Source organism: Anser cygnoides, chromosome 30 (assembly GCF_040182565.1).
Source record: "Anser cygnoides isolate HZ-2024a breed goose chromosome 30, Taihu_goose_T2T_genome, whole genome shotgun sequence".
In the NCBI taxonomy this organism is placed as follows: Eukaryota; Metazoa; Chordata; class Aves; order Anseriformes; family Anatidae; genus Anser; species Anser cygnoides.
In genome coordinates this window covers 1,901,588-1,971,709 of record NC_089902.1, presented here as the reverse complement: position 1 = coordinate 1,971,709, position 70,122 = coordinate 1,901,588, and the positions used below count along the sequence as shown (strand labels likewise).

The 70,122-nt window shown below is 51.2% G+C and overlaps 5 protein-coding genes across 5 annotated transcripts in view; 2 read left to right on the top strand and 3 right to left on the bottom strand.

The window, feature by feature from the left end:
- LOC136787641 (olfactory receptor 14C36-like) overlaps positions 1-722 on the top strand; it is a 963-nt gene extending 241 nt beyond the window's left edge. Inside the window, exon 1 of the mRNA XM_066984953.1 lies at positions 1-722. This exon is cut by the window's left edge and continues 241 nt beyond it. Within this exon, the coding sequence (XP_066841054.1) occupies positions 1-722 (722 nt within the window).
- Positions 723-42,151: 41,429 nt separating this feature from the next.
- LOC136787773 (olfactory receptor 14C36-like) lies at positions 42,152-43,210 on the bottom strand. The gene has a single exon (XM_066985092.1). It carries the CDS (start codon positions 43,184-43,186, stop codon positions 42,257-42,259), a length of 930 nt encoding a protein of 309 aa, XP_066841193.1. The 5' UTR covers positions 43,187-43,210; the 3' UTR covers positions 42,152-42,256.
- A 6,911-nt stretch (positions 43,211-50,121) lies between these two features.
- On the top strand, positions 50,122-51,155 carry LOC136787640 (olfactory receptor 14C36-like). The gene has a single exon (XM_066984952.1). It carries the CDS (start codon positions 50,226-50,228, stop codon positions 51,153-51,155), a length of 930 nt encoding a protein of 309 aa, XP_066841053.1. The 5' UTR covers positions 50,122-50,225.
- A 5,861-nt stretch (positions 51,156-57,016) lies between these two features.
- Positions 57,017-57,568, bottom strand: LOC136787639 (olfactory receptor 14J1-like; the record flags this gene model as incomplete). Its single annotated transcript, XM_066984951.1, has 1 exon — positions 57,017-57,568. A coding segment is annotated over one exon (552 nt), but the record flags the coding sequence as incomplete, so codon positions are not given.
- A 10,840-nt stretch (positions 57,569-68,408) lies between these two features.
- On the bottom strand, positions 68,409-69,415 carry LOC136787638 (olfactory receptor 14C36-like). The gene has a single exon (XM_066984950.1). It carries the CDS (start codon positions 69,339-69,341, stop codon positions 68,409-68,411), a length of 933 nt encoding a protein of 310 aa, XP_066841051.1. The 5' UTR covers positions 69,342-69,415.
- Positions 69,416-70,122: the final 707 nt, after the last annotated feature.

The following is a 70,122-nucleotide window of genomic DNA, read 5'->3' as shown; positions in this document are numbered from 1 at the left end:
CCAATGCCCTCTGGGACACCAGGGCCATCTCCTATCAAGGATGTGCTGCACAGGTCTTTCTGTTTGTCTTCTTGATTACAGCAGAATATTATACTCTTACTGTAATGGCCTATGACCGCTATGTTGCCATCTGCAAGCCCCTGCACTACGGGAGCCTCGTGGGCAGCAGAGCTTGTGCCCAGATGGCAGCAGCTGCCTGGGGCAGTGGCTTTCTCAATGCTGTCCTGCACACGGCCACTACATTTTCCCTGCCCCTCTGCCATGGCAATGCTGTGAACCAGTTCTTCTGTGAAATCCCCCAGATCCTCAAGCTCTCCTGCTCAGATGCCTACCTCAGGGAAGTTGGGGCACTTGTGTTTAGTGTTTCTTTGCTATTTGGTTGTTTTGTTTTCATTGTGCTGTCCTATGTGCAGATTTTCAGGGCAGTGCTGAGGATGCCCTCTGAGCAGGGCCAGCACAAAGCCTTTTCCACGTGCCTCCCTCACCTGGCCGTGGTCTTCCTGTTTGTCAGCACTGCTGTGGTTGTCTACCTGAAGCCCCCCTCCATCTCCTCTCCATCCCTGGACCTGGTGGTGGCAGTTCTGTACTCGGTGGTGCCTCCAGCAGTGAACCCCCTCATCTACAGCATGAGGAACAAGGAGCTTAAGCAAGCCCTGTGGAAATTAATGAGTAGATATGTTTCGGAAGCAACAAATTTCCATTCTACCTCTGCAGATGACTAGTAATATCAATGACTAGAAGAACAACGAATATTATATATATAATTATTTTTGTGTGTGTTTGTGTATTTATGAGTGTTTTCATTACAGGACCTTCTTTGTTTTAATACGTCTAAAGTTGCCCATTAAAATGGTATGATTCATCTCATGTCTTCTACAGTATGTACCTGTCGGGTATAGCTCAGAGATTCTGTATATCAGGAGCCAGGCCCTCTGTGAATTTAAATAAAAGAAAGGAGCCTGCACTGCCTTCCTTGTGTGACGTCCTTCCTGTGAGAGCTGCTCTGGCTCTGCAGGGGCAGTGCCACGTGCAGGGCTGCAGAGGAAAAGAGTCCCATCCCAGCAGCACGGGCAGGGAGCACCAGCGCTTGGGGCATGCCGAGCTGCTCTCTTGCCACTGCCCCCCTCTGGTGCTGAGCCCTGCTGGTGGGGTCAGGCCCGGCTGCTCCTGTAGCTTGGTGCCAGTGCTGCTGTGGGGCTGTGCTGGGACTGCAGGCAGGGACAGGCAGTGGGCACGGCAGTGGCACAGCCGGCCTGCGCTGCAGCACTTCCCTCCTAAGGGGGGATCTCCTCCAAGGTGGACTGACCACAGCTCAAGGGCTCAATCTGCTGTGAGCAGGCAGAGGAGAGCTCTGCAGCCCCAGGGCACGCAGCAGCCCCAGCCAAGGAGTCTGGCGAGTGATTTCACTGCAAGGTCCCTCCTGCCCTAGCACCTCCCAGAACTGGCACGGCACTGGCTCCTGTGTGTCAGAGAGGCTGGGAGCCCAGGAGCTGTGCCATGGGCTGGAAGGATCACAACCAGATCTCTTCTACCTGGGCAGATTCTGGGCCAAAGAGGGGGTGTTTTGTAGGTGTGGTATTATGAGCTCAGTGGTGCCTCAGAAGCTCCAAGTCCAGTAGGAAGCTAATGGCTGTTAAGTGGCCTGTGAGGTGACTTTTTTCTGAAGCAGCTGACAGGTCATCCCTTGACTCCTGGCTGGGATCTGTGCCTTTAGGCTCACATCTGCTGGTCTCCATGATAGGACACCAGATGCATCTGCTCTGCACACGGTTTGTGAGATCCTCTCTTCCTAAGTAGATGGTAGCCCCCATAGTGGAAGAGGTCGTGAATAGGGGTTGTCATGTCAGAGGTTTCAGCATTTGCCTGAACTCATCTTTCAGGGCTGCTTTTGTGGTGGTGCAGAGCTGCTGGACACATTGTGCAGGGTGCTCCTACAGCCTTTGTGTCCTTCTCCGTGCTGGCTTGGGAGCTGATTCTTTCTCAGGAGCAGAGTAGCCAACCGAGGTGAGACAGATACTCTGAGTTCATGAAAGCCATCAGAAAGCTGCCCCTGAGAAGATGACCGATATGGGGAAGTCAGGAGAAGCCTGGCCAAGAGAGATGTGAGATTTGGGGGAGGGAAGAAGATCTTGGCCAGAAGAAGATAATGATTTTGGAGAGGTAAAAATGCTCAGATAATGTCGATCCCACAATAACGCAGACTTAAAGCAGTCATGTGAGGCCCTGTTTTAACCTGTAACATTAATACCTAAATCTAAATGCCACTCCACACCCTGACAGGAATCCTCTGCTCTAATTTTTGACCACAATATCCCTTGAAGCCAAAATTAGTCATAACACCATTTCCATTACCTTTACTCTCTTGCTCACCCTGATCTCTGCCCTTAACATTAGCATTTAAATGCTCTAATAAAATCTAGTATCCTTGCAGACCTAAACAAAATGCTAAACCAAAGAGCTTGCACATACCCTAACCACAGACCTGACATACCAAGCACAACACCAAACCCTCCCACTCAATATTTGCTTAAGCTCTCACCCAGAAATGTTCACCGCAGTCCCTAAAGCCATACATGAACAACTAACATCCAAACCCTGTCCTCTTGTGCATTAACCTCCTCACCTTCAGACCCTCTCCTAACCCTTAATGTTAGGTTCTTGTTCCCTTGGAGCAGGGCAGGAACCGTGAGGTTGCCGTGCAGTCACATGGCATTCAGAGATGGATGTGAGGGGCCATGGATCTGATCAGCTTGTGGGCCACAAGGAGGACATGCGTGGGAATGCTCTGCTGAGCTCAGCTCTGCCTCAGGATCTCCTGCCCCAGCAGGAGGAATGGGACTGGGGCAGTGACTGGGAGGTCACTTCTGTCTCTGCAGCTGATAGGGCAGCAGCAGGAACGTGTCACGCAAAGGGACTGTGAGGTCCCTTGTGTCTGCAGGTGGCAGGTCACCCTTGGCTTCTCCCTGGGATGTGCACTTTGGGGCTGACATCTGCCAGTGGCCCTGCTAGGCCAGCAGAAGGCCCCTGCTTGGCATGCTGCCTGTGGGATCCCCTCTGCCTCCATCCCCAGGAGGACCCAGACAGAAAGAAGGCCCGCAGAGGGGTTCTCCTGTCCCTTCTGCTTGAGTCCAGGACTGGACAGCAGGAGGCACAAGGCTTGGCTGTGTCTAGCCAAGAAGCTGCAAGGCCAGCAGCAGGCCCAGGCCTTGGAAGATGCTGGTGAGTATCTATCATCAGACTCTAGCTTTGTGTTTCAAGGAACAGCTGGTGAGGGCTGATGAGAGACTGGTGAAATGATGTAAATGTTGGGATGAGAGCAAGGTGGTGAACAGAGATGGGTGTCTGCAGACTTCAAGGAAATAGGCCAAAGTGTGGGACAGCAGAGGAAAGCCTGCAGAGGAGAAGGCAGAGGGTGCTGGGAAGAAGGGAAGGCCCCAACAGCCCTGACGTTTTTGTCCCTTTGCCTAGAGCTTGTGAGGAGACGAGATAGAGTCATTGCAATGGGGCCTCACTGCTTCCTTGATACCTTGTGCAGGGGTGGGGAGGTGTCATGATGAAGTTCTTGTCGTGGCATCACACTGCACGCCACATCATACAGACCCCAAGAAGAGCCCTGAGCCAGACGTGGGGGTGCAGGATCTCCCCTCCCAGTGGCTGGGGTCAGGCCTTGGCCCTTCTGCTTCACCAAAACCAAGCAAGACTTTTCTCAGCTCAGCGCTTTGCCTGTCTGGAATCATGGCCTCCAGTTATCTGCCCTAACAAGTCCCTGGGGAGGCTTTGTTAGGAACAGCCCTCAGTGGGGCCCATTAATACTCCAAGTCACTTCAACTTTTCCTCCTGACTTTACTTTCTCAAGCAGTTGCATCATTCTCCTCTCAGTACCTGAGCTTCATAGACTGAGCACCAAAATACACCATGGAACTCATTAAAATGCAGAATGTCTTAAGCAGCCATATCTCTCCCATGATTTTCTTCAAGTCTTCAAGACTTGTGTAGCTAATTGGAGAGCTTTCATGATGTAGTTAAGGAGGAAGATTTCAAAGAGCATCTAATAGAAATCTTTCCTCATTTGAAAGGCTGAATTTTGTTGCATTTCAGTTTAGAGCATCATTCTCCTATAGATATTGGTCTAGGGTTACTCCTTTGAAGCCCTGCTGAGGTAGGAATAGCAGGGTTTTTCCAATTTAAAAACAAACAACAGGAAACCATTCTGCATTAAAAAAAAAGAAAAAGCAGCAACTGGGTTGGTGAGAGCGGTCTGAATGATCCAAGAGTAAGGGGAGGGAAAAGCAGGAGAACCATGGGAAGTGCATAGGTCCAGACAGGCAGCTGGAAAGGGGACATTCAGCAGGGTCTGTGTAATCAAGTCAGGTTTTCTTCCTGAAAGATGAGGGAGGATCTTCTCCTGCGATGAATATGGAAAACAGAAAGTCACATTTCTTCATGATAGAAATTACACTTCATGTGAGACATTTAACGGAAGGGATTGAGTCATTTGAGCTGATGAGTAGTTGCTTTTTTAGTTAAGTACTAAAAAAATTACTGGGCATTGAGGCAGAGCTTTGCTGTGTGACCATAAGCATAACCAGGGAAAACCTCCTGATGCCCCGTTGTGTTTGTGGCACTTCCCTGGACCAGCATATGTCAGAAAAGACCTGCAGGAGACCGGAGCCCTTTGGGAAAATCAGGTGGAGCCAGGTGGAGTTCCCAGGGCACCTCCACTGCCAGCAGTGGTCTTTGTCCCTGTAACTGCAGCCCAGCCCAGCACAGGAAACCCCTTCAAAGACAACACCCTAGTTCAGTGGGTTCCTGGGACTGACCTAGATTTGAAATGGCCCTTGGAAACCCATGATACTTTCCCTGATTCCTACAAGACACTTGAACATGCATTTACCTTCCTGGGTCATCTTTAGCAAACTCAGGATGAGAAACTCAAGTATAACATGCTTCAAATGGCTGAGAAGGAACCCATCAGCTTGCCCCACTTTGGAAATAGTCCCCATCCAACTTAGGTTTTCAAAGTGAAAAATGTGAAATGACCCGTCAGGTCAATGCACAGAGTAAGGGAAAGTCACACATATTGTGCTGCAGTAGCAGAAGGCAAAAAGCATTGCATTGTGCCTCAGAATAATCAAGGAGACCTAATCCAGTTCATCCGTGAGATAAAGCAGAGTGAAGGACGTTGAGTTGTGTCCTAACATGAAGAAGGATATACATCACTGGTGAAGGAACTGTCTTTTTGTGCCATCACCAATGCAAATACACAAAACTATATCAAGTAAAGGTAACAAACCCCACTCTGGCTCTGTCACCCCACAGGGCACGGGAGAGGGAGCTGACAGCCAGGGGATGCAATTCGGTGCAGGAGGTGGGGCCCAGCAGAGACAAGGAGCCAAGGCAGTAGCTGGGGGAGGCCAAGAGAAGCAGCCCAAGGGGTGGTGCTGCTTGTGAGAACACGTTTGTGCCAGAAGCCTGAGTGGGCAGCAGCTGTGCGCAGGTGAGGGGAGGCCAGGAAGCGCATGCCAAGAGCGCTCCTGCCAGCAGAGACAAGGCCGGGACCGAGGGCAAGGACAGAGGCAGGCCCAGGGCAGGGGGCTGCAAGGGCCATGCTGAGCTCCCTGCCCCTGCAGCAGCCGCACTGGCCCTCAGCAGATGTGCTGGCCGGCACGCACGGGGAGGTGCTGGCGTGCATCAGAGAGCGGCAAGGAGGGCGCTGGAGAGGGCCGGGGTGAGGCGTGTGGCAGAGCCCCATGCAGGGGCTGGCTGGGGGTCCCCCCTGCTGCAGCCACCGCACGCGGCGTGGCAGGAGGAGGGCTCCCTGTGCACCACGGGGCAGAGCCTGGCCCTGGGCTCTTCCTGACGTCCCTGCAGCTCCTGGCAGGCAGCGGTGAGGTGCCCCTCAGCCTTCCCTCCTGTGCTGCCAGGGCACACGGCTGCCTCCTGCCCAGCTCACTGCCCACCAAGAACGTCCGACAGGGCTGCTTCCCAAGCTGGGCCTTGCCCAGGCTCAGTCCCCTGCAGGGGCAGAAACTGGCCCTTGTCCTGGTAGCTTTTCATGGCCTTCCTCTCAATACATGCTCTTCTCATGCTTGATCTCTTTTACTGAATTCAGAGGCCTAGGAGAACTTTTTGGTACAGACTAATACAGAAAATACTTGGAGTCCCTCAGCCACATCTCTGCTTTTCCTCCACATTGCAGCTGGACTCTTCAATCCCACAACCTCTGCTGTACCTGAAGAGAAGTCACGAGAAAGAAGAGTCACAGAAAATGACTACCTGCTGGTTCCTTTATTTCGTTAATTACCAAGAGCATATCAGCACCTGTACACGAGATCTCTGGGTTAAAAATAAATAAATAAATAAATAAATAAAAGGTAGAAGTGAGGTAGAAGTGAGATGAAAAAATACTTTAATTGTAATAATATTTCAAAGATTGAAAGGCAGTTTTGAAATACATGAACGAAGGTGTTTCTGCCTTGCCCGGGTATATGTGAGGAAGATGTGCAGGTACCTCATTGATGGGGAAATGCTGTATATTAGAATAACATCCTCAGTGCCTCCTTTAGCTCCTTGTTCCTCATGCTGTAGATAAGGGTTTCACTGCTGGAGGCAACACTGAGTACAGAACTGAAACCGCCAGGTCCAGGGATGGGGAGGTGATGGAGGGAGGCTTCAGGGAGGCAACCATGGCAGTGATGCTACGCAGGGAGACCACGGCCCGGTGAGGGAGGCACGTGGAAAAGGCTTTGTGCCATCCCTACTCAGAGGGCATCCTCAGCACAGCCCTGAAGACCTGCACGTAGGACAGCACAATGAAAACAAAGCAACCAAATGCTAAACAGACACTGAACACCCCAAGTACCCCAACTTCTCTGAGGTAGGCATCTGAACAGGAGAGCTTGAGTTGAGCTTTGAGGAGAGCCTGAGGAGACCTTTGACTCGAAGCACAGCACTTTGACCTGAAACACAGCACATCTTTACACCTGCTGAGGGTGCACTCTGTTCCATCATCCAGGTCATTGACAAATAAGTTGAGCAGGACTGGACTCAGTGTAGATCCCTGGGGGACACTGCTGGCTACAGGCCTCCAACTAGACTCTGCTCCACTAAGCACAACCCTCTGAACTCTGCCATCCAGCCAGCTCACAATCCACCTCGCTGACCACTCATCCATCCCACACTTCCTGAGCTGGCCTGTGAGGATGTTATGGGAGACAGTGCTGAAAGCCTTGCTGAAGTCAAGGTACACAACATCCACTGCTCTCCCTCACCCACTCAGCTAGTCAGTCCATCATAGAAGGCTATCAAGTTGGTGAAGCACGGTTTCCCTTGGTGAACCCATGCTGACTGCTCCTGATCACCTTCTTCTCCTCCACATGCTGGAGATGACCTCCAGGATGAGCTGTTCCATCGCCTTTCCAGGGATGGAGGTGAGGCAGACCGGCCTGTAGTTGCCTGGGGCCTCCTTCTTGCCCTTTTTGAAGACCAGCATGACATGAGCTTTCTTCCAGTCTTCAGGCACCTCTCCTGTTCTCCATGACCTTTTGAAGATGATGGAGAGTGGGCCAGCAGTAACATCCGCCAGCTCCCTCAGCACTCATGGATGTATCCCATCGGGGTCCAAGGACTTGTGGGTGTCAAGTTTGCCTAAGAGATCTCTGAGCTGATCCTCTTCAACCAAGGGAAAGTCCTCGTTTCTCCAGAGTTCCTCCCTTGTCCCTAAGGTCAGAGATTCCAGAGGGCTGGTCTTAGCAGTGAAGGCTGAAGCAAAGGAGGCATTCAGTAATTCTGCCTTCCCTTTGTCCTTTGTCACCAGGGCACCCACCTCATTAAGCAGTGGGCCCACATTTTCCTTCCTCTTCCTTCTGTGACTGATGTGTTTGAAACAGCCCTTTTTGTTGTCCTTGACACCCCTTGCAAGTTTTAACTCCAAATGGGCCTTGGACTTCCCTGTCGCTTCCCTGCATCCTCGGAGAAGGTCCCTGTATTCTTCCCAAGTGGCTTGTCCCCTTTTCCACAGTATGTATGCTTCCTTCTTTCATTTCAGTCACTCCAGGATCTCCTTGATCTTCCAAGCAGGTCTCCTGCCCCCTTTGCCTGACTTTTTGCTCACAGGATCACACAGCTCTTGAGCTTGGAGGACTTGGAGGTCAGTGCGCTATTGCTGCCGGTGCACCGTTGTGGCAGCCATCGGCACCTGCTCTGCTTCGGCTCTCAGCAACCCCACAACAGAAGGGTCCTGTGCGAGACCAGGCAAGGTAGACAACTATTTGACGTTCTCTCTATTCAAGGCAGTTATGCCAACAGCCCTCTGGTACCCTTTTGCTTAGTTGTTTACCCTTGGAAAAAGCCAGAAACACAGTCTGGAGGCATGTCGTTAGGGTTACCCAATGATGTTCATGTTACTCACGAGCTATCATGACTGGCCCCAAAGAAAGAAGAGGAAGGTGCCCTGCCTTGTTCCCTCCACCAAGTGGATTCATGAGTGTCGTACCAGTAGCACCTCAAATAGTATTTATTGGTGCAGAATTAGGGAAAGCATCACAAGCCCATATTTGCTTTCCCAGTGGTAACTTAGAAGTTTCTTGCAACACGTAGTTGCTTTACAGGTAGGGATTTGTAGCAATTTGTAATAAAGACGTTCATGAATACAGAGCAACGAGGTGTCCGTGTCCTTGTGTACTATGGAATCCTACCAACCTCCTGCTGCGATCCATGGGTGGGCTGACCCTCCTAGGTCCTGAGCATCGTTACTGTGATGCCCTTGAGTGGTCCTCAGAGCTGCAGGAGCAACCACAGACCTGGGGCTTGGTGACAGCCCTTTGCTGCAGAGAACAGACCCAGCCACAGGGGCTGGACCCTTCAGGTGCCCCAATGCCATGAAACTGGCTTTTTTTCTGCTCAGGTCTGCACACAGCCTCACACACAGCCAGGCTTGTGGCTCATCTCCCTGTGGAGGAGGAGGAGGCAAAGAGCTGCTGGTGCGCGAGTAAGGGAGAAATACTCCACCTGTGGGAGGGCAGGGCTGGCGGGGAGGTGGCACAGGACAGGCACTGGCCTCTTTCTCCTATTCCCCACCCAGGGAGCCTTGAGACCGCAGGTCAGTGTCCATACTGCCCACTGGTGCCTGCAGTCCTGTATCATCAGGATCCACCTTCTCTCCTTCTGTACGTAACATTTTTACTTTGTTTCTCACACTTTGGGGCCAGGATTGGTGGACCTGGTACCTGGCACTGCAAGGCTGTGTCTCACACCATGTTTTTTTCGTGAGTTTTTCCCATTGCAGCAGCAGAGCAGCAGCTAATTCCTTCTGGAAGACAACTGAAACAGTTTTTTCAGTGCATGCTTGAGCTCCTGGTTCCTCATACTGTAGATGAGCGGGTTCACTGCTGGAGGCACCACCGAGTACAGAAATGACAACACCAGGTCCCTGGATGGGGAGGAGATGGAGGGGGGCTTCAGGTAGGCAAACATGGCAGTGCTTACAAACAGGGAGACCACGGCCATGTGGGGGAGGCACGTGGAAAAGGCTTTGTGCAGGCCCTGCTCAGAGGGGATCTTCCGCACGGCCCTGAAAATCTGCACATAGGACAGCACAATGAAAACAGAGCAACCAATACCTACACAGAAGCCGATTGCAGTAAGCCCAACTTCCCTGAGGTAGGCGTCTGAGCAGGAGAGCTTGAGGATCGGGGGGATTTCACAGAAGAACTGCTCCACAGCATTGCCTTGGCAGAGGGGCAGGGAAAATGTAGTGGCCGTGTGCAGGACAGCATTGAGAAAGCCACTTCCCCAGGCAGCTGCTGCCATCTGGGCACAAGCTCTGCTGCCCACGAGGCTCCCGTAGTGCAGGGGCTTGCAGATGGCAACGTAGCGGTCGTAGGACATGACTGTGAGAAGGGAATATTCTGCAGATATACAGAAGAGAAAGAAAAAGACCTGTGCAGCACACCCTTGATAGGAGATGGCCTTGGTGTCCCAGAGGGCATTGGCCATGGCTTTGGGCAGAGTGGTGGAGATGGAGCCCAGGTCGAGGAGGGCGAGGTTGAGGAGGAAGAAGTACATGGGGGTGTGGAGGCGGTGGTCGCAAGCTACGGCGGTGAGGATGAGGCCGTTGCCCAGGAGGGCAGCCAGGTAGATGCCCAGGAAGAGCCTGAAGTGTAGGAGCTGCAGCTCCCGCGTGTCTGCGAATGCCAGCAGGAGGAACTCAGTGATGCAGCTGCTGTTGGACATCTGCTAATTCTGGTCATGAGGTCCTGTACAAGGAGGAGAAAGGCAGTGATAACGTACCACAGGCATATCAGAGGAAAACTCTTTCCATTTTCTCATTTAAAATCACCAAAAATTGCCCATTTCTAGGCAGATATTTTGAAGGTCTCTTTCATTGATTCTTCCTGAGAGTGTCTCTGGGAGCAGGAGACTTTTCTGTGGGCAGTGGAAGAGATCCTGCACTACAGCCAGAGGTAGTAGCATGGTAGTAACATGGTAGTAACATGGTAGGAATATGGGGTAGTCTCAGATTCACTTTACTGCTGATATCAAAGAGATTTCTCCAGTTTTGTTCCCAGTTCACCTAACTGCAGAGCAGAGGTGTGAAGATTTAGTTATATAATTATTTGTTTTCTATTTTTGTTTTTTACCTGCCCCACCACACCTGAGGAGTGATTCTAAGGCACAAATCCTTGGCGTTCTGCTGCACTCCAAGCAAAACCTTTTGGATCCTCAGAGGCAAAGAGACTGTCCCTTTAGTGCAGAGCGTCCCACAGAGAAGACAGCCAGTCTGTCCATCAGTGCTGGTCTCAGCCGCGCTGGCATCTCTTCGACTGCAGGACAATTGCACTAAGGAGGTTGTCCTGAGAAGAGCTTGAACACTGCTGAGAGCAGAGGAATCCAGGCTCCAAGTGCCCATCTCCAGACCCCTCACCCTGTCCCCGTACTCCCCTTCCCCCAAGCACCCCGAGGGCTCACTCCATGGGCAGGTGAAACCCCCAAACCCAGGCAGCCTGGGAACAAGAGCAGCAGCAGCACGGCCAGGTGGAGAAGCCAGGAGGAATGGCAGCGTGCTGCTGCCAGGGGAGGCAAGGCCAGGGAGGGACAGACGGACACTCAGCACACCCTCCTGTGCTGCAGCTCTGCCTGCAGAGGAGGCAGCTCCTGCTCATTGCAAACGATCTGTGCTCACCTCAAGCCCGCAGACACCTCCCAAAGGCAGGGCACTGGGCATCGGAGGGTTCGCAGCTCCCTAAGATCAGCTAGGATAAAGCCTGAGAGGACCACAATGATGATGTTGGTGCAGTCTGTGGGCTGAGGTGCGGGAAGGGACTTTATGAAGTTCGTTGATGGCATATTGGTCCCTCTCTGCAATGCTCTAGGAGTCTCAATCTCCTGTACAATCCTGACAAACCATTACCATGAAACCTGCCTCCCCTCCACTGCAGGATTCTTCAGGCACCGAGTGCAGAAAAAGTCTTGCCTTTCTGGTAGTCCCTGCCTTGGTCTTTCTCTTGAAAATTGCAACCATAAATGCCATTCTCTACAGCTGGGCATCGGTCAGCGGGTGGTGAGCAGTTGCATTGTGCATCACTTGTTTTCTTACACATTATTATTGTTAATACTATTATCATTATCACTATTATTATTATTATTGTTATTATTATATTCCTTATATTCCTTATATTATTATATTCCTGTCTTAATAAACTGTCTTTATCTCAACTCACCGGCTTCACTTTCCCGTTTCTCTCCCCCATCCCAGAGAGGGAGGGGGGAGGGTGAGCGAACGGCTGTGTGGTGTTTAGCTGCCAGCCGGGTTAAACCACAACAGTCCTTTTGGCGTCCAACGTGGGGCTCGAAGAGTTGAGATATCGACCAATTTGTCCAGAGTGTGTTAAACTAAAATTGGTATAAGTGTTGGACCTGCTTAATAGTTGCTAGTCACGATGTTGATTGCCTTAATCTCCAGTCTGCTGTGCCTGTTTTCCAAATTGAGTTTTATGGCGCGTTACTTTCTGTATGTGCTCCCTGTTGCACTGTTTATCCTTTCCGGGCCCTGGTTTAAGATTGTTATGGTACTGTGCGGTGTAACAATGGCTTATGAAATGATGAAATATCTGGTCACGACTTTAACCTGGTATTTGTACTCAGCACTGACGTCGACTCTATACTTTGGAACCCATATCTCGGAAACTATTAGCAATTACACCTATTGCCTGTTTTCGTTAGGGAGCCAATCTGTGAAGGGGACAGGGGAAGACGTGTTTCCCTACCTGTTCACTCTCCCTTTCTCCTTCACCACCACCCTCTTATCCCCCGAGCTAGTTACGGTGGTTCTCCGAGATGTTGAATATCCTTGGGATACTCAGACCAGCCTGCTCTTGTTGTTATGTCTCCTGAATGCGCTTCAGGTTTTGTTGAGGGTTGAACAACTACTTAGGAATCTCATCCGGAGATCTGTCTTGAGGCGGGATAGTTGCGAGTGGCAGGGAGTGTGGGAGGATATAGGCAGGTTTCTAGAGCAGTGGTCACCTCCAGTGTTTTGGACATTCACCCCTGAAAAACTGCAAAATCCTAAAAAGCTGGCAGAATGCTTGAAAAGAAGGTGTCATGACTCTGGCAGTTCCAAAGTGACACAAATCACTGTAGCGTGCTGGGGTCTGGCTTGTGCCTATCGAGCTGCAATTGATGCTACTAGCAACCTAGCTCCAGCTCCTGCAGCCGCTCCTGCTCCTGCAGCCATTCCAGCTCCAGCTCCTGCAGCCACTCCAGCTCCTGCAGCAGCTCCAGCTCCAGCTCCTGCAGCCGCTCCAGCTCCAGCTCCTGCAGCCGCTCCAGCTCCTGCAGCTGCTCCAGCTCCAGCTCCCGCAGCCACTCCAGCCCCTGCAGCAGCTCCAGCTCCTGCAGCTGCTCCCACTCCTGTGTCTGGGTCAGAGAAACGAGCTGTAGCAGTGCAAGTTGACCCCGCAGAGGGTATTCCAACCCCTGTGGCAGACCCTGTGTCTGGGTCAGAGAAACAAGCTGTAGCAGTGCAAGTTGACCCCGCAGAGGGTATTCCAACCCCTGTGGCAGACCCTGTGTCTGGGTCAGAGAAACAAGCTGTAGCAGTGCAAGTTGACCCCGCAGAGGGTATTCCAACCCCTGTGGCAGACCCTGTGTCTGGGTCAGAGAAACGAGCTGTAGCAGTGCAAGTTGCCCCTGTAGACAAGGTGAAAAAATGGGATAGAGGCTCAGGTCGTTTAAAACGCAGACAGTCTTCTGCTAAGTCTGGGCGTAGTGAAGACGAGGCTGGGCCATCAAAGGTGCAGGAGACTGAAGATGAGGATGAGGATGGCGAAAAATCAACAGTAACTACCCGGACTCCATACCAGCCATCAAAGGTGCAGGAGACTGAAGATGAGGATGAGGATGTCGGAAAATCAACAGTAACTACCCGGACTCTACACCGGCCATCAAAGGTGCAGAAGACTGAAGATGAGGATGAGGATGTCGAAAAATCAACAGTAATTACCCGGACTCTATACCAGCGTGAGCTACGAGATGTGCGAAAAGATTTTGGTCGCTGTATAGGCGAGCAGCTTGTCACCTGGCTGCTCCGGTGCTGGGACACGGGAGCCAATTATGTGGAATTGGAGGGCAAGGAAGCCAGGCGGCTGGGATCCCTTGCTAGGGACGCAGGCATTGACAAAGCAATTGGAGATGGAGCACAATCTCGCAGCCTCTGGAGGCGTCTCCTGTCAGCTGTGAAGGAAAGGTATCCCTTCAAGGAAGAACTTGTATGTTTACCAAGCAAATGGACCACCATGGAGAAGGGAATTCAGTACCTGAGGGAATTGGCCGTACGGGAAGTAATTTATAAGGACCTAGACGACGCACAAACATCCGCAGATCCAGATGCAGTCCGGTGTACACTACCCATGTGGCGGAAGTTTGTACAGAGTGCCCCATCATCATATGCCAACTCATTGGCAATACTAGCCTGGAAAACGGAGGAGAATCCCACAGTGAATGAAGTGACTAAAATACTCCGGCAGTACGAAGGAAATCTCTCCTCTTCCCTAAAGGCCTGTGTCTCAGCTGTGGAGAAACTCTCTGAAGAGGTCCACCAACTTAAAGAGAATTTATCTTCCCCTCCACCTGAACGAACCAGTGTCCACCAGCTAAAAGAGAATGCTTTAGAGAAACTTTCTGAAAAGATCCACCAACTTGAAGAAAGATTATCTTCCCCTTCACCTGAACGAACCAGTGTCCACCAGCTAAAAGAGAATGCTTTGGAGAAACTTTCTGAAAAGATCCACCAACTTGAAGAAAGATTATCTTCCCCTTCACCTGAACGAACCAGTGTCCACCAGCTAAAAGAGAATACCTTGGAGAAACTTTCTGAAAAGATCCACCAACTTGAAGAGAGATTATTTTCCTCCCCACCTGTACCAACCAGTGTCTCAGCTATTAGGGGTAAACGTTCATCTATGCAAGGAAGACAATATGGTGGGCACACACACCGCGCCACCCTGTGGTTTTACCTACGTGACCATGGAGAGGCCATGAGAAAATGGGATGGAAAATCTACTGCGACCCTAGAGGCACGGGTACATGAATTGCAAAGGAAAACAATTGGGAAAAAGGAGTTCTCTGAAAGGTTTGCTGCTCCAACTTCCAGCAGGCAGTCCTTTAAACACAGAAATGAAGATTCTGACCAGGACTAGAGGGGCCCTGCCTCCAGCCAGGGGGAGGAAAGGGACAATCGAGTTTATTGGACTGTGTGGATTCGATGGCCTGGCACGTCAGACGCACAGAAGTATAAGGCTTTGGTAGACACCGGTGCACAATGTACTCTAATGCCATCAAGCTATAAAGGGCCAGAGCCCATCTGTATTTATGGTGTGACGGGGGGATCCCAGCAGTTAACTGTATTGGAGGCTGAAGTGAGTCTAACCGGTAATGAGTGGCAAAAGCACCGTATTGTGACTGGCCCGGATGCTCCGTGCATCCTTGGCATAGACTATCTTAGAAGAGGATATTTCAAGGACCCAAAAGGGTTCCGCTGGGCTTTTGGCATAGCTGCTTTGGAGACAGAGGACATTAAACAGTTGTCTACCTTGCCTGGTCTCTCAGAGGACCCTTCTGTTGTGGGGTTGCTGAGGGTTGAAGAACAGCAAGTGCCGATCGCTACCACAACTGTGCACCGGCGGCAATATCGCACCAACCGAGACTCCCTGAGTCCCATCCATAAGCTAATTCGTCAACTGGAGAGCCAAGGAGTGATCAGCAAGACTCATTCACCTTTTAATAGTCCCATATGGCCAGTGCGAAAGTCTAATGGTGAGTGGAGACTAACAGTGGACTATCGTGGCCTGAACGAAGTCACGCCACCACTGAGTGCTGCAGTGCCGGACATGCTAGAACTCCAGTATGAACTGGAATCAAAGGCAGCCAAGTGGTATGCCACAATTGATATCGCTAATGCATTTTTCTCCATCCCTCTAGCAGCACAGTGCAGGCCACAGTTTGCTTTCACTTGGAGGGGAGTCCAATATACTTGGAATCGGCTGCCCCAGGGGTGGAAACACAGCCCTACCATTTGCCATGGACTGATCCAGTCTGCGCTGGAGCAGGGGGAAGCTCCTGAACACCTGCAGTACATCGATGACATCATTGTGTGGGGTGACACTGCAGAAGAAGTTTTCGAGAAAGGGAAGAAAATAGTCCAAATCCTTCTGAAGGCCGGTTTTGCCATAAAACAGAATAAAGTTAAAGGACCTGCACGAGAGATCCAGTTTTTAGGAATTAAATGGCAAGATGGACGTCGTCAAATCCCAATGGATGTGATCAACAAGATAACAGCTATGTCTCCACCAACTAGCAAAAAAGAAACACAAACTTTCCTAGGTGTCGTGGGGTTTTGGAGAATGCATATTCCAAATTACAGTCTGATTGTAAACCCGCTCTACCAAGTAACCCATAAGAAGAATGCTTTTGAATGGGGCCCTGAGCAACGACAAGCCTTTGAACAAATTAAGCAGGAAATAGTTCATGCAGTAGCCCTCGGGCCAGTCCGAACAGGACCAGATGTAAAGAATGTGCTCTACACCGCACCCGGAGAGAATGGTCCCACCTGGAGCCTCTGGCAGAAAGAACCTGGGGAAACTCGAGGTCGACCCCTGGGGTTTTGGAGTCGGGGATACAGAGGATCTGAAGCCCGCTATACTCCAACTGAAAAGGAGATATTGGCAGCATATGAAGGAGTTCGATCTGCTTCGGAAGTGGTCGGTACTGAAGCGCAGCTCCTCCTGGCACCCCGACTGCCGGTACTAGGCTGGATGTTCAAAGGAAGGGTGCCCTCTACGCATCATGCAACTGATGCTACATGGAGCAAGTGGGTTGCACTGATTACTCAGCGGGCTCGAATAGGAAACCCCAGTCGCCCAGGAATCTTGGAGGTGATTATGGACTGGCCAGAAGGCAAATACTTTGGGATATCATCAGAGGAGGAGGTGGTTCGTGCTGAAGAAGCCCCACTGTACAACAAGCTACCGGAAAATGAGAAGAAATATGCCTTGTTCACTGACGGGTCCTGTCGTATTGTGGGAAAGCATCGGAGATGGAAAGCTGCTGTATGGAGTCCTACACGACAAGTTGCAGAAGCTGCTGAGGGAGAAGGTGAATCGAGTCAGATGGCAGAAGTGAAAGCCATTCAGCTGGCTTTAGATATTGCTGAACGAGAAAAGTGGCCAGTTCTCTATCTCTGTACTGATTCATGGATGGTAGCAAATGCCCTGTGGGGGTGGTTACAGCAATGGAAGCAGAACAACTGGCAGCACAGGGGCAAGCCCATCTGGGCTGCGGCATTGTGGCAAGATATTGCTGCCCGGGTAGAGAACCTGGTTGTAGAGGTACGCCATGTAGATGCTCATGTGCCCAAGAATCGGGCTACTGAAGAACATCAAAACAACCAGCAGGTAGATCAGGCTGCTAAGATTGCAGTGGCTCAGGTGGACCTGGACTGGCAACATAAAGGTGAATTATTTATAGCCCGATGGGCCCATGACACCTCAGGCCATCAAGGTAGAGATGCAACATACAGATGGGCTCGTGATCGAGGGGTGGACCTGACCATGGACACTATAGCACAGGTTATACATGATTGTGAAACGTGCTGCAATCAAGCAAGCCAAACAGTCCAAGCCTCTTTGGTATGGAGGACGATGGCTGAAATATAAATATGGAGAGGCCTGGCAGATTGATTACATCACACTCCCTCAAACCCGCAACGGCAAGCGCCACGTACTTACAATGGTGGAAGCAACCACCGGATGGCTGGAAACATATCCTGTGCCCCATGCCACCGCCCGGAACACTCTCCTGGGCCTTGAAAAGCAAGTCCTATGACGACATGGCACCCCAGAGAGAATTGAGTCAGACAACGGGACTCATTTCCGAAACAACCTTATAGACACTTGGGCCAAAGAACATGGTATTGAGTGGGTGTATCACATCCCCTATCATGCACCAGCCTCTGGAAAAGTTGAACGATACAATGGACTGTTGAAGACTACACTGAAAGCAATGGGTGCTGGGACATTCAAAAATTGGGATACACATTTGGCAAAGGCCACCTGGTTAGTCAATACTAGGGGATCTGCCAACCGAGCTGGACCTGCCCAATCAAACCTGTTACGCACTGTAGAAGGGGATAAAATTCCTGTAGTGCACGTAAGAAACATGCTGGGTAAATCAGTCTGGGCTACTCCTGCCTCGGGAAAAGGCAAACCCATTCATGGGATTGCTTTTGCTCAGGGACCTGGATGCACTTGGTGGGTAATGCAAAAGAATGGGGAGGTCCGGTGTGTACCTCAAGGGGATTTCATACTGGCTGAGAATAGCCCATGAGTTGAATTGTAGTATGTTCATTATTATATAATACTGTATGTCATCACTACCATGATTGCTATATACCATAGATGAAAATGGTGATTAATTACAAGGTATTGGAAAGAGTGTAACCTGAGCATGACATAAATGGTATGGAATAAGGGGTGGATATCTGTCCTGGTTCCAGTTAGGACAGAGTTAATTTTCCTCCTAGTAGCTGGTAGGGTGCTATGTTTTGGATTAGGATGAGAAGAGCGCTGATAACATGCTGATGTTTTAATTGTTGCAGAGCAGTGTTTACACCAGGCCAAGAACTTTTCGGCTTCTCGCTCTGTCCTGCCAGCGGGCAGGCTGGGGGTGCAGCAGGAGCTGGGAGGGGACAGACCCAGGACAGCTGACCCAAACTGGCCACAGGGGTATTCCATACCATCTGACGTCATGCTAAACAATATATAGGGGTGCCTAGCCGGGGTGGGGGGGCAGGCTGCTCAGGGATAGGCTGGGCATCGGTCAGCGGGTGGTGAGCAATTGCATTGTGCATCACTTGTTTTGTATGCATTATTATTAGTAATAGTATTATTATTATTATTGTTATTATCATTTTCCCGTCTTAATAAACTGTCTTTATCTGAACTCACAGGCTTCACTTTCCCTCTTCTCTCCCCCATCCGAGAGAGGGAGGGGGGAGGGTGAGCGAACGGCTGTGTGGTGTTTAGCTGCCGGCTGGGTTAAACAACAACAAGCATAATTTGGTGGAGGTTCAGAGCTGATGGGCACATTTTGGAGGATGCTACTAAAGACCTTTGTGCCCTTTTCCCTCCTGACAACAACGCCACTTCTGTCTCAAGAATAGAGTCGCCAACAGAGGTGAGACAGATACTCTGGGATCAAGAATGTCATCAGAAAGCTGATCCCAATAAGATATGGGGATGTCAGAAGCAGCCTGGACAAGAGAGATGTGAGATTTTGGGGTGGGAAGAAGAGCTTGGCCAGCAGAAACTAATGTTTTCACAGAGGTATGAGGGTTCATGTAATGTTGATGCTGCTTTAACACTGACTTAAAACAGTCATGTATGGCCCTTACCTTACTTGAACCAGGAATTTTAATCTCTAAACCTAAATGCTACCACAACACTCTGAAAGGAATCCATTTTCGCTGTTCATCCCTTTCCTTTACACTAGCATTAAAATGCTCTATTTAACCCTGGACTTCCTGGGAGACCTAAAAAACCCTAAACCACAGAGCTTCTCCATACCTTAACCGGAGACCTGACACCACAAGCAGAATACCAAACACTCCCAATAAAACTTTCCTAAATCTCTAACACAAAATGTGAAAAATAGGTACTGAGGGGTCTAGAGAGAGGTCAGCTCTGCCTCAGGATGTCCTGCCCCAGCAGGAGGAAGGGGACTGGGGCAGTGACTGGGAGGTCACTTCTGTCTCTGCAGCTGATAGGGCAGCAGCAGGAACGTGTCACGCAAAGGGACTGTGAGGTGCCTTGTGTCTGGAGGTGGCAGGTCACCCTTGGCTTCTCCCTGGGATCGGCACTTTGGGGCTGACATCTGCCAGTGGCCCTGCTAGGCCAGCAGAAAGCCCCTGCTTGGCATGCTGCCTGTGGGATCCCCTCTGCCTCCATCCCCAGGAGGACCCAGACAGAAAGAAGGCCCGCAGAGGGCTTGTCCTGTCCCTTCTGCTTGAGGCCAGGACTGGACAGCAGGAGGCCCAAGGCTTGGCTGTGTCTAGCCAAGAAGCTGCAAGGCCAGCAGCAGGCCCAGGCCTTGGAAGATGCTGGTGAGGTGACTTCTGTCTGCTTGGCTGACAGGCCGCAAGGAGCCTGATGGGCTGGGATGCCTGCTTCAGGAGTGGTTTCCACCCTGATGGAGCTTTCTTTGGTAGTAGGAAAGAGCAGGAGAGAAAAACTGCCACAAAGTGCACCTTGGAAGGGTGGCACTGGCCATGAGGAGGTAGAAATATCCAGGGGAACAACTGGTCTAGCTCCTAGAGCCTGAGGCAAAGGCAGCATTAAGTGCCTCAGCCTTTACCTCATCTCTTGTCACCAGGTTTCCTCCCCCGTCCAATAACGGATGACGATTCTCCTTAACCCCCTTTTTAAAAAATTATCTCTATAAAGAGTTGCTTATTTTCTTTGACAGTGATATACGGATTGAGCTCTAGCAGGGCTTTGGCACTTCTAATTTTGACCTGCACAGCCCCATAAGATTCAGGACACAGCTGCAGACAAACTGACAGCATGCATGAGAAGGAAGCACAGAGGAGGTGGAACCTGGCAGACTTCCATCCCATACCCTTCTATGACTCTGTGCTGTTCATCCAAACCAACTCTGTGCTGTTTTATCCAAACATTCCTGCAGCTCCTGATGCTGCTTGTCAGAGATAGCACAATCACACAAAGGTTGAACTGTCTGCCTGCAGATGTTAACAGCTGACAGAAGGGAGCATCTGTCCAGGGGAAACTTGAGAAACGGCAGGATTTTGCCTACAAAAACATCTTGACATTTAAAAGAAGGAGAGCCCAGTCCTGCACCAGAGGAAGAGGAATCCCACACACCAGGGCAGTCTGGGACCCTGCTGAGTGAGCAGTGCCCAGGAGGAGGAGGGCCCGGGTACCACGAGTGGTCTCATATGAGCTACTCAGCTAAGACCCTGTATGACAGCTCATGGACAAGGATCTACAGCCAGCAGAGAAAGAGGTGCATGTCTGGGAGATGGTAGGATACACTGGTCATCAGAGGAGCAAGGAAACAGGTAAGGCTGAAAGTCCCAACGGGACCCAGGGCTTTGTGTCCATGGCTCTGGCTGTTGTCTCTGCCACTGAGGCCTAGGAGGAGACAGCTTATCGTGAAAGCACCAGAGCCTCATTGCCTCCTCGCCCCCACCCATGAACCAGGCAGGGCTCGTACCATTCTCCTGCACTTGGCCATGCACATCCCCATCTCCTCCTGCCCCACGAAGAGCCCTGAGCAAGGTGTGAAGGGAAAGGATCTCCCTTCCCAGGGGCTGGGGTTCAAGGCTTGGCCCTTGTGCTTGGTGAAACACATCCAGTTTTCGTACACATTAGTGCCGCCTTCACAGTGCCTTTGTCTCCTTGCCCTCACTGCCTCCAATGCTCTGCTCTAACGAGCTCCAAGGGAGGCTGTGTCAGTGCTGGCCCTCAGGGGGACACTGCAGGAAACTTGCCTCTGACTTGGACTTGTTGAGAGATGTCTTCAATTGTCTCTCAGTGCCTGAGGTTCGTGGGCTCCTCAGCAAAGCCCCCCGAGTGGGGATTCCAATGCCTTGGGCTGGGCGTGTGGTGCTGAGCTGGGCCGGGCTCGTGGGACAGAGAGAGCTCGTGGCAAGAGGGCCCTGGTGCAGAGAGACAGCCGTGCCCAGGAGCAGCTCCTGTGCACAGCGCAGCAGGGCTGGGGGCTCTGACCGCAGGTGGCACGGGGAGAGGAGAGAAGGAGAGAGGGCTTGGAGGCAGTTGGCAGTGGGAGGATGCTGAGAGCTGCCTGCAGGAGAAATCTGCACAGCCCTTGACAAGGGAAGTCTCTGGCTGCAGGGCCATGCAGGTGGGGTTGCCAGTGGGGTCTTCTACAGCTGGCACATCCGATGGCTGATAGCATCTGTCGGGATGGGTCTCTCTGTTTCTCCAGCAAAGTGCAGAAGAAGCTGTAGAAAATGGCATTTATAAGAGGAAATTTCGAAGGGAATACAGAGGCTTGGTTTATCTGAAGGGAAGAGATTTTTTGGACTCTGTGCTTTCAGATTCCTGCAGTGGAGGGGAATCTGAGTGAATCCGAGTACACATCTTGTGGGATGGGTATGTGAGCATGGACAGGGAGGAGACATGGGGACACAGAAGCGGCTCCCAGCAGGGACACGGGCAGGCAGCAGGGACATGGGCAGGAGGTGAGAGGGAGCTGCTGCCAGAAATGCTGTGCGAGGGAGGGCTCAGGCACCTCCCTGCCATCCCCTGCAGGGCAGGCGCCTTCCCTGGGACAACCCCTGCTCTCCTCTGCCACCAGCACAGCCTCTGCCCTCAAACCCCCCCTGTCCCCAGCAGGAGCTGCCTCCTCTGCAGGCAGAGCTGCAGCACAGGAGGGTGTGCCGAGTGTCCGTCTGTCCCTCCCTGGCCTTGCCTCCCCTGGCAGCAGCACGCTGCCATTCCTCCTGGCTTCTCCACCTGGCCGTGCTGCTGCTGCTCTTGTTCCCAGTCTGCCTGGGGATGGGGGTTTCACCTGCTCATGGAGTGAGCCCTCGGGGTGCTTGGGGGAAGGGGAGTACGGGCACAGGGTGAGGGGTCTGGAAATGGGCACTTGAAGCCTGGCATCTTCTGCTCTCAGCAGTACCCAGGTTCTTCTCAGGAGAATCTCCTTAGTGCAATTGTCCTGTAGCTCAAAGAGATGTCAGCACAGCTGAGACCAGCACTGATGGACAGACTGGCTGTCGTCTCTGTGGGACGCTCTGCACTAAAGGGACAGTCTCTTTGCCTCTGAGGATCCACAAGGTTTTACTTGGAGTGCAGCAGAAGGCCCAGGATTTATGCCTTAGAAACACTCCTCAGGTGTGGTGGGGCAGCTAAAATCAAAAATAGAAAACAAATAATTAAATAACTAAATCTCCACACCCTGCTCTGCAGTTGGGTGAACTGGGAGCAAAACTGGGGAAGTCTCTGATATCAGCAGTAAAGTGAATCTGAGACTACCCCATGTTCCTACCATGTTACTACCATGTTACAACCTCTGGCTGTAGTGCAGGACTGATTCTTCCATTGCCCACAGATGAGTCCCCTGCTCCCAGACACACTCTCAGGCAGAATCAATGAAAGAGACCTTCAAAATATGTGCCTGGAAATGGGCAATTTTTGGTGATTTTAAGTGAGAAAAAGGAGTTTTCCTCTGATATGCCTGTGGTACATTATCACTGCCTTTGTCCTCCTTGTACAGGACCTCATGACAAGAATTAGCAGATGTCCAACAGCAGCTCCATCAGTGAGTTCCTCCTGCAGACATTCGCAGACACGCGGGAGCTGCAGCTCCTGCACTTCGGGCTCTTCCTGGGCATCTACCTGGCTGCCCTCCTGGGCAACGGCCTCATCCTCACCGCCGTAGCCTGCGACCACCGCCTCCACACCCCCATGTACTTCTTCCTCCTCAACCTCGCCCTCCTTGACCTGGGCTGCATCTCCACCACTCTGCCCAAAGCCATGGCCAATGCCCTCTGGGACACCAGGGCCATCTCCTATCAGGGGTGTGCTGCACAGGTCTTTTTCTTTCTCTTCTTCATATCAGCAGAATATTATACTCTTACTGTCATGGCCTACGACCGCTACGTGTCCATCTGCAAGCCCCTGCACTACGGGAGCCTCGTGGACAACAGAGCTTGTGCCCAGATGGCAGCAGCTGCCTGGGGCAGTGGCTTTCTCAATGCTGTCCTGCACACGGCCACTACCTTTTCCCTGCCCCTCTGCCAAGGCAATGCTGTGGACCAGTTCTTCTGTGAAATCCCCCAGATCCTCAAGCTCTCCTGCTCAGATGCCTACCTCAGGGAAGTTGGGCTTACTGCAATCACCTTCGGTTTAGCTGTCGGTTGTTTTTTTTTTTTGTTGTGATGTCCTATGTGCAGATCTTCAGGGCAGTGCTGAGGATCCCCTCTGAGCAGGGCCGGCACAAAGCCTTTTCCACGTGCCTCCCTCACCTGGCCGTGGTCTCCCTGTTTGTCAGCACTGTCCTGTTTGCTTACCTGAAGCCCCCCTCCATCTCTTCCCTACCCAGGGAGCTGGTGGTTGCAGTTCTGTACTCGGTGGTGCCTGCAGCACTGAACCCCCTCATCTACACCATGAGGAACCAGGAGCTCAAAGATGCCGTGAGGAAACTATTTCTATACATGCTTTTTCACCATCAAGAATGACTTCATTATTGAGATTATTATCATATCATTTTTTGTCATTATACTTATTATCAAAATGTAATATTAGAAATAATCCTAACAGGACTACCTGGTTATTTGGGAAACTGAGAGAATGATTTCCTTAAGTATATTTTTATTAATATTTTAGCAACATTTTATATTGATAGAAATAATGTTATTCTTATCCTTCTGCGTAACAAGTTTTAAAAATATTTTTAACCAATCATAGAATCGTGGAATCACAGAATGGCCTGGGCTGGAAAGGACCTCAAAGATCATCTAGTTCCAACCCCCCTACCATGGGCAGTGACACCTCCCAGTAGAACATGGTTGCTCAGGACTTCATCTAACTTGCTCTTGAAGACCTGCAGGGATGGGGCATCCAATACCTCTGTGGAAAACCTGTTCCAGTGCCTCACTATCCTGAGTGAAAACTTCCCTGGTAACCTCTAATAGGAATTTCCCCTTTCTTTTAATTTAAAACCATTTCCCCTTGTCCTATCATTATCTACCTGAGTAAAGAGTCCTTCTCCATCCACTTTATAAGACCACTTTAAGTATTGAAAATCTGCAATGACATCACCCCAGAGCCTTCTCTTCTCCAGGCTGAACAGCCCCAGCTCTCTCAGCCTTTCTTCATAGGAGAGGTGCTCCAGCCCCTTGATCATCTTTGTGGCCTCCCTTTGGACCCACTCTAACAGCCCACATCCTTCTTGTGCTGGGGGCTCCAGACCTGGATGCAGGACTCCAAGTGGGGCCTCACAAGGGCAGAGCAGAGGGGGACAATCACCTGCCTCCACCTGCTGCCCACTCCTCTCTTGATGCAGCCCAGGATGCAGTTGGCCTTCTGGGCTACAACCACGCACTGCTGGCTCATGTGGAGCATTTCATGCAGCAGAACCCCCAAGTCCTTCTCTGCAGGGCTACTCTCAATGAGTTCTTCTCCCAGCCTATCCCCATGTCTGGGATTTCCCCGGACCACGTGAAGCACCTCGCACTTGGACTTGTTGACCCTCCTTAGGTTCACATGGGCCCAAATTTCAAGCTTGTCCAGGACCATTTGGATGGCATCCCTTCCTCTGTTGCATCAACTACTCCCCTGAGCTTGGTGTCATCTGCACACTTGCTGAGGGTGCACTCTACCCCACTGTCCCTGTCATTGATAAAGATATTAAACAGTACTGGTCCCAGGATAGACCCCTGATGGACACCACTCATCACCAGCCTCCACTTGGACATAGAGCCGTAGACCATCGCTCTCTGGGTGTGACCTTCATGCCAAATTCTAATCCACTCAATGGTCCACCCATCAAATGTGTATCTCTCCAATTTGGAGACCACGATGTCATGTGGGACCATGGCAAAGGTCTTACAGAAGTCCAAGTAGATGACATCGGTCGGTCTTCCCTTGTCATCGGATGTGGTCACTGCATTGTAGAAAGCCACCAGATTGGTCCAGTACAACTTACCCTTTGTGAAGCCATGCTGGCTGTCTTGGATCACCTCTTTCTCTTGCATGTGCCTGACATTGATTCCAGGAGGATCTTTTCCATGATCTTGCCAGGCACTGAGGTGAGGCTCACTGTTATGGAGTTCCTTGGGTCCTCCTTTCTACCCTTTTTAGAAATGGGAGTGATGTTTCCCTTTTTCCAGTCACCAGGGACTTCACCCGACTGCCAGGACTCTTCAGATATGATGGAGAGTGCCCCACAGACTTGTACTTGTTGAGTTTCACAAGGTGTTCCCAAACCTGCTCTTCACTTACAGCAGGTGGGACTTTGCCCCCCAGCCTCCATCTGTGGGTTCAGGGAAATGAAAGACTTGGGAAGCCTGACTGGCAGGGAAGACTGAGGAGAAGAAGTTGCTGAGTCCCTCAGCCTTCTCCATGGCTGTCATTACCAGTTCACCCTTCTCATCCATCAGAGGGGGTACACTCTCCTTGGCCTTTCTTTTCTGAGCAATGTATCTACAAAATCTCTTCCTGTTATTCCTTGCTTCACTCGATAAGCTCAATTCCATCTGTGCCTTGGCTTTCCTTATTCCATCCCTGCACATCCAAAACTGAAACATGCATGAGAAAAAAGTAACCCTGGATCCATAGAAGACATTTGGGAAACAAATTTATAGGTAGGAAGTGTGATTCTGCTGAGGTGCAGAGCTGATGGGCACATTGTGCAGGATGCTCCTAAAGACCTTTGTGTCCTTTTCCCTCCTGACTACACCGCCACTTCCTTCTCAGGAATGGAGTAGCCAACAGAGGTGAGACAGATACTCTGAGGTCAGGAATGTCATCAGAAAGCTGATCCCAGTAAGATATGGGGAGGTAAGGAGTAGCCTGGACACGAGAGATGGGAAATTTTGGGGTGGGAAGAGGAGCATGGCCAGCTGAAATAAGAGGGTTCATGTAATGTCTAAGCTGTGGAAAAAGTAACTTAAAACAGTCATGTGTGGCCCTTACCTCATTTTAACCAGTAGTTTTATTCCCTAAAACTAAATGCTACTCCAACACTCTGACAGGAATCCCCTACTCTAATGCTTGAACTCAAAATATCCCTTGAAGTAAAACTCACCCATAGCCCCTTTCCCTTCCCATTACTCTCTTGCTCACACTAATCCCTTCCCTTGACACTAGCATTAAAATGCTATATTGAGGCCTAGACAAGTTCTTGGCAGACCTAAAAAGACCCTAAACCAGAGAGCTTTCCCATACCCTAACCACAGAAGAAGAACAAACCTTCCCATTAAACCTTTGTTTACTCTCTGACCCACAAAGGTGAGCCCTATTCCCGTGGGGACGAGAAAGTGGTCAGCTCTGCCTCAGGATCTCCTGTCCCAGCAGGAGGAATGGGACTGGGGCAGTGACTGGGAGGTCACTTCTGTCTCTGCAGCTGATAGGGCAGCAGCAGGAACGTGTCACGCAAAGGGACTGTGAGGTGCCTTGTGTCTGCAGGTGGCAGGTCACCCTTGGCTTCTCCCTGGGATGGGCACTTTGGGGCTGACATCTGCCAGTGGCCCTGCTAGGCCAGCAGAAGGCCCCTGCTTGGCATGCTGCCTGTGGGATCCCCTCTGCCTCCATCCCCAGGAGGACCCAGACAGAAAGAAGGCCCGCAGAGGGCTTGTCCTGTCCCTTCTGCTTGAGGCCAGGACTGGACAGCAGGAGGCACAAGGCTTGGCTGTGTCTAGCCAAGAAGCTGCAAGGCCAGCAGCAGGCCCAGGCCTTGGGAGATGCTGGTGAGTATCTATGATCAGACCCTAGCTTTGTGTTTCAAGGAACAGCTGGTGAGGGTTGACAAGACTTTGGTGAAATGATGGAAAGTTCTGCATGAGAGCAAGGTGGTGGACAGAGATGGGTGTCTGCAGACTTCAAGGAAATAGGGAGAAGTGTGGAACAGCATAGGAAAGCCTGCAGAGGAGAAGACAGAGGGTGCTGGCAAGAATGAAAGGCCCCAACAGCCCTGACGTTTTTGTCCCTTTAGCTAGAGCTTCTGAGGAGACGAGATAGAGTCATTGCATTGGGGCCTCACTGCTTCCTTGATACCCTGTGCAGGGGTGGGGAGGTGTCCTAATGAAGTTCTTCTCGTGGCATCACACTGCCCACCACATCATACAGACCCCAAGAAGAGCCCTGAGCCAGACGTCGGGATGCAGGATCTCCCCTCCCAGGGGCTGGGGTCAGGCCTTGGCCCTTCTGCTTCACCAAAACCAACCAAGACTTTTCTCAGCACAGCGCTTTGCCTGGCTGCAATCATGGCCTCCAATTAGCTGCCCTAATAAGTCCCTGGGGAGGCTTTGTTAGGAACAGCCCTCAGTGGGGCCCATTAATACTCCAAGTCACTTCAACTTTTCCCTTTGACTTTACCTTCTCAAGCGGTTACATCATTCTCCTCTCAGTACCTGAGCTTCATAGGCTGAGCACCAAAATACATCGTGGAGCTCATGAAAATGCAGAATGTCCTAAGCAGCCATATCTCTCCCACAGTTTTCTTCAAGTCCTCAAGACTTGTAGAGCTAATTAGAGAGCTTTCATGGTGTAGTTAAGGAGGAAGATTTCAAAGAGCATCTAGTAGAAATCTTTCCTCATTTTAAAGGCTGAATTTTGTTGCATTTCAGTTTGGAGCATCATTTTCCTATAGATATTGGACTAGGGTTGCTCCTTTGGAGACCTGCTTAGGTAGGAAGAGCACGTTTTTTCCTATTTAAAAACAAGCAACAGGAAATCATGCTGCAATTTAAAAAAAAAAATAACGTTCAAGTTCCTCATTTTGTTGCCTCCAGTGACGTTTACATTCCCATAAAGATGACTGTACATGATCTATTTTACACTGAGTAATAGGAAATTTAAAATAATTGTGTTAATACTAATCCATTTCATACTAATTCAATGAGAAATTCTCATGATTCTCAGATGAGTTTCTTGCTAAGGAAACCATTAGACAGACTGCTGAGAGATGGGCGAGCTGGAACTCACTGAAACTCAAAGCAGCAACTGGGTTGGTGAGAGCGGTCTGAATGATCAAAGAGTAAGGGGAGGGCAAAGCAGAAGAACCATGGGAAGTGCATAGGTGCAGACAGGCAGCTGGAAAGGGGACATTCAGCAGGGTCTGTGTAATGAAGACGCTTTTTCTGCCTTGAAGTCAGGTTTTCTTCCTGGAAGATGAGGGAACACACCATGATAGACAAAGTGCTGTCAACACAGGTACAGGTGGAAACCAGTATTTCTTCTCCTGCGATAAATATAGACCATGGAAATTCACATGTCTTCATCACAGAAATTATACTTCATGTGAGACATTAAACAGAAGGGATTGAATCATTTGAGCTGATGAGTAGTTGCTTTATTAGTTAAGTACTAAAAAAATTACTGGGTATTGAGACAGGGCTTTGCTGTCTGACCATAAGCAACCAGGGAAAACCTCCTGTGGCCCAGTTGTGTTTGAGGCACTTCCCTGGACTGGCAGATGTCAGAAAAGACCTGCAGGAGTCCGGAGCCCTTTGGGAAAATCAGGTGGAGCCAGGTGGAGTTCCCAGGGCACCTCCACTGCCAGCAGTGGTCTTTGTCCCTGTAACTGCAGCCCAGCCCAGCACACTAAACCCTTTCAAAGGCAAAGCCCATCTACAGTGCATTCTTGGCACTGACCTAGATTTGAAATGGCCTTTGGAAACCCATGATACTTTCCCTTTTTCCTATGACACACTTATGACTATGACTTCCCTTATTCCTACTAGACACATGAACACTCGTTTAAATTCCTTGGTCATCTTTAGCAAACTCAGGCTGAAAAACTCAAGTATAGCACGCTTCAAATGGCTGAGAAAGAGCCCATCAGCTTGCCCCACTTTGGGGAATCATCCCCTTCCAACTAGGAATATGAAAGTGAAAAATGTGAAATGACCCGTCAGGTCAATGCGCAGAGTAAGGGAAGTCACACATATTGTGCTGGAGTGTCAGAAGGCAAAAAGCACTGCACTGTGCCTCAGAGTAATCAAGGAGACCTAATCCAGTTCATCTGTGAGATAAAGCAGAGTGAAGGACGTTGAGTTGTGTCCTAACATGACGAAGGATGCACATCACTGGTGAAGGAGCTGTCTTTTTGTGCCATCACCAATGCAAATTATACAAGAACTAGATCAAATAAAGGTAAGCTGTCCCACCCTGGCCCTGTCACACCATGGGGCAGCAGAGGGACCTTTTTCAGTTTCAGCTTCTTTTTCAGAGAGGCTTTGCCCTCTCCCTGCACACCACGGGGCAGAGCCTGGCCCTGGACGCTCCGTGAGCGCCATGCAGGTCGTGGCAGGCTGCGGTGAGGGGACGAATGCCCTGGGCCCCCTTCCTGCTCTGCCCAGGCCAGCAAGGGCCCCGAGCGGCCTCGTGTCCCCTGCCCCTGCAGCTCTGGGCTCCCTTCCCCAGCCCTGGCTCTGCAGCACCAAGCCCTGCTGGGAGCCCTCCCCTGCATGCTGCCACCGCTCCCTGACGCTGCTGCTGCCCTCTGCCGGGCACTGCCCAGCCCAGCCCAGCCCCTGCCCACCTCTCCCCACCTCCCGGACCTCTCCCCAGCCCAGCAGCCCAGGCTGGGCTGGCCCCAGGCCAGTGCCCACCGCAGGCTGCTGCAGGGCTCTGGGCACGGCCAGCACAGCCCCAGCCCCTCGCAAGGCACCGCAGCTGCTGGCACAAAGGCGGCTCTGGGCCTCCCCAGCAGCCCCCGCGCTGGGGCCAGCCACGGCTCAGGAGATGGAGGGCCGTGAAGCTGCAGGAGCCCTGCTCTCCTGCCTGGGACATCCGCAGCACAGAGTGCCTGTGCCCCTCAGGGCCAGCCCCGCTCCCCAGGCCAGCACAAGAGGCCTGGCCCAGGCACAGAGGAGCACCATATTCCTCTCCAGGATGCTATTTGCCATCAGACCCAGCACCAGTGGGACAGTCCCTGGTAGATAATTCAAGGGCCAGTTGTTTGCTGGGCCATAGGCAAGCAAGAAGGCAGCTCCCAGTCCAGCCCTTGGTCCTTCACCGATCACTCTGGGGTTCTGATCCATTGTGAGGCCCAGAAAAGCAAGAGGTCTGTTCAGGAAGCAGCTCCTTGGGTGTATTCCTGAAACCAGGTTTGCAAGAGGCATGCAGAGACACTGAAGAGATGCCAATGTAGAGATAAGAGGACTGTCACCAACATACATGAGATCTCAGGGCTTACCCAAATACAAGAAGCACAATGTGGAAGCAAAAGAGAGCAGCAGTGAAAAGGCCACGTCCTGCTGCTGGCCATGGCCATGGCTCCAGGGAAGCTGCAGCCCCGACCCGAAGGCAGCAGAGAGGCAGAGCCCAGCGGGCAGTGAGGGGCAGCCGCGAGGGCCAGCGGGGCTGCTCCTCCCTGTGGCAGCTGGGCTCTGGGCCCTTGTCCTGGTTCCAGTTAGGACAGAGTTAAGTAGCTCATAGTAGCTGGTAGGGTGCTATGTTTTGGATTAGGATGAGAAGAGCGCTGATAACATGCTGATGTTTTAAGTGTTGCAGAGCAGTGTTTACACCAGGCCAAGGACTTTTCGGCTTCTTGCTCTGGCCTGCCAGCGAGCAGGCTGAGGGTGCAGCAGGAGCTGGGAGGGGACAGACCCAGGACAGCTGACCCAAACTGGCCAAAGGGGTATTCCATACCATCTGACGTCATGCTAAACAATATATAGGGGTGGCTGGCCGGGGTGGGGGGGCCGGCTGCTCGGGAATAGGCTGGGCATCGGTCAGCGGGTGGTGAGCAATTGCATTGTGCATCACTTGTTTTCTTACACATTATTATTGTTAATACTATTACCATTATCACTATTATTATTATTATTGTTATTATTATTTTCCTGTCTTAATAAACTGTCTTTATCTCAACTCACAGGCTTCACTTTCCTGTTTCTCTCCCCCATCCCAGAGAGGGAGGGGGGAGGGTGAGCGAACGGCTGTGTGGTGTTTAGCTGCCAGCCGGGTTAAACCACAACAGTCTTTTTGGCGCCCAACGTGGGGCCCGAAGGGTTGAGATATCGACAAATCTGACCAGAGTGTGTTAAACTAAAATTGGTATAAGTATTGGACCTGCTTAATAGTTGCTAGTCACGATGTTGATTGCCTTAATCTCCGGTCTGCTGTACCTGTATTCCAAATTGAGTTTTATGGTGCGTTACTTTCTGTATGTGCTCCCTGTTGCACTGTTTATCCTTTCCGGGCCCTGGTTTAAGATTGTTATGGTACTGTGCGGTGTAGCAATGGCTTATGAAATGATGAAATATCTGGTCATGACTTTAACCTGGTATTTGTACTCAGCACTGACGTCGACTCTATACTTTGGAACCCATATCTCGGAAACTATTAGCAATTACACCTATTGCCTGTTTTCATTAGGGAGCCAATCTGTGAAGGGGACAGGGGAAGACATGTTTCCCTACCTGTTCACTCTCCCTTTCTCCTTCACCACCACCCTCTTATCCCCCGAGTTAGTTACGGTGGTTCTCCGAGATGTTGAATATCCTTGGGATACTCAGACCAGCCTGCTCTTGTTGTTATGTCTCCTGAATGCGCTTCAGATTTTGTGGAGGGTTAAACAACTACTTAGGAATCTCATCCGGAGATCTGTCTTGAGGCGGGATAGTTGCGAGTGGCAGGGAGTGTGGGAGGATATGGGCAGGTTTCTAGAGCAGTGGTCACCTCCAGTGTTTTGGACATTCACCCCTGAAAAACTGCAAAATCCTAAAAAGCTGGCAGAATGCTTGAAAAGAAGGTGTCATGACTCTGGCAGTTCCAAAGTGACACAAATCACCGTAGCGTGCTGGGGTCTGGCTTGTGCCTATCGAGCTGCAATTGATGCTACTAGCAACCTAGTTCCAGCTCCTGCAGCTGCTCCAGCTCCAGCTCCTGCAGCCGCTCCAGCTCCTGCAGCCGCTCCAGCTCCAGCTCCTGCAGCCGCTCCAGCTCCAGCTCCTGCAGCCGCTCCAGCTCCTGCAGCCGCTCCAGCTCCAGCTCCTGCAGCCGCTCCAGCTCCTGCAGCTGCTCCCACTCCTGGGTCAGAGAAACGAGCTGTAGCAGTGCAAGTTGACCCTGCAGAGGGTATTCCAACCCCTGTGGCAGACCCTGTGTCTGGGTCAGAGAAACGAGCTGTAGCAGTGCAAGTTGCCCCTGTAGACAAGGTGAAAAAATGGTATAGAGGCTCAGGTCGTTTAAAACGCAGACAGTCTTCTGCTAAGTCTGGGCGTAGTGAAGACGAGGCTGGGCCATCAAAGGTGCAGGAGACTGAAGATGAGGATGAGGATGTCGAAAAATCAACAGTAACTACCCGGACTCCATACCAGCGTGAGCTACGAGATGTGCGAAAAGATTTTGGTCGCTGTATAGGTGAGCAGCTTGTCACCTGGCTGCTCCGGTGCTGGGACACCGGAGCCAATTATGTGGAATTGGAGGGCAAGGAAGCCAGGCGGCTGGGATCCCTTGCTAGGGATGCATGTATTGACAAAACAATTGGAGATGGAGCACGATCTCGCAGCCTCTGGAGACGTCTCCTGTCAGCTGTGAAGGAAAGGTATCCCTTCAAGGAAGAACTTGTATGTCTACCAAGCAAATGGACCACCATGGAGAAGGGAATTCAGTACCTGAGGGAATTGGCCATACGGGAAGTAATTTATAAGGACCTAGACGACGCACAAACATCCACAGATCCAGATGCAGTCCGGTGTACACAACCCATGTGGCGGAAGTTTGTACAGAGTGCCCCATCATCATATGCCAGCTCATTGGCAATACTAACCTGGAAAGCGGAGGAGAATCCCCCAGTGAATGAAGTGACTAAAATACTCCGGCAGTACGAAGGAAATCTCTCCTCTTCCCTACAGGCCTGTGTCTAGGCTGTGGAGAAACTCTCTGAAGAGGTCCACCAACTTAAAGAGAATTTATCTTCCCCTCCACCTGAACGAACCAGTGTCCACCAGCTAAAAGAGAATACTTTGGAGAAACTTTCTGAAAAGATCCACCAACTTGAAGAAAGATTATTTTCCTCCCCACCTGTACAAACCAGTGTCTCAGCTATTAGGGGTAAACGTTCATCTGTGCAAGGAAGACAATATGGTGGGCACACACACCGCGCCACCCTGTGGTTTTACCTACATGACCATGGAGAGGCCATGAGAAAATGGGATGGAAAATCTACTGCGACCCTAGAGGCACGGGTACGTGAGTTGCAAAAGAAAACAATTGGGGAAAAGGGGTTCTCTGAAAAGTTTGCTGCTCCAACTTCCAGCAGGCAGTCCTTTAAACACAGAAACGAAGATTCTGACCAGGACTACAGGGGCCCTGCCTCCAGCCAGGGGGAGGAAAGGGACAATCGAGTTTATTGGACTGTGTGGATTCGATGGCCTGGCACGTCAGACGCACAGAAGTATAAGGCTTTAGTAGACACCAGTGCACAATGTACTCTAATGCCATCAAGCTATAAAGGGCCAGAGCCCATCTGTATTTATGGTGTGACGGGGGGATCCCAGCAGTTAACTGTATTGGAGGCTGAGGTGAGTCTAACCGGGAATGAGTGGCAAAAGCACCGTATTGTGACTGGCCCAGATGCTCCGTGCATCCTTGGCATAGACTATCTTAGAAGAGGATATTTCAAGGACCCAAAAGGGTTCCGCTGGGCTTTTGGCATAGCTGTCTTAGAGACAGAGGACGTTAAACAGTTGTCTACCTCTCCCGGTCTCTCAGAGGACCCTTCTGTTGTGGGGTTGCTGAGGGTTGAAGAACAGCAAGTGCCGATCGCTACCACAACTGTGCACCGGCGGCAATATCGCACCAACCGAGACTCCCTGAGTCCCATCCATAAGCTAATTCGTCAACTGGAGAGCCAAGGAGTGATCAGCAAGACTCATTCACCTTTTAATAGTCCCATATGGCCAGTGCGAAAGTCTAATGGTGAGTGGAGACAAACAGTGGACTATCGTGGCCTGAACGAAGTCACGCCACCACTGAGTGCTGCAGTGCCGGACATGCTAGAACTCCAGTATGAACTGGAATCAAAGGCAGCCAAGTGGTATGCCACAACTGATATCGCTAATGCATTTTTCTCCATCCCTCTAGCAGCACAGTGCAGGCCACAGTTTGCTTTCACTTGGAGGGGAGTCCAATATACTTGGAATCGGCTGCCCCAGGGGTGGAAACACAGCCCTACCATTTGCCATGGACTGATCCAGTCTGCGCTGGAACAGGGGGAAGCTCCTGAACACCTGCAGTACATCGATGACATCATTGTGTGGGGTGACACTGCAGAGGAAGTTTTCGAGAAAGGGAAGACAATAGTCCAAATCCTTCTGAAGGCCGGTTTTGCCATAAAACCGAATAAAGTTAAAGGACCTGCACGAGAGATCCGGTTTTTAGGAATAAAATGGCAAGATGGACGTCGTCAAGTCCCAATGGATGTGATCAACAAAATAACAGCTATGTCTCCACCAAGTAGCAAAAAAGAAACACAAACTTTCCTAGGTGTCGTGGGGTTTTGGAGAATGCATATTCCAAATTACAGTCTGATTGTAAACCCGCTCTACCAAGTAACCCGTAAGAAGAATGCTTTTGAATGGGGCCCTGAGCAACGACAAGCCTTTGAACAAATTAAGCAGGAAATAGTTCATGCAGTAGCCCTCGGGCCAGTCCGAACAGGACCAGATGTAAAGAATGTGCTCTACACCACAGCCGGGGAGAATGGTCCCACCTGGAGCCTCTGGCAGAAAGAACCTGGGGAAACTCGAGGTCGACCCCTGGAGTCGGGGATACAGAGGATCTGAGGCCCGCTATACTCCAACTGAAAAGGAGATATTGGCAGCATACGAAGGAGTTCGATCTGCTTCGGAAGTGGTCGGTACTGAAGCGCAGCTCCTCCTGGCACCCCGACTGCCGGTACTAGGCTGGATGTTCAAAGGAAGGGTCCCCTCTACACATCATGCAACTGATGCTACATGGAGCAAGTGGGTTGCACTGATTACTCAGCGGGCTTGAATAGGAAACCCCAGTCGCCCAGGAACCTGGGAAGTGATTATGGACTGGCCAGAAGGCAAATACTTTGGGATATCATCAGAGGAGGAGGTGGTCCGTGCTGAAGAAGCCCCACTGTACAACAAGCTACCAGAAAATGAGAAGAAATATGCCCTGTTCACTGATGGGTCCTGTCGTATTGTGGGAAAGCATCGGAGATGGAAAGCTGCTGTATGGAGTCCTACACGACGAGTTGCAGAAGCTGCTAAGGGAGAAGGTGAATCGAGTCAGTTGGCAGAAGTGAAAGCCATTCAGCTGGCTTTAGATATTGTTGAATGAGAAAAGTGGCCAGTTCTCTATCTCTGTACTGATTCATGGATGGTAGCAAATGCCCTGTGGGGGTGGTTACAGCAATGGAAGCAGAACAACTGGGAGCGCAGGGGCAAACACATCTGGGCTGCGGCATTGTGGCAAGATATTGCTGCCCGGGTAGAGAACCTGGTTGTAAAGGTATGCCATGTGGATTCTCATGTGCCCAAGAATCGGGCTACTGAAGAACATCAAAACAACCAGGAGGTGGATCAGGCTGCTAAGATTGCAGTGGCTCAGGTGGACCTGGACTGGCAACATAAAGGTGAATTATTTATAGCCCGATGGGCCCATGACACCTCAGGCCATCAAGGTAGAGATGCAACATACAGATGGGCTCGTGATCGAGGGGTGGACCTGACCATGGACACTATAGCACAGGTTATTCATGATTGTGAAACATGTGCTGCAATCAAGCAAGCCAAACGGTCCAAGCCTCTTTGGTATGGAGGACGATGGCTGAAATATAAATATGGACAGGCCTGGCAGATTGATTACATCACACTCCCTCAAACCCGCAACGGCAAACGCCACGTACTTACAATGGTGGAAGCAACCACCGGATGGCTGGAAACATATCCTGTGCCCCATGCCACCGCCCGGAACACTATCCTGGGCCTTGAAAAGCAAGTCCTGTGGTGACATGGCACCCCAGAGAGAATTGAGTCAGACAGCGGGACTCATTTCCGAAACAACCTTATAGACACTTGGGCCAAAGAACATGGTATTGAGTGGGTGTATCACATCCCCTATCATGCACCAGCCTCTGGAAAAGTTGAACGATACAATGGACTGTTGAAGACTACACTGAAAGCAATGGGTGCTGGGACATTCCAAAATTGGGATACACATTTGGCAAAGGCCACCTGGTTTGTCAATACGAGGGGATCTGCCAACCGAGCTGGACCTGCCCAATCAAACCTGTTACGCACTGTAGAAGGGGATAAAGTTCCTGTAGTGCACGTAAGAAACATGCTGGGTAAAACAGTCTGGGCTACTCCTGCCTCGGGAAAAGGCAAACCCATTCGTGGAATTGCTTTTGCTCAGGGACCTGGATGCACTTGGTGGGTAATGCAAAAGGATGGGGAGGTCCGGTGTGTACCTCAAGGGGATTTAATACTGGGTGAGAATAGTCCATGAGTTGAATTGTAGTATGTTAATTATTATATATTACTGTATGTCGTCACTACCATGATTGCTATATACCATAGATGAAAATGGTGATAAATTACAAGGTATTGGACAGAGTGTAACCTGAGCATGACATAAATGGTATGGAATAAGGGGTGGATATCTGTCCTGGTTTCAGTTAGGAGAGAGTTAATTTTCCTCCTAGTAGCTGGTAGGGTGCTATGTTTTGGATTAGGATGAGAAGAGCGCTGATAACATGCTGATGTTTTAAGTGTTGCAGAGCAGTGTTTACACCAGGCCAAGGACTTTTCAGCTTCTCGCTCTGTCCTGCCAGTGGGCAGGCTGGGGGTGCAGCAGGAGCTGGGAGGGGACAGACCCAGGACAGCTGACCCAAACTGGCCAAAGGGGTATTCCATACCATCTGACGACATGCTAAACAATATCTAGGGGTGGCTGGCCGGGGTGGGGGGCAGGCTGCTCGGGGATAGGCGGGGCATCGGTCAGCAGGTGGTGAGCAATTGCATTGTGCATCACTAGTTTTGTACACATTATTATTAGTAATATTATTATTATTATTATTATTATTATTATTATTATTAATTTTCCTGTCTTAATAAACTGTCTTTATCTCAACTCACAGGCTTCACTTTCCCGTTTTCTCTCCCCCATCCCAGAGAGGGAGGGGGGAGGGTGAGCGAACGGCTGTGTGGTGTTTTGCTACTGGCCGGGTAAAACCACAACAAGCCTAATTTGCTAGAGGTGCAGAGCTCATGGGCACATTTTGGAGGATGCTCCTAAAGACCTTTGTGCCCTTTTCCCTCCTGACAACAACGCCACTTCTGTCTCAAGTATAGAGTTGCCAACAGAGGTGAGACAGATACTCTGGGATCAAGAATGTCATCCGAAAGCTGATCCCAATAAGATATGGGGAGGTCAGGAGCAGCCTGGACAAGAGAGATGTGAGATTTTGGGGTGGGAAGAAGAGCTTTCCCAGCAGAAACTTATGATTTGGTAGACCCAAGAGGGTTCATGTAATGTAGATGCTGTGGTAACACTGACTTAAAACAGTCATGTATGGCCCTTACCTTACTTGAACCAGGAATTTTAATCCCTAAACCTAAATGCTACTACAACACTCTCAAAGGAATCCATTTTCTCGCTTGCTAACCCTAATGTCTTCCCTTAACACTAAAATTAAAATGGTCTCTTTAAACCTAGACTTCTTGGCAGGCCTAAAACACCCCTAAACCACAGAGCTAGTCCATACCTTAAACACAGAGCTGACACCACAAGCAGAACACCAAACACTCCCACTAAAACTTTGCTTCATCTCTAACCCAGAAAGTGAAATACAGGTACCGAGGGGACTCTGTAGGTCAGCTACGACTCCCCTGGGTGAGCTCTGCCTCAGGATCTCCTGCCCCAGCAGGAGGAATGGGACTGGGGCAGTGACTGGGAGGTCACTTCTGTCTCTGCAGCTGATAGGGCAGCAGCAGGAACGTGTCACGCAAAGGGCCTGTGAGGTCCCTTGTGTCTGGAGGTGGCAGGTCAGCCTTGGCTTCTCCCTGGGATGTGCACTTTGGGGCTGACATCTGCCAGTGGCCCTGCTAGGCCAGCAGAAGGCCCCTGCTTGGCATGCTGACTGTGGGATCCCCTCTGCCTCCATCCCCAGGACAACCCAGACAGAAAGAAGGCCCGCACAGAGGTTGTCCTGTCCCTTCTGCTTGAGTCCAGGACTGGACAGCAGGAGGCACAAGGCTTGGCTGTGTCTAGCCAAGAAGCTGCAAGGCCAGCAGCAGGCCCAGGCCTTGGGAGATGCTGGTGAGGTGACTTCTGTCTGCTTGGCTGACAGGCCGCAAGGAGCCTGATGGGTTGGGATGCCTGCTTCAGGAGTGGTTTCCACCCTGATGGAGCTTTCTTTGGTAGTAGGAAAGACCAGGAGAGGAAAAACTGCCACAAAGTGCACCTTGGAAGCGTGGCACTGGCGGCAAGGAGAAAGAAATGTCCCTCAAAGGGTCGTGCTGTGGTGCTAGAGGTCACCCAAAGAGTGTCTGTAATCAGACACAGGCTTTGTGTTTTAAGGAACAGCTGATGAGGGTTGACGAAACATGGGTGAGATGATGGAAAGTCCTGGATGAGAGCAAGATGGTGAACAGAGATGGGTGTCTGCAGACTTCAAGGAAATAGGGAGAAGTGTGGAACAGCATAGGAAAGCCTGCAGAGGAGAAGGCAGAGGGTGCTGGCAAGAATGGAAGGCCCCAACAGCCCTGACGTTTGTCCTTTTGGCTAGAGCTTCTGAGGAGACGAGATAGAGTCATTGCAAAGGGGCCTCACTGCTTCCTTGATACCCTGTGCAGGGGTGGGGAGGTGTCCTAATGAAGTTCTTCTCATGGCATCACACTGCCCACCACATCATACAGACCCCAAGAAGAGCCCTGAGCCAGACGGGGGGGTGCAGGATCACCCCTCCCAGGGGCTGGGGTCAGGCCTTGGCCCTTCTGCTTCACCAAAACCAACCAAGACTTTTCTCAGCACAGCGCTTTGCCTGGCTGGAATCATGGCCTCCAGTTATCTGCCCTAACAAGTCCCTGGGGAGGCTTTGTTAGTAAGAGCCCTCAGTGGGGCCCATTAATACTCCAAGTCACTTCAACTTTTCCTTCTGACTTTACTTTCTCAAGCAGTTGCATCATTCTCCTCTCAGTACCCAAGTTTCATAGACTCAGCACCAAAATACGCCACGGATCTCATTAAAACAGAGAATCTCCTAAGAAGCCATATCTCTCCCACAGTTTTCTTCAAGTCTTCAAGACTTGTTCAGCTAATTGGAGAGCTTTCATGGTGTAGTTAAGGAGGAAGATTTCAAAGAGCATCTAATAGAAATCTTTCCTCGTTTTAAAGGCTGAATTTTGTTGCATTTCAGTTTGGAGCATCATTTTCCTATAGATATTGGTCTAGGGTTTCTCCTTTGAAGCCCTGCTTAGGTAGAAAGAGCAGGGTTTGTCCTATTTGAAAACAAAGAATAGGAAACCATGCGGCAATTTAAAAAAAAAAAAAAATTTAAAGTACCTTATTTTTTCGCCTCCAGTGATGTTTACCTTCCAAAAAGGATGACTGTTCAAGATTTATTTTACACTAATTAATAGGAAATTTTAAATAGTAGTGTTAATATTAATCCATATCATACAAATACAATGAGAAATGATGAGTTTCTTGCTAAGGAAACCATTAAACAGACTGCTGAGAGATGGGCGAGCTGGAACTCACTGAAACTCAAAGCAGCAACTGGGTTGGTGAGAGCGGTCAGAATGATCAAAGAATAAGGGGAGGGCAAAGCAGGAGACCCATGGGAAGTGCATAGGTCCAGACAGGCAGCTGGAAAAGGGACATTCGGCAGGGTCTGTGTAATCAAGTCAGGTTTTCTTCCTGGAAGATGAGGGAACACACCATGATAGACAAAGCGACGACAATGCAAGCACAGGTGAACACCAGTATTTCTTCTCCTGCGATGGATATACATCCTGAAAATTCACATTTCTTCAAAATAGAAATTATCATTCATGTGAGACATTTAATGGAAGGGGTTGAATTATTTGAGCTGATGAGTAGTTGCTTTATTAGTTAAGTACTAAAATAAATTACTGGGCATTGAGGCAGAACTTTGCTGTGTGAAAATAAGTATAACCAGGGAAAACCTCCTGTGGCCCCGTTGTGTTTGAGGCACTTCCCTGGACCAGCAGATGTCAGAAAAGACCTGCCGGAGACCGGAGCCCTTTGGGAAAATCAGGTGGAGCCAGGTGGAGTTCCCAGGGCACCTCCACTGCCAGCAATGGTCTTTCTCCTTGAAACTGCAGCCCAGCCCAGCACAGGAAACCCCTTCAAAGACAAACCCCTTCTTCAGTGGGTTCCTGGGACTGCTCTAGATTTGAAATGCCTGTTGGAAACCCATGATATTCTTACTCCTACTTAACCCATGATACCCCTTATTCCTACGAGACACTTGAACACCCGTTTACCTTCCTGGGTCATCTCTAGCAAACTCATGCTGAAAAACTCAAGTATAGCACGCTTCAAATGGCTGAGCCAGAACCCATCAACTTGTCTCACTTTGGAAATGGTCCCCGTTCAACTAAGGTTTTGAAAGTGAAAAATGTGAAATGACCCGTCAAGTCAATGCGCAGAGTAAGGGAAAGTCACTCATATTGTGCTGGAGTAGCAGAAGGGAAAAAGCATTGCACTGTGCCTCAGAGTAATCAAGGAGACCTAATCCAGTTCATCTGTGAGATAAAGCAGAGTGAAGGACGTTGAGTTGTGGCCTAACATGAAGAAGGATGTACATGACTGGTGAAGGAGCTGTCTTTTTGTGCCATCACCAATGCAAATTACACAAGAACTACATCAAATAAAGGTAAGCTGTCCCACCCTGGCCCTGTCACACCACGGGGCAGCGGAGGGACCTTTTTCACTTTCAGCCTCTTCTTCAGAGAGGCTTTGCCCTCTCCCTGCGCACCACGGGGCAGAGCCTGGCCCTGGACGCTCCGTGAGCGCCGTGCAGGTCGTGGCAGGCTGCGGTGAGGGGACGAATGCCCTGGGCCCCCTTCCTGCTCTGCCCAGGCCAGCAAGGGCCCCGAGCGGCCTCGTGTCCCCTGCCCCTGCAGCTCGGGGCTCCCTTCCCCAGCCCTGGCTCTGCAGCACCAAGCCCTGCTGGGAGCCCTCCCCTGCATGCTGCCACCGCTCCCTGACGCTGCTGCTGCCCTCTGCCGGGCACTGCCCAGCCCAGCCCAGCCCCTGCCCACCTCTCCCCACCTCCCGGTCCTTGCCTGGTCACCCAGTCTTGGCCCTTTCCGCTTGTTCACTGAAGGTCTCTGAGACCTTTGTGCTGTGGCCTCGCTGTGTGTCCCGGCATTGCAGAGCTCCCATCAGCCCGTGCATCCTTTGGCTTGGCTTTACTCTGAAGACCCACTCGCTGCCCACCCAACACAAGGCACACAGCATCCCAGGAGAACCCTTAGGGTATCCTGGTGGCTCCCGATACCTCCCTGATGCCACCAGTCCTGTCACGTTTCAATCCCAGGAAGATGCTTCTTGACCAGTCAGGGCCTCCAGGGGCACTGGGATTCCACCAGTGACGATTCAGTCCAGCCCTGACTCCCTCACCCCCCACCCCATGCCCTCGTGCCCCTGTGTCCCGGTGGCACCCAAGAACATGAGTGAGGCTTTGAGCCTGGCATTCCCTGAGCATCTTCTGCACTCCACTTCGGGAAGAAGAGCCCTGAGCACTGAGCTACTTCACTTTTAGTACCCAGATGCCACAATGGAGGCCAGGTGTCATTTAGGAATAAACATGTTTACAGAAAAAATCTCAGTCAAACAAAGGGTTGGTCATCTGGAAAAGAGGAATGAAAGCAAATATTTAACTGCAAACAGAATTACAAACAATACTACACATAAAGGTGAAATTTGGCTCAGATTAACTTGAGTAAAACTAGAAAAGTGAGATAGCCAAATCATTGCTAAGTAAATATTACCACTAGAAGCATTTTCTTCAGTGTGTCTTTCAGGTCCTGGTTCCTCATGCTGTAGATGAGGGGGTTCACTGTTGGAGGTACTACCACATATAAAACTGCCACCAGCAGGTCCAGGGATGGGGAAGAGATGGAGGGGGGCTTCAAGTGTGCAAACATGATAGTGCTGATAAAGAGGGAGACCACGGCCAGGTGAGGGAGGCACGTGGAAAAGGCTTTGTGCCGGCCCTGCTCAGAGGGCATCCTCAGAACAGCCTTGAAGATCTGCACATAGGACACCACTATGAAGACAAAACAGCCAAAGACTAAAGAAACACTAAACACAAGTGCCCCAACTTCCCTGAGGTAGGCATCCGAGCAGGAGAGCTTGAGGATCTGGGGGATTTCACAGAAGAACTGGTCCACAGCATTGCCTTGGCAGAGGGGCAGGGAAAATGTAGTGGCCGTGTGCAGGACAGCATTGAGAAAGGCACTGCCCCAGGCAGCTGCTGCCATCTGGGCACAAGCTCTGCTGCCCACGAGGCTCCCGTAGTGCAGGGGCTTGCAGATGGCAATGTAGCGGTCGTAGGCCATGATGGTGAGAAGGGAATACTCTGCTCCAACCAAGAAGACAGAAAAGAAGACCTGTGCAGCACACCCTTGATAGGAGATGGCCCTGGTGTCCCAGAGGGCATTGACCATGGCTTTGGGGAGAGTGGTGGAGATGCAGCCCAGGTCAAGGAGGGCGAGGTTGAGGAGGAAAAAGTACATGGGGGTGTGGAGGCGGTGGTCGCAGGCTACGGCGGTGAGGATGAGGCTGTTGCCCAGGAGGGCAGCCAGGTAGATGCCCAGGAAGAGCCCGAAGTGCAGGAGCTGCAGCTCCCGCGTGTCTGCGAATGCCAGCAGGAGGAACTCGCTCACAGAGCTGCTGTTGGCCATTTGCTGGTTCTGGGCATGGGGTTCTGACCAAGTATGGAAAAGGCAGTAAGAAAATACAACAGAATTGTCTGTTAATATGTGATTCAATTTCAGCCTATTAACCAGACATTAGGCAGGTCCCTTTCACGAGCTCTGACTGGGGCTGCCTGAGGCTGTCCCTGGGAGGAGGGGACTCTGCTGTGGGCAGTGTAGTTAACAGTCCTTACCTATAAAAAGAAGTAAAGAGGAACATGGAGTATTCTCAGATTATTTTAACTCTTGATGTGAACAAATTTTTACTCCCAAGTCCCCTAACGGCAGACAAGGGCTATGGCGATTTCTTTTTTCTATACTGTCATTCCTGCTGCACTACAAGTGAAACCTTGTGGATCCTCAGTGTCACAGATACTGTTCCTCTGGTGCAGAGTGTACTTCAGAGAGCACAGCCAGTCTGTCCATCAGTTCTGGTCTCAGCTGCCCTGTGCTGGTGGGAGAGGAGAGCAGCGATTGTCCCAGGGAGGTGCCTGAGCCCTCCCTCGCACAGCATTTCTGGCAGCAGCTCCCTCTCACCGCCTGCCCATGTCCCTGCTGCCTGCCCGTGTCCCTGCTGGGAGCCGCTTCTGTGTCCCCACGTCTCCTCCCTGTCCATGCTCACAGACCCCATCCCACAGTCTATGTGCTCAGATTCACTCAGATTCCCCTCCACAACAGGAATCTGAAAGCACAGAATCCAAAAATCTCAGATTAACCAAGCCTCAGTCTTCCCCTTCAAATGCCTCCTTATAAATGCCATTCACTAAAGCATCTTCTACTCCTCGCTGGAGAAACAGACATCCCAACAGCCGCTATCAGCCATCGGATGTGCCAGCTGTAGAAGACCCCTCTGGCAACCCCACCTGCATGGCCCTGCTGCCAGAGACTCACAGTGCCAAGAGCCTGCAGATCTGTCCTGCCACACGCTGCCCTCTGTTGCTGCGCTCCTCACTGCCTCCAAGCCCTCTCTCCTTCTCTCCTCTCCCCGTGCCAGCTGTGGTCAGAGCCCCCAGCCCTGCTGCGCTGTGCACAGGAGCTGCTCCTGGGCACAGCTGTCTCTCTGCAGCGCTGCCCGCTTGCCACGAGCTCCCCTTGGGCCCAGGAGCCCGGCCCAGCTCAGCAGCACAGCACCCGACCATGGCATCGCTTGCTCTGTGCCATTGGGCTCCCTCGAGGTGTCCCCAAGGCCTCAGGGCTGACAGCTCCCGAAGGCAGCAGGGTCTCTGCTGGGCTGTGGTGTTTCAAGCAGACTGAAGTCATCACCGACTGCCCTTCTCTGAACACAGGAGAGATGACTTTTACAAGTGTGATTTGTGCCGTTGAACTGTTATTGTCAAACATGTTGTGCTTTAACCTGTCAGGCACCGAAGCAATACTGAGCTGTTAGATCACACCCACCACTCAAAAGCTTATTTGTTGAAATATAGACAGTTTAACAAGACAGAAAATAAAGATATAAGAATAACAGTAACAATAATAATAAAGAATAACACATTTTATTATTATTATTATTCCACGTATAACGCAAGTGATGCAGAATGCAATTGCTCATCACAGACTGACCGATGCCCAGCCTTTCCCCAAGCAGGGGTCCCCCCGAACCTGGCCACTTGCACTTCATGTATCCGTGCCTCTAGGATGGAGGTAGATTTATGCATCCCATTTTCTCATGGCCTTTCCATGGTCACACAATTAAAACCACAGGGTTGCACGTAGTATGCACCCACTATATCAACTTTCTTGGGCAGATGGACACTTACACCTGATAGCTGAGCTATTGGTTTGTGCAGGTGGGGAGGAAGATGTATCCTCTTGTAGCTGTTGGAACTCATGAGAAAGTTTCTCCATAGATGAGACACAGGCTCATAGGGAAGAAGAGAGACTTTCTTTGTAATGCCAGAGCTGGCTAGCCGATTCATCCACCACGGGTTCTTCTTGGTCTTTCGAGGTCATTACTGCCAATGAGTTGGCATATGATGATGGTGTACTGTGTACAAACGTCTGCCACATGGGTCATGGGCACTTGACTTCATCTGGATCTTTGGACAGCTGTTTGTTGTCTAGGTTACTATCAATTACTTCCAACATGGCTAATTCCCTCAGGTACCGGATACCCCTCTCCATGTTGGTCCACTTTCCTGGTTGTCATACAAGATCTTTCTTGAAGGAATACCTTTCGTTCAAGCATGACAGGATTAAGTTCCTTGTGTCCTTTTGCAATGGCTTTGTCAATCAAAATCCGGCTGTTTGGCTTCCCTGCCCTCTAATTCCAGGCTATTGGCCCTCTTCTCCCAGCACTGGAGCAGCCAGGTGACAATGTGCTCACCAAGATGATGGCTGAAATCTTTTCCCATATCTCCTAGATAACACTGGGATAGGGACCAGTTGGTTTCTGATGCTTATATGATCTCTTCTTCTTTGTCCTCCTGCTTCCATGATGGCCCAACTTTGAAGAAACCTGCCTTATCTTCTCCCTCCTTTCTTGACTGGGTAGGAGTTTCTTCACTTTCTAAAGAAAAACTGGCTTCCACACCCATTGTTTTCTCTTTCATAAAGAGGCAACCAATAGTGGCACAGTCTGGTTCTCTGGCCCAGCCATGGAGCCCATTGCAGGGGCTGGAGTGGCTGCAGGGCCCATCACAGGAGTTGTTCTGGCTGCAGGGCCTTTCAGAGGAGTTGTTCTGGCTGCAGGGCCTATCGCAGGTTTGGGAGTGGCTCTAGAGCCTGTCACAGGGGTCGATTAAACTTTGGGTGCACCTCAGGAGCTGGAGTGCCTGCAATGCTTGGTGCAATGTTTGGAGTGGCTTTGGACAGGCTATATGCCTGTCCTGGAGGAGAAGGGGGAGGTGCAGGAGAAAGGGAGAGGGAAGAAGTGGTGAAAAGCATCCCCCACTGTCCATACCAGTTCCACCCACCATCATCACCCACCCTGCATAGATTTACTCCCTGAGGAGAGAAGGCAAAGAGTATAAAAGAGTGTAATTCTAAATAATTTCTAAGAAATGAAGAGATGATTCCTGAGGTATTGAGGGGGCAATAATTTTATCCTATCATAAGTCAGTGCTGTCCAATACAGCAAAAAAGTACCTTAAACCAGCCCCCAGAATTGATGAACAGCCTGACATGGAAGACAGACAGTTAGCAATGTGCTATACAACACAATTCTGAAAACAAGCACAACAGACCCCAGATCAAAAAGATCGACATTGTGATCAGCAACTGTTAAACAGATCTAATGCTTAGAACAACTCACTTTTAAAACGCTCTGGTCAGATCTGTCATCTCAACCTTTGTGCTCCACACTAGGCACCAAGAAGACTTGCTGTGGTTTGACCACAATAACAAACAGCATTTGTTATTATTATATATTATTATTCTTAATATATTATTATCAATAATATATTATTATTAATTTATTAATATAATAATATATTATTATTATATATTATATTACAATATATTATTATTAATTTATTATTATTATTATTATTGACACAAATAGACTAAGGAAATGGTATTTTTGTGAGCATATCAAAAGACAGAAAAGATGGCTGGTGGTGATCAGTTGGAAAGTGTTAGATCTGAGCATGACAGACATGGTATGGAATAAGCGGTGAATATTGTCCTAGTTTTTGCTGTGATAGAGTTAATTTTTCTTCCTAGTAGCTGGTATGGTGCTGTGTTTCATATTTACAGAATTACAGAACAGTTTGGGTATGAAAGGACCTTAAAGATCGCATCATTCCAACTCCCCTGCCATGGGCAGAGACACCTTCCACTAGACCAGGTTGCTCAAAGCCCCATCCAACCTGGCCTTGAACACTTTCACAGATGGGGCATCCACAACTTCTCTGGGCAGCCTGTTCCTCCCCACCCTCTGAGTAAAGAACTTCTTTCTAATGTCTAATCTGAATCTACCCTCTTTCAGTTTAAACCATTACCCCTAGTCCTATCACTGCTCTCTTTGATGAAGAGTCCCTCCCCAGCTTTCCTGTAGGCCCCTTTAGGTACTGGAAGGCCGCTGTAAGGTCTCCCCGGAGCCTCCTCTTCTCCGGGCTGAACAACCCCAACTCCTTCAGCCTGTCTTCATAGGAGAGGTGCTCCAGCCCATTGATCATCTTCGTGGCCCTCCTCTGGACTCATTCTAATAGATCTGTGTCCTTACACAGGGGGCCCCAGAGCTGAACTTGGGGTTTGGCCACACCAGGTCTGAGTTACAGAGGGACAATCATATCCCTCATCCTGCTGAACGTATTTCTGGTACAAGCCAGGATGCTGTTGGCCTTCTTGGCTACCTGAGCACACTGCTGGCTCATACTCGGCCATCTATCTACCACTATCCCCAGGGACCTTATCACCAGGCAGCTGTCCAGCTTCTCCTCTCCCTGTATGGTTGGGGTTGTTGTTCCCCAAGAGCAGGACCCAGCACTTGGCCTTGTTGAACCTCAGAGAGTTGACCTCAGCCCATGGGTGCAGCCTATCCAGATCCCTCTGCAGAGCCCTCCTACCCTCGAGCAGATCAACACTCTTTCTGAACTTGGTGTCACCTGCAAACATACTGAGGGTGCACTCGATCCCCTCATCCAGATCACTGTTAAAGATATTGAAGAGAACTGGCCCCACTACTGGGCCCTGGGGGACACCACTAGTGACTGGCCTCCAGTTGCCTTTGGCCCCATTCACCACAATGCTTTGGACTTGGAGACTCAGCCACTTTTTAACCCAATGAAGTCTACGTCCATCCAGGCCTTGAGTTTCTCTGGGAGAATGCTTTGGGAAGTGGTTTCAAAAACCTTATTGAAGCCTAGGTAGCCAACATCCAAAGCCTTTCCCTTGTCCACTGAGCACATCACCTTGTCATAGATTGAGATCTGACTTGTCAAGCAGGGCCTGCTTTGGTAAACTCATGCTGACTGGGCCTGATCACCTGGTTGTCCTGGAAGTGTTGCGTGATGGTACTCAAGATAATCTGCTCCATGAGTTTACCTGGCAAAGAGATCACACTGACAGGCCTGTACTTCCCGGGATCATCACAATCAGGGTGAGCCACCTGCCTGCAGCCATTAACAGCTGACAGAATGGAGCAACTGTCCAGGGGAACCTGGAGAAACTGCAGGATTTTGCCTACAGAAACCTCTTGACAGTTACCAGGAGAAGAGCCCAGGCCTACACCAGAGGAAGAGGAACCCCACACATCAGGGCAGACTGGGACAAGCTGAGAGAGCAGTGCCCAGGAGGAGGAGGGCCTGGGCACCACGAGGGATGCCATACGAGCAGTGGTGCTGCTCCCCAGGAACCAGGCCAGCTTCCTACAGAGCTGCCTTATGAGGAGCATGGCCACCAAGAAGATCTGAGTTATCAGACTCAGCCAGATCCGGTGTGACACCACACAGACAAGGGTCTAGAGCCAGCAGGAAAAGAGGTACAGGTCTGGGAGTCCCTAGGACAGCCTGGTGTGGAGAGGATCAAGAGCTGTAGCAAGGCTGAGAGTCCCAACAGGACCCAGGGCTTTGTGTCCATGGCTCTGGCTGTTGTCTCTGCCACTGAGGCCTAGGAGGAGACAGCTTCTCGGTAAAGCACCAGGGCCTCATTGCCTCCTCGCCCCTACCCATGAACCAGGCAGGGCTCGTACCATTCTCCTGCACTTGGCCATGCATATCCCCATCTCCTCCTGCCCCAGGAAGAGCCCTGAGAAGTGTGTGAAGGGAAAAGATCTCCCTTCCCAGGGGCTGGGGTCAAGGCCTGGCCCTCGTGCTTGTTGAAACACATCCAGGTTTTCCTACACATCAGGGTCACCTTCACAGTGCCTTTGTCTCCTTGTCCTCCCTGCGTCCAATGCTCTGCTCTAACGAGCTCCAAGGGAGGCTGTGTCAGTGCTGGCCCTCAGGGGGACACTGCAGGAAACTTGCCTCTGACTTGGACTTGTTGAGAGATGTCTTCAATTGTCTCTCAGTGCCTGAGGTTCGTGGGCTCCTCCCCAAAGCCCCCCGAGGGGGGATTGCAATGCCTTGGGCTGGGCGTCTGGTGCTGAGCTAGGCCGGGCTCGTGGGACAGAGAGAGCTCGTGGCAAGAGGACCCTGGTGCAGAGAGACAGCTGTGCCCAGGAGCAGCTCCTGTGCACGGCGCAGCAGGGCAGGGGGCTCTGACCGCAGACACCCAGGCAGAAAGGGATTCCAGGCAGCCTGCAGGGTGCGGGAGGAGGAGAGCTCAGTGCAGGAGAAACCTTCACAGCCCTGCCCATGGTAAGTCTCTGGCTGCAGGACAGTGCAGGGGAGGTTCCTCGAAGGGGCTCCTGGGTCCGGGATGTCTCTGCCTGGCCTGGAGCTGCCAGGATGTCTCTCGCGGCTTCTGCAGTGTGAAGGAGAAAGTGCTGCAGGGCAGCCTTGGGCAGAGAAAGGGGAAGGCAGGGGCTGCCTGCAAAAAGAAGGCACTTTCTGCAGTCTGTGCCTGTTTTTCCTGCTCTGATTCTGGGGCAGGCTCTGTTTTGAGTGGTTGGATTTGCACAGGTGACTGAGCTTCCACTGCCTTGAACTGAGACCTAAGCAGGTTACTGACGAACCTCAGAATATCCCCTCCCTTCTCTCTACTTAGAGACTGTACCAGGGTTTTTCTGTGCTGTTCTTTAGGACCTGCAGACAAGGATATGTAATTTTTTAGCACAACTTCTGAATGCAGCCATCCCACACCTGAGTGCTGCAAGCAGCCAGCAGCTGCGCACCAGGGGATGGACAGAGCAGCCCTCCTGGACGTGACCTCTGGCTGAGGTTTGCCGCCACAGCAACAACATTTACCACTGCAGTGGACCAGGGGTGGCGCATTGGGGGCTGATGGGCAGAGGTGGCTGCTAAGTACGGGACACTCAGCAAGCACAAAGCAGGGCTACAACCAGGGAGAGACACAAAGGTAACCCTGAAAGAAAGACAATGTGAAGGCTTTAACGAGAAAAGAAACGAGTATTGCTCAGGGAAAATTCCCCTAACAGTCTGTATTTTTTCTTCTTTGCAGTGCCCTTGATGAAGGGCAGCAAATGCCCAACAGCAGCTCTGTGAGCGAGTTCCTCCTGCTGGCATTCGCAGACACGCGGGAGCTGCAGCTCCTGCACTTCGCGCTCTTCCTGGGCATCTACCTGGCTGCCCTCCTGGGCAACGGCCTCATCCTCACCGCCGTAGCCTGCGACCACCGCCTCCACACCCCCATGGACTTCTTCCTCCTCAACCTCGCCCTCCTCGACCTGGGCTGCATCTCCACCACTCTCCCCAAAGCCATGGCCAATGCCCTCTGGGACACCAGGGCCATCTCCTATCAGGGATGTGCTGCCCAGGTCTTTTTCTTTCTCTTCTTCATATCAGCAGAATATTATACACTTACTGTCATGTCCTACGACCGCTACGTTGCCATCTGCAAGCCCCTGCACTACGGGAGCCTCGTGGGCAACAGAGCTTGTGCCCAGATGGCAGCAGCTGCCTGGGGCAGTGGCTTTCTCAATGCTGTCCTGCACACGGCCACTACCTTTTCCCTGCCCCTCTGCCAAGGTAATGAACTTGATCAGTTCTTCTGTGAGGTTCCTCAAATCCTCAAGCTCTCCTGCTCAGAGTCATTCCTCAGGGAGGTTGGGCTTGTTGTAGTTAGTGTCTTAGCCTTTGGTTGCTTTGTTTTCATTGTGGTGTCCTATGTGCAGATCCTCAGGGCTGTGCTGAGGATCCCCTCTGAGCAGGGCCGGCACAAAGCCTTTTCCACGTGCCTCCCTCACCTGGCCGTGGTCTCCCTCTTTATCAGTAGTGGCATGTTTGCCTACCTGAAGCCCCCCTCCATCTCCTCCCCATCCCTGGACCTGGTTGTGGCAGTTCTGTACTCGGTGGTTCCTGCTGCCATGAATCCCCTCATCTACAGCATGAGAAACAAGGAGCTCAAGGATGCATTGAGGACACTCTTTGGATACATGCTTCTTCATCATTAATAATGGGCGCAAAGTCCTAACAGAATACTTTTTTTTTTTTTCTCTTTTTTTCTGAATAAGTGTTAAAACAGTCTTACTTTACTTTTAAACTACTTTCTGAACCTTGTGATTTTCATTCAGAAATGATATACTTAGTATCCTGTGTGTTTATCATTGTATTTTAGTTTTGAACCAAGTATCTCATGTACTTATGGAAGTGGGTTTCCCCTTTAGATAAAGACAAAACAGAGTCGAGCAGAAATTAATTGGTCTCAGCTTCCATCCCTTCCCATCTTTTCTGGAGCTGTGGGAGCAGCCCCAGCACACAGGAGGGGCTCAGGGCCCAGAGCCCAGCTGCCACAGGGAGGAGCAGCCCCGCTGGCCCTCGCGGCTGCCCCTCACTGCCCGCTGGGCTCTGCCTCTCTGCTGCCTTCGGGTCGGGGCTGCTGCTTCCCTGGAGCCATGGCCATGGCCAGCAGCAGGACGTGGCCTTTCCACTGCTGCTCTCTTCTGGCTTCCTCATTGTCCTTCTTGTATTTGGGTAAGCCCTGAGATCTCATGTATGTTGGTGACAGTCCTCTTATCTCTACATTGGCATCTCTTCAATATCTCTGCATGCCTCTTGCAAACCTGGTTTCAGGAATAAACCCAAGGAGCTGCTTCCTGAACAGACCTCTTGCGTTTCTGGGCCTCACAATGGATCAGAACCCCAGAGTGATCAGTGAAGGACCAAGGGCTGGACCGGGAGCTGCCTTCTTTCTTGCCTATGGCCCAGAAAACAGTACCTGGCCTTGACTGGCCTGGGACTCTCCCAGTGGTGCTGGGTCTGATGGCAAATGACATCCTGGTGAGGAATCTGGAGGTGCTCTGTGCCTGGGCCAGGCCTCTTGTGCTGGCCTGGGGAGCGGGGCTGGCCCTGCGGGGCACAGGCACTCTGTGCTGGGGATGTCCCAGGCAGGAGAGCAGGGCTCCTGCAGCTTCACGGCCCTCCATCTCCTGGGCCGTGGCTGGCCCCAGCGCGGGGGCTGCTGGGGAGGCCCAGAGCCGCCTTTGTGCCAGCAGCTGCGGTGCCTTGCGAGGGGCTGGGGCTGTGCTAGCCGTGCCCAGAGCCCTGCAGCAGGCTGCGGTGGGCACTGGCCTGGGGCCAGCCCAGCCTGGGCTGCTGGGCTGGGGAGAGGTCCGGGAGGTGGGGAGAGGTGGGCAGGGGCTGGGCTGGGCTGGGCAGTGCCCGGCAGAGGGCAGCAGCAGCGTCAGGGAGCGGTGGCAGCATGCAGGGGAGGGCTCCCAGCAGGGCTTGGTGCTGCAGAGCCAGGGCTGGGGAAGGGAGCCCCGAGCTGCAGGGGCAGGGGACACGAGGCCGCTCGGGGCCCTTGCTGGCCTGGGCAGAGCAGGAAGGGGGCCCAGGGCATTCGTCCCCTCACCGCAGCCTGCCACAACCTGCACGGCGCTCATGGAGCATCCAGGGACAGGCTCTGCCCCGTGGAGCGCAGGGAGAGGGCAAAGCCTCTCTGAAGAAGAGGCTGAAAGTGAAAAAGGTCCCTCCGCTGCCCCGTGGTGTGACAGGGTCAGGGTGGGACAGCTTACCTTTATTTGATGTAGTTCTTTTGTAATTTGCATTGGTGATGGCACAAAAAGACAGCTCCTTCACCAGTGATGTACATCCTTCTTCATGTTGGGACACAACTCAACGTCCTTCACTCTGCTTTATCTCACAGATGAACTGGATTAGGTCTCCTTGATTACTCTGAGGCACAGTGCAGTGCTTTTTGCCTTCTGACACTCCAGCACAATATGTGTGACTTTCCCTTACACTGCGTATTGATCTGACGGGTCATTTCACATTTTTCTCTTTCATATCCCTAGTTGGAAGGGGATGAATTCCCAAAGTGGGGCAAGCTGATGGGTTCCTTCTCAGCCATTTGAAGTGTCCTGCTCTTGAGTCTTTCAGCCTCAGTTTTCCACAGATGACCTAGGATGGTAAATGGATGTTTAGGTGTCTCCTAGGAAGGAGGGAGAGTGACTTGGGATCCCAAAAGCCATTTCAAATTTAGGTCTATCCCAAGAAACGGCTGAAGAAGGAATTTGCCTTGAAGGGGTTTCCTGTGCTGGGCTGGGCTGCAGTTACAGGGACAATGACCACAGCGGGCAGTGGAGGTGCCCGGGAAACATCACCTGTCTCCACCTTATCCACCAACAGTCTCTGGCCTCCTGCAGGTCCTTTCAGACTGCTTCCATTCCAGGGAATTACTGTAAATGCACCAGAGCCTCTGGAGGCCTAATGATTTCATTGAAAGCATAACCAGGAAATGGGGTTTCAAGGAAATATTTCAAATGTCAGTAAACTACTCTGAAGACCTTGGCACTGGTTGCTTATGGTCAGACAGCAAAGCTCTGCTTCAGTACCCAGTATTTTCTTCAGTACCTAAGTCATAAAGCAACGACTCATTCCCTCCATTGACTCAATCCCTTCCGTAAACTGTCGCACAGTGTAGTTTCTCTCATGAAGAAATAGGCATTTTCCGGATGTATTTTCATCACAGAAAAAGAAAAACTGGTGTTCACCTGTACTTGCATTGTCATCGCTTTGTCTATCATGGTGTGCTCCCTCATCTTCCAGGTACATCCACCTGTCTTGATTAAACAGTCCATGTTGAATGTCCCCTTTCCAGCTGCGTGTCTGGACCTATGCACTTCCCATGGTTCTCCTGGCTTGCCCTCCCCTTCCTCCTGGATCACTCAGACTGCCCTCACCAACCCAGGTGCTGCTTTGAGCTTCAGGGAGTTGAAGCTTGCCCATCTATCTGCAGTCTGTCTAATTGTGTCCTTAGAAAGCTCATCATCATTTATCATTGAATTAATATCATATGGATTAGTTCTAATCTTAACTAATAATTTCCGGTCTATCAGTATAGAAGAGTTCTTGTACAGTCATTCTTTTGGGAACATAAACCTCACAGGAGGCATACAGGATGAGGAGCTTGCTTTGCTTTTGGAAGATTGCTGCATGTTTTCCTGTTGTTTGGTTTGAAATAAGGAGAAACCCTTCTGCGCCTGTGTGCATCCAAGTCTCTAAGGCAAGCAGGAGGGAGCTGGTGCAAAGGAGCTTTAACATCCAGCTGCAGACTTCTGGGCCGAAGTCTGGTGGAAGGAGAAGTGATGCAAGCGCCAAAGAGAGAAATGTCAGGGCTGTGGTGGTGAGGAGCAAGGTTCTCCATGCAGTGTCAGACCTCAAGAGTCTGCTTTTCCTCCCTATGCAGGTCTCCAAAGGAGACACCCTGGATCAATATCAGTTAGAGAATAATGCTCCAAACTGAAATTCAACTAAACGCATCCTTTAAGATGAGAAAAGATTTTTTTCAGGTGCTTCTCAAAATCTTCCTCCTTAACCACACCATGAAAGCTCTCCAATTAGCTGAACAAGTCTTGAAGACTTGAAGAAAATTATGGGAGAGATATGTCTGCTTAGGACATTCTGCATTTTAATGAGTTCCATGGTGTATTTTGGTGCTCAGTCTATGAAGCTCAGGTACTGAGAGGAGAATGATGTAACCGCTTGAGAAGGTAAAGTCAGAAGGAAAAGTTGAAGTGACTTGGAGTATTAATGGGCCCCACTGAGGGCTGTTACTATCAAAGCCTCCCCAGGGACCTGTTAGGGCAGATAATTGGAGGCCATGATTGCAGCCAGGCAAAGCGCTGTGCTGAGAAAAGTCTTGGTTGGTTTTGGTGAAGCAGAAGGGCCAAGGCCTGACCCCAGCCACTAGGAGGGGAGATCCTGCACCCCCACGTCTGGCTCAGGGCTCTTCTTGGGGTCTGTATGATGTGGAGGGCAGTGTGATGCCACGAGAAGAACTTCATTAGGACACCTCCCCACCCCTGCACAGGGTATCAAGGAAGCAGTGAGGCCCCATTGCAATGACTATGTCTCGTCTCCTCAGAAGCTCTAGCCAAAGGGACAAAAACGTCAGGGCTGTTGGGGCCTTCCATTCCTGCCAGCACCCTCTGCCTTCTCCTCTGCAGGCTTTCCTATGCTGTTCCACACTTTGCCCTATTTCCTTGAAGTCTGCAGACACCCATCTCTGTCCACCACCTTGCTCTCATCCCGGCATTTCAATCATCTCACCCATGTCTCTTCAACCTTATTCAGCTGTTCCTTGACACACAAAGCCATGGTGTGATCACAGACACTCTTTGGGTGACCTTTGTCACCACAGCAAGACCCTTAGAGGGACATTTCTTCCTCCTTGTGGCCAGTGCCACCCTTCCAAGGTGCACCTTGTGGCAGTTTTTTCTCTCCTGCTCTTTTCTACTACCAAAGAAAGCTCCATCAGGGTGGAAACCACTCCTGAAGTAGGCATCCCAACCCATCAGGCTCCTTGCGGCCTGTCAGCCAAGCAGACAGAAGTCACCTCAGCAGCATCTCCCAAGCCCTGGGCCTGCTGCTGGCCTTGCAGCTTCTTGGCTAGACACAGCCAAGCCTTGTGCCTCCTGCTGTCCAGTCCTGGACTCAAGCAGAAGGGACAGGACAAGCCCTCTGCGGGCCTTCTTTGTGTCTGGGTCCTCCTGGGGATGGAGGCAGAGGGGATCCCACAGGCAGCATGCCAAGCAGGGGCCTTCTGCTGGCCTAGCAGGGCCACTGGCAGATGGCAGCCCCAAAGTGCACATCCCAGGGAGAAGCCAAGGCTGACCTGCCACCTCCAGACACAAGGGACCTCACAGTCCCTTTGCGTGACACGTTCCTGCTGCTGCCCTATCAGCTACAGAGACAGAAGTGACCTCCCAGTCACTGCCCCAGTCCCATTCCTCCTGCTGGGGCAGGACATCCTGAGGCAGAGCTCACCTCTCTAGTCTCTTTGGGACTAGGGCTCACTTTTCTGGGTTAGAAATTTAGCAAATGTGGTGGTCGGCTTAGGGTATCACGTCTCTGGTTAGGTTATGGGCAAGCTTTGTGGAATAGTTTTTTGTTCCACATCTGCCTAAAGTCTAGGTTTAATAGAGGATTTTAATGCTAGTGTTGAAGGTAGGGATTAGTGTGAGCGCAAGAGGAAAGACAAGGGAATGGGCTATGGGCTGAGTTTTGCTTCATGGTATACTTTGAGTTAAAGCATTAGACTAGTGGATTCCTGTCAGGGTGTTGGAGTAGCATTTAGGTTTAGGGATTTAGGTTACTCTTTAAAATTGGGTAACGGCCTTACATCAATGTTTCAATTCAGTGTTAAAGCAGCATCAACATTACCTGAAGCCTCTTACCTCTACAAAATCATTGCAGAGGTTCGCTCACCCTTCCCCCTCCGTCTCTACGATGGGTGAGAGAATTAGAAAGAAATGAAAACTTGTGGGTTGAGATAAATAGAAAGGGTTTATTAGGACAGAAAATAAAGGATGATAATGATAATAATAATAATAATAATAATAGTAATAATGTGTACAAACAGGTGATGCACAATGCAATTGCTCGCCACCCGCTGACCGACGCCCAGCCTATCCCCGAGCAGCCGGCCCCCCCATCCCCGGCCAGCCACCCCTACATATTCTTTAGCATGACGTCAGATGATATGGAATACCCCTGTGGCCAGTTGGGGTCAGCTGTCCTGGGTCTGTCCCCTCCCAGCTCCTGCTGCACCCCCAGCCTGCCCGCTGGCAGGACAGAGCGAGAAGCTGAACAGTCCTTGGCTTGGTGTAAGCACTGCTCTGCAACAATTAAAACATCAGTGTGATATCAACATTATTTTCATCCTAAATCCCAAACACAGCACCCTACCAGCTACTAGGAGGAAAATTAACTCTGTCCTAACTGAAACCAGGAAAAATGCTACGCCTAAAGGTCACAACTTGCCTGAGATTAACTTGAGTTAAACTAGAAAAGAGAGATAGACAGTTCCTTACTAAGTAAATACTACAACTAGAATCAGTTTCTTCAGTGTGGCTTTCAGCTCCTGGTTCCTCATGCTGTAGATGAGGGGGTTCACTGCTGGAGGCACCACCGAGTACAATAATGCAAACACCAGGTCCAAGGATGGGGAGGAGATGGAGGGGGGCTTCAGGTAGCCAAACATGGCAGTGCTGACAAACAGGGAGACCACGGCCAGGTGAGGGAGGCACGTGGAAAAGGCTTTGTGCCGGCCCTGCTCAGAGGGCATCCTCAGCACGGCCCTCAAGATCTGCACATAGGACACCACAATGAAAAGAAAACAGCCAAATGCTAAACATGCACTAACCACCAGAAGTCTAACTTCCTTTAGGTAGTCTGAACCTGAGCAGGAGAGCTTGAGGATCTGGGGGATTTCACAGAAGAACTGCTCCACAGCATTGCATTGGCAGAGGGGCAGGGAAAAGGTAGTGGCCGTGTGCAGGACAGCATTGAGAAAGCCACTGCCCCAGGCAGCTGCTGCCATCTGGGCACAAGCTCTGCTGCCCACGAGGCTCCCGTAGTGCAGGGGCTTGCAGATGGCAACGTAGCGGTCGTAAGACATGATGGTGAGAACATAAAATTCTGCTGATACAAAGAAGAGAAAGAAAAAGACCTGTGCAGCACACCCTTGATAGGAGATGGCCCTGGTGTCCCAGAGGGCATTGGCCATGGCTTTGGGGAGAGTGGTGGAGATGCAGCCCAGGTCGAGGAGGGCGAGGTTGAGGAGGAAGAAGTACATGGGGGTGTGGAGGCGGTGGTCGCAGGCTACAGCGGTGAGGATGAGGCCGTTGCCCAGGAGGGCAGCCAGGTAGATGCCCAGGAAGAGCCCAAAGTGCAGGAGCTGCAGCTCCCGCGTGTCTGCGAATGCCAGCAGGAGGAACTCGCTCACAGAGCTGCTGTTGGGCATTTGCTGTCTTTGGACACAGCTTTCTGTTGGAGAAAGAAGGCAGAACAATGTTAGAAGAGGCTTCCCTGAGGAAAACCTATTGTCAGCTTTGGAGTACTCCCCAGGCTGAGCCTCTATCTCTGCAGGAGAAGCTTTCTGCAACTCTCCTGCTTTAGCTGCAGCGGGTGCTGGCTGAGAGTGGCACTGGGAGCAGGGGCTGCTGTGGGCTCCAGAGGAGTCCTTCCTGCTGTGCAGCAAGAGGGAAGCAGGAACATGGGGGAAAATCAACTCCATTCGACTTGTCTGTTGTTGCAAACAACTCATCTGAACGCAGACCTGAGCTGTTCATTTTGCTTCATTTTATCTCAGTAGCCCCCGTAATGCTTAGGATAGGTATTGGATGGTTGAATGCCCTCACATTTCCTGTACACTCCTGCTGATATTTTATGGGAGTGTCCATTATGAAGACCGAGAAGAGCCCTTCTGTCCACCAGTCCTGTTCTCAGCTGCCTTGTGTCACCCCTCTCTGAGCTGCACTGTCATCCCATTCAGGTGTTTCCCGAAGAAGGAACAGGAGAATGCTGCTGAGGAAGAAGGGCCACAGCAAGCCAGATGGAGCTTGGGAGCTTCTCTTCTTTCCATGGCTGCACGAGCTCCAGGGCAGCTGGCAGAGAGCCCGGCCTGGCCAGGCAGGGCAGGGTGTTCTGGGCTGACCAGGGGCACCTGGCTTCGGGCGCTCCGAGGGGCTTCTGCCAGACTTCCTCACCTCGCAGTGCCATCCAGCAGGACTCCCAAAGCCTACTGCATTGCCCACTGCCCTCCCAGCAACAAGACCCAGCAGGAGACCCTTCCAGGACGTGCAGCCGCATGGCCCTGCAGCCAGAGACGTACCTTGTCAAGGGCTGTGCAGATTTCTCCTGCAGGCAGCTCTCAGCATCCTCCCACTGCCAAGTGCCTCCAAGCCCTCTCTCCTTCTCTCCTCTCCCCGTGCCAGCTGCGGTCAGAGCCCCCAGCCCTGCTGCGCTGTGCACAGGAGCTGCTCCTGGGCACGGCTGTCTCTCTGCACCAGGGCCCTCTTGCCACGAGCTCTCTCTGTCCCAGGAGCCCGGCCCAGCTCAGCACCAGACGCCCAGCCCAAGGCATTGGAATCCTCCCTCGGCGGGCTTTGCTGAGGAGCCCACGAACCTCAGGCACTGAGAGACAATTGAAGACATCTCTCAACAAGTCCAAGTCAGAGGCAAGTTTCCTGCAGTGTCCCCCTGAGGGCCAGCACTGACACAGCCTCCCTTGGAGCTCGTTAGAGCAGAGCATTGGAGGCAGTGAGGACAAGGAGACAAAGGCAATGTGAAGGTGACACTGATGTGTAGGAAAAATGGATGTGTGTCACCAAGCACAAGGGTCAGGCCTTGACCCCTAGCCCCTGGGAGATCCTTTCCCTTCCCACACTGCTCAGGGCTTTTCCTGGGGCAGGAGGAGATGGGGATGTGCATGGCCAAGTGCAGGAGAATGGTACGAGCCCTGCGTGGTTCATGGGTGGGGGCGAGGAGGCAATAAGGCCCTGGTGCTTTACCGATAAGCTGTCTCCTCGTAGGCCTCAGTGGCAGAGACAACAGCCAGAGCCATGGACACAAAGCCCTGGGTCATGTTGGGACTTTCAGCCTTGTCACATCCCTTGCTCCTCTCCACACCAGGCTGTCCTAGGGACTCCCAGACCTGCACATCTTTTCCTGCTGGCTCTAGACCCTTACCTGTGTGGTGTCTCAGCGGATCTGAGCTGAGTCTGATAACTCAGATCTTCTTGGTGGCCATGCTCCTCGTAAGGCAGCTCTGTAGGAAGCTGGCCTGGTTCCTGGGGAGCAGCACCACTGCTCGTATGCCATAACTCATGGGGGATGTTCACGAGTCTATGGAGCTAGATGGGATCCCCCTCTTGGTACTGAGGGAGCTGGCAGAAGTGCTCACCAAGCCGCTTTCCATCATTTCTCAGCAGTCCTGGCTACCAGAGGTGTTCCCAGTCAACTGGTGACAAGGAAATATGATGCCCACCTACAAAATAGCTGGAAGGAGGATCTGGGGAACTACAGGCCTGTCAGTCTGACCAGTGACGGGGAAGTTCATGGAGCACATTATCTTGAGTACCATCATGCAACACTTAGAAGACAACCAGGTGATCAGGCGCAGTCAGCAGGGCTTTATCAAACTCGGGTCCTACTTGAGATGTCCAAACTCCTTCTGTGACAAAGTGATGCACTCAGTGGATGACGTAATGGCCGTGGATGTGGTTTGGGCTGGACTCATGGGCCAAGGCCAAATCTATGAAGTTCAACAAGGCCAAGTGCTGGGTCCTGCTTTTGGAGAACTTCAACCCCCTGAAATGCTGGGGGAAGGGTGTCTGGACAGCTGCCCAGAAGAAAAGGACTTGGGGGTATTGGTGGACAGTTGGCTGAATAGGAGCCAGCAGGGTGCTCAGGTGGTCAAGAAGGCCAACAGCATCCGGGCTTGTACCAGGAATGGTGTGGTCAGCAGGAGTAGGGAAGTGATTGTGCCTCTCTGCCCGGCCCTGGTGAGGCCACATGTCAGGTACTGTGTTTAGCTGTGGGGCCCCCAGCATAAGAAGGACATGGATCTATTCAAATGAATCCAGAGGAGGGCCACGAGGATGATCAAGGGGCTGGAACACCTCTCCTCTGAAGACAGGCTGTGGGATTTGGTGTTGTTCAGCCTAGAGAAAAGAAGGCTCTGGGGAGACCTTATGGCGGCCTTCTAATACCTAAAGGGGGCTGTAGGAAAGCTGGGGAGGGACTCTTCATCAACTAGCGTAGTGATAGGACTAGGGGAAATGGTTTTACATTGAAAGAGGGTAGGTTTAGATTAGATATTAGGCAGAAGTTCTTTACTCAGAGGGTGGTGAGGCACTGGAACAGGCTGCCCAGAGATGTTGTGGATCCCCCCTCACTGGAAGTTTTGAAGGCCAGCTTGGATGGGGCTTTCAGCAAGATGGTCTAGTGGAAGGTGTCTCTGCCCACGGCAGAGGGCTTGGAATTTTAGGATCTTTAAGGTCCTTTCCTACCCAAACTACTCTGTGATTCGCTGATTCTGTAAATCCAAAACACAGCACCACACCAGCTCCTAGGAAGAAAAATCAAGTCTATCCCAGCTAAAACTCGGACTATATCCACCCCTTACTCCATACCATTGTTCTTATGTCATACTCAGGTCTGACACTTTCTAAATAACTATCACCACTTTTCCTCTCTTTTGATATACACACAGAGATATCTTGCCCTTAGTCTATTTGTGTCCTGGTTTTGGTTAGGATTCAGTTAATTTTCATCCTAGTATCATAGAATCGTAGAATTGCTTGGGTTGGAAGGGACCTTACAGATCATCTAAGTGAACTCCCCCCAGATTCCACAAACAAGATCAGGTTGGCCAAGGCCTCATCCAGCCTGGCCTTGAACACCTCCAGGGATGGGGCATCCACAACTTCTCTGGGCAACCTGTTCCAGTACCTCACTACCCTTACAGGGAAGATTTTCCTCCTAATGTCTGGTCTAAATCTCCTCTCTTTTAGTTTAGACCGCATCCTCCTGTCATTATCTACCCGAGTAAAGAGTCCTTCTCCAGTTTTCTTAAAAGACCCCTTTAAGGACTGAAAAGCTGCAAGGAGGTCTCCCTGGAGCCTTCTCTTCTCCAGGCTGAACAAACCTAACTCCTTCAGCCTGTCTTCACAGGCGAGGTGCTCCAGCCCTCTGATCATTTTTGTAGCCCTCCTCTAGATTTGCTGTAAGAGGTCCACATCTTTCTTGTGCTGGTGGCCCCAAACCTGGACACAGTACTCCAGGTGAGGCCTCACAAGGGCAGAGCAGAGGGGGACAATCACCTGCCTCCACCTGCTGGCACTCCTTTCTTGATGCAGCCTAGGATGCAGTTGGCCTTCTGGGCTAGAAGCGCTCACTGCTCGCTCATGTTGAGCATTTCATCTAGCAGAACCCCCAAGTCCTTCTCTGCAGGGCTGCTCTCAATGAGTTCTTCTCCCAGCCTATCCCCAAGTCTGGGATTTCCCCGGCCCAGGTGCAGCACCTTGCACTTGGACCTGTTGACCCTCCTTAGGTTAACATGGGCCCAAATTTCAAGCTTGTCCAGGACCCTTTGGATGGCATCCCTTCCTCTGTTGCATCCACTACACCTCTCAGCTGGTGTCATCTGCACACTTGCTGAGGATGCACTTGATCCCACTGCCCCTATCATTGATAAAGATATTAAACAGTACCGGTCCCAGGATAGAACCCTGAGGGACACCACTCATCACCAGCCTCCACTTGGACATAGAGCCATAGACCATCTCTCTCTGGGTGTGACCTTCAAGCCAAATCCTTATCCACTCAATGGTCCACCCATCAAATGCGTATCTCTCCATTGTGGAGACCAGGATGTCATGGCAGACTGTGACAACACAATTCCAAGTAGCTAACCAGATAACAGTTGGTCTTCCCTGTTGTCTAATGTGGTCGCTTTATTGTAGAAAGCCATCAGATTGGGCCAACAGGATTTACCCTTTGGTGAAGCCATGCTGGCTGCCTCAGATCACTTCTTTGTCTTGCATGTTCCTTGACATCGATTTGAGGAGGATCTTTTCCATGATATTGCCAGGCACAGATATGAGGCTCAACGTTCTGTAGTTTCCTGGGTCCTCCTTTCTACCCTGAATCAAAAGGGGAGTGATGTTTCCCTTTTCCCAGTCACCAGGGACTTCACCCGACTGCCAGGACTCTTCAAATATGATGGAGAGAGGCTTGGCAACTACATCAGACAATTCCCTAAGGACCCTGGGGTGCAAGTCATCAGGCTCCATAGACTTGTACTTGTTGAGTTTCATCAGGTGGTCTCGAACCTGCTCTTCACTTACACCAGGTGGGACTTTGCCCCCCAGCCTCCATCTCTGGGTTCAGGGAAATGAAATACTTGGGAAGCCTGACTGGCAGGGAAGACTGAGGAGAAGACGTTGCTGAGTCCCTCAGCCTTCTCCATGTCTGTCATTACCAGTTCACCCTTCTCATCCATCAGAAGGGGAACACTCTCCTTGGCCTTTCTTTTCTGAGCAAAGCATCTACAGAATTTCTTCCGGTTAATCTTTGCATCCTTTGGCAAGCTTAGTTCCATCCATGCCTTGGTTTTCCTTATCCCATCCCTGCACATCCGAAACAAAACCATGCGTGAGGGCCTGGAAAAAGGAACCCTGGACCATAGAAGCCATTCTGGAAACAAAATTTGTTGGTAGGAAGCGCAGTTTTGTGAAGGTGCAGAGCTGATGGGCACATTGTGCAGGATGCTTCTAAAGACCTTGTGCCCTTTTCCCTTCTGCCTACAATGCCACTTCTGTCTCAAGACTAGAGTAGCCAACAGAGGTGAGACAGATACTCTGGGATCAAGAATGTCATCAGAAAGCTGATCCCAATAAGATATGGGGAGGTCAGGAGCAGCCTGGACAAGAGAGATGTGAGATTTTGGGGTGGGAAGCAGAGCTTGGCCAGCAGAAACTTATGATTTCATAGAGGTAAGAGGGTTCGTGTAATGTAGATGCTGTGGTAACACTGACATAAAACAGTCACGTATGGCCCTTACCTTACTTGAACCAGGAATTTTAATCCCTCAACCGAAGTGCTACTCCAACACTCTGAAAGGAATCCATTTTCTCTCTTGTTCACCCTGATCCCTTTTCTTAACACTAACATTAAAATGCTCTACTTAACACTAGACTCCTTGGTAGACCTAAAAAACCCTAAACCATAGAGCTTGTCCATACCTTAGCCACAGACCTGACACCACAAGCAGAACACCAAACACTCCGACTAAAACTTTGCTTCATCTCTAACCCAGAAAGTGAAAAACAAGTACCGAGGGGGCTCCAGAGAGGTCAGCTCTGCCTCAGGATCTCCTGCCCCAGCAGGAGGAATGGGACTGGGGCAGTGACTGGGAGGTCACTTCTGTCTCTGCAGCTGATAGGGCAGCAGCAGGAACGTGTCACGCAAAGGGACTGTGAGGTCACTTCTGTCTGGAGGTGGTAGGTCACCCTTAGCTTCTCCCTGGGATGTGCACTTTGGGGCTGACTTCTGCCAGGGGCCCTGCTAGGCCAGCAGAAGGCCCCTGCTTGGCATGCTGCCTGTGGGATCCCCTCTGCCTCCATCCCCAGGAGGACCCAGACAGAAAGAAGGCCCGCAGAGGGGCTGTCCTGTCCCTTCTGCTTGAGTCCAGGACTGCACAGCAGGAGGCACAAGGCTTGGCTGTGTCTAGCCAAGAGGCTGCAAGGCCAGCAGCAGGCCCAGGGCTTGGAAGATGCTGGTGAGGTGACTTCTGTCTGTTTGGCTGACAGGCCACAAGGAGCCTGATGGGTTGGGATGGCTGCTTCAGGAGTGGTTTCCACCCCGATGGAGTTTTCTTTGGTAGTAGGAAAGAGCAGGAGAGAGAAACTGCCACAAAGTGCACCTTGGAAGGGTGTCACTGGCCACGAGGAGGAAGAAATATCCCTCAAAGAGTAATGCTGTGGTGCCAGAGGTCACCGAAAGATTAGACCCTAGCTTTGTGTTTCAAGGAACAGCTGAGGGTTGACGAGACATGGGTGAGATTATGGAAATGCCGGGATGAGAGCAAGGCGGTGAACAGAGATGGGTGTCTGCAGACTTCACGGAAATAGGGCAAAGCGTGGGACAGCATAGGAAAGCCTGCAGAGGAGAAGGCAGAGAGTGCTGGCAGGAATGGGAAGGCCCCAATAGCCCTGACCTTTTTGTCCCTTTGGCTAGAGCTTCTGAGGAGACGAGATATAGTCATTGCAATGGGGCCTCACTGCTTCCTTGATACCCTGGGCAGGGGTGGGGAGGTGTCCTAATGAAGTTCTTCTCGTGGCATCACACTGCCCACCACATCATACAGACCCCAAGAAGTGCCCTGAGCCAGACGAGGGGGTGCAGGATCTCCCCTCCCAGTGGCTGGGGTCAGGCCTTGGCCCTTCTGCTGCACCAAAACCAACCAAGACTTTTCTCAGCACAGCGCTTTGCCTGTCTGCAATCATGGCCTCCAAAGATCTGCCCTAACAAGTCCCTGGGGAGGCTTTGTTAGTGACAGCCCTCAGTGGGACCCATTAATACTCCAAGTCACTTCAACTTTTCCTTCTGACTTTACCTTCTCAAGCGGTTACATCATTCTCCTTCATAGACTGAGCACCAAAATACACCATGGATCTCATTAAAATGCAGAACGTCCTTAGCAGCCATATCTCTCCCATAATTTTCTTCACGTCTTCAAGACTTGTAGAGCTAATTGGAGAGCTTTCATGGTGTAGTTAAGGAGGAAGATTTCAAAGAGCATCTAATAGAAATCTTTCCTCATTTTAAAGGCTGAATTTTGTTGCATTTCAGTTTGGAGCATCATTTTCCTAAAGATAGTGGTCTAAGGTTACTCCTTCGAAGCCCTGCTTAGGTAGGAAGAGTAGGGTTTTTTCTATTAAAAAACAAACAAACAAACAAACAAAAAAAAAACCAACACAGGAAATCATGTTGCAATTTTAAAAAAAAAAAAAAAAGAACAAAGTTCAAGTTCTTCATTTTGTTGCCTCCAGTGACGTTTACCTTCCCAAAAGGATGATGGTACTTGATGTATTTTACACTGATTAATAGAAAATTTAAAATCATAGTGTTAGTATTAATCCATATCTTACTAATTCAATGATAAATGATGAGTTTCTTGCTAAGGAAACCATTAGACAGACTGCTGAGAGATGGGCGAGCTGGAACTCACTGAAACTCAAAGCAGCAACTGGGTTGGTGAGGGCGGTCTGAATGATCAAAAAGTAAGGGGAGGGCAAAGCAGGAGAACCATGGGAAGTGCATGGGTCCAGACAGGCAGCTGGAAAGGTGGCATTCAGCGGGGTCTTTGTAATGAAGACGGCTTTTGAGCCTGGAAGATGAGGGAGCACACCATGATAGACAAAGCAATGACAATGCAAGTACAGGTGAACATCAATATTTCTCCTCCTGTAATGAATACACATCCTGAAAATTAACATTTCATCATGATAGAAATTATCATTCACGTGAGACATTTAATGGAAGGGGTTGAATCATTTGAGCTGAAAAGTAGTTGCCTTATTAGTTAAGTACTAAAAAAATTACTGGGTATTCAGGCAGAGCTTTGCTGTCTGACCATAAGCATAACCAGGGAAAACCTCCTGTGGCCCAGTTGTGTTTGAGGCACTTCCCTGGACCAGCAGATGTCAGAAAAGACCTGCAGGAGACCGGAGCCCCTTGGGAAAATCAGGTGGAGCCAGGTGGAGTTCCCAGGGTACCTCCACTGCCAGCAGTGGTCTTTGTCCCTGTAACTGCAGCCCAGCCCAGCACAGGAAACCCCTTCAAAGACAAACCCCTTCTTCAGTGGGTTCCTGGGATTGACCTAGATTTGAAATGGCCTTTGGAAACCTGAGATACTTTCCCTTATTCGTACCTAATCATCCAATCATCACCTAAACATCCATTTACCGTCCTGGGTCATCTTTAGCAAACTCAGGATGAAAAACTCAAGTATAGCATGCTTCAAATGGCTGAGGCAGAATCCATCAGCTTGCCCCACTTTGGGGAATCATCCCCTTACAACTAGGGATATCAAAGTGAAAAATGTGAAATGACCCGTCAGGTCAATGCGCAGAGTAAGGGAAAGTCACACATATTGTGCTGGAGTGTCAGAAGGCAAAAAGCACTGCACTGTGCCTCAGAGTAATCAAGGAGACCTAATCCAGTTCATCTGTGAGATAAAGCAGAGTGAAGGACGTTGTGTCCTAACATGAAGAAGGATGTACATCACTGGTGAAGGAGCTGTCTTTTTGTGCCATCACCAATGCAAATTACAAAAGAACTACATCAAATAAAGGTAAGCTGTCCCACCCTGGCCCTGTCACACCACGGGGCAGCGGAGGGACCTTTTTCAGTTTCAGCCTCTTCTTCAGAGAGGCTTTGCCCTCTCCCTGCGCACCACGGGGCAGAGCCTGGCCCTGGACTCTCCACAACCACCGTGCAGGTCGTGGCAGGCTGCGGTGAGGGGACGAATGCCCTGGGCCCCCTTCCTGCTCTGCCCAGGCCAGCAAGGGCCCCGAGCGGCCTCGTGTCCCCTGCCCCTGCAGCTCGGGGCTCCCTTCCCCAGCCCTGGCTCTGCAGCACCAAGCCCTGCTGGGAGCCCTCCCCTGCATGCTGCCACCGCTCCCTGACGCTGCTGGTGCCCTCTGCCGGGCACTGCCCAGCCCAGCCCAGCCCCTGCCCACCTCTCCCCACCTCCCGGACCTCTCCCCAGCCCAGCAGCCCAGGCTGGGCTGGCCCCAGGCCAGTGCCCACCGCAGGCTGCTGCAGGGCTCTGGGCACGGCCAGCACAGCCCCAGCCCCTCGCAAGGCACCGCAGCTGCTGGCACAAAGGCGGCTCTGGGCCTCCCCAGCAGCCCCCGTGCTGCTGCCAGCCCTGGCTCAGGAGATGGAGGGCCGTGAAGCTGCAGGAGCCCTGCTCTCCTGCCTGGGACATCCCCAGCACAGAGTGCCTGTGCCCCGCAGGGCCAGCCCCGCTCCCCAGGCCAGCACAAGAGGCCTGGCCCAGGCACAGAGCAGCTCCAGATTCCTCTCCAGGATGTCATTTGCCATCAGACCCAGCACCATTGGGAGAGTCCCAGGCCAGTCAAGGCCAGTTACTGTTTTCTGGGCCATAGGCAAGAAAGAAGGCAGCTCCCGGTCCAGCCCTTGGTCCTTCACTGATCACTCTGGGGTTCTGATCCATTGTGAGGCCCAGAAACGCAAGAGGTCTGTTCAGGAAGCAGCTCCTTGGGTGTATTCCTGAAACCAGCTTTGCAAGAGGCGTGCAGAGACATTGGAGAGATGCCAATGTAGAGATAAGAGGACTGTCACCAACATACATGAGATCTCAGGGCTTATCCAAATACAAGAAGCACAATGTGGAAGCCAGAAGAGAGCAGCAGTGGAAAGGCCACGTCCTGCTGCTGGCCATGGCCATGGCTCCAGGGAAGCAGCAGCCCCGACCCGAAGGCAGCAGAGAGGCAGAGCCCAGCGGGCAGTGAGGGGCAGCCGCGAGGGCCAGCGGGGCTGCTCCTCCCTGTGGCAGCTGGGCTCTGGGCCCTGAGCCCCTCCTGCATGCTGGGGCTGCTCCCCCAGCTCCACAAAAGATGGGAAGGGATGGAAGCTGAGACCAGTGAATTTCTGCTCGACTCTTTTTTGTCTTTATCTAAACGGGAATCCCACTTCCACAAGTACATGAGATACTTGGTTCAAAACTAAAATACAATGATAAACACATAGGATACTAAGTAGATCATTTCTGAATGAAAATCACAAGGTTCAGAAAATAGTATAAAAGTGAAGTAAGAGTGTTCTAACACTGATTCAGATTAAAAAAAAATAAAATAAATTGTCCTGTTAGGACATTGCGCCCATTATTAATGATGAAGAAGCATGTATCCAAAGAGTTTCCTCAATGCATCCTTGAGCTCCTTGTTTCTCATGCTGTAGATGAGGGGATTCATGGCAGCAGGAACCACAGAGTACAGAACTGCCACAACCAGGTCCAGGGATGGGGAGGAGATGGAGGGGGGCTTCAGGTAGGCAAACATGCCAGTACTGACAAACAGGGAGACCACGGCCAGGTGAGGGAGGCACGTGGAAAAGGCTTTGTGCCGGCCCTGCTCAGAGGGCATCGTCAGCACAGATCTGAGGATCTGCACATAGGACAGCACAATGAAAACAAAACAACCAAATGCTAAACAGACACTAACTACAATAAGCCCAACCTCCCTGAGGAATGACTCTGAGCAGGAGAGCTTGAGGATCTGAGGAAGCTCACAGAAGAACTGATCAAGCTCATTACCTTGGCAGAGGGGCAGGGAAAATGTAGTGGCCGTGTGCAGGACAGCATTGAGAAAGCCACTGCCCCAGGCAGCTGCTGCCATCTGGGCACAAGCTCTGCTGCCCACGAGGCTCCCGTAGTGCAGGGGCTTGCAGATGGCAACGTAGCGGTCATAGGCCATGATGGTGAGAACATAAAATTCTGCTGTAATCAAGAAGGCAAAGAAAAAGACCTGTGCAGCACATCCTTGATAGGAGATGGCCCTGGTGTCCCAGAGGGAATTGGCCATGGCTTTGGGGAGAGTGGTGGAGATGCAGCCCAGGTTGAGGAGGGCGAGGTTGAGGAGGAAGAAGTCCATGGGGGTGTGGAGGCGGTGGTCGCAGGCTACGGCGGTGAGGATGAGGCCGTTGCCCAGGAGGGCAGCCACGTAGATGCCCAGGAAGAGCCCGAAGTGCAGGAGCTGCAGCTCGCGCGTGTCTGCGAATGCCAGCAGGAGGAACTCGCTCACAGAGCTGCTGTTGGCCATTTCCTGACTTTGGACACAGCTGTCTGTTGGAGAAGATAAGGCAGAAAAAAGTTAGAACAGACTTATCTGAGGAAAACCTGTTGCAACTGTTAGAGCACTCTCATCCCAAGCCTCTCTCTTTGCAGGAGAACCTTCCTGTAGCTCTCCTGCTTGAGCTGGTGCAGGTGCTGGCTGAGAGTGGCACTGGGAGCAGGGGCTGCTGTGGGCTCCAGAGGAGTCCTTCCTGCTGTGCAGCAGGAGGGAAGCAGGAACTTGGGGGAAACTCAACTCCATTCGACTCGTCGGTTCTTGCAAACAAGTCATCTGAACGCAGAGCTGAGCTGTAGGGATTTTGTTTGCTTTATTTTATCCCAGTAGCCCCTGTAATGCTTAGGATAGGTATTGGATGGTTCAATGTCCTCACATTTCCTGGACACTGCTGCTGATATTTTATGGGAGTGTCCATTAGTGAAGACCAAGAAGAGCACTTCTGTCCACCAGTCCTGTTCTCAGCTGCCTTGTGTCACCCCTCTCTGAGCTGCACTGTCATCCCATTCAGGTGTTTCCCTGAGAAGAAACAAGAGTATGCTGCTGAGGCAGAAGGGCAACAGCAAGCCAGATGGAGCTTGGGAGCTTCTCTTCTTTCCATGGCTGCACGAGCTCCAGGGCAGATGGCTCCAGGCCAGCCAGGGCAGGGTGTTCTGGTCTGACCGGGGGCACCTGGCTTAGGCCACTCCGAGGGGCTTCTGCCAGACTTCCTCACCTCGCAGTGCTATCCAGCAGGACTCCCAAAGCCTACTGC

Bases quoted from the DNA above. Each gene is read 5' to 3' on its own strand.
- LOC136787773 (XM_066985092.1), bottom strand. From the start codon at position 43,186: ATGGCCAACAGCAGCTCTGTGAGCGAGTTCCTCCTGCTGGCATTCGCA.
- LOC136787638 (XM_066984950.1), bottom strand. From the start codon at position 69,341: ATGGCCAACAGCAGCTCTGTGAGCGAGTTCCTCCTGCTGGCATTCGCA.
- LOC136787640 (XM_066984952.1), top strand. From the start codon at position 50,226: ATGCCCAACAGCAGCTCTGTGAGCGAGTTCCTCCTGCTGGCATTCGCA.